The 71,554-nt window shown below is 37.7% G+C and overlaps 3 protein-coding genes, 3 pseudogenes and 4 gene segments (V, D, J or C); 1 reads left to right on the top strand and 9 right to left on the bottom strand.

Annotated features, from left to right (window-relative positions):
- Positions 1 to 1,584: 1,584 nt before the first annotated feature.
- LOC106905066 (immunoglobulin heavy variable 4-30-4-like) lies at positions 1,585 to 2,232 on the bottom strand. The segment is given in 2 exon segments: positions 1,585 to 2,074; positions 2,173 to 2,232. Coding segments are annotated over 2 exon segments (348 nt in total).
- A 19,753-nt stretch (positions 2,233 to 21,985) lies between these two features.
- LOC106931176 (immunoglobulin heavy variable 3-53 pseudogene) lies at positions 21,986 to 22,416 on the bottom strand (annotated as a pseudogene).
- A 1,454-nt stretch (positions 22,417 to 23,870) lies between these two features.
- LOC106931180 (immunoglobulin heavy variable 4-59 pseudogene) lies at positions 23,871 to 24,385 on the bottom strand (annotated as a pseudogene).
- Positions 24,386 to 27,823: 3,438 nt separating this feature from the next.
- Positions 27,824 to 30,184, bottom strand: LOC148157987 (uncharacterized). Of its 3 annotated transcripts, none has more exons than XM_088008268.1 (2): positions 28,290 to 30,184; positions 27,824 to 28,225 (listed from the first exon to the last, which is right to left on the bottom strand). In XM_088008268.1, the coding sequence occupies exon 1, from the start codon at positions 30,046 to 30,048 to the stop codon at positions 28,702 to 28,704; it is 1,347 nt and encodes a 448-aa protein (XP_087864394.1). In that variant the 5' UTR covers positions 30,049 to 30,184; the 3' UTR covers positions 27,824 to 28,225; positions 28,290 to 28,701. The 3 variants fall into 3 exon arrangements, with proteins under 3 accessions (XP_087864394.1, XP_087864395.1, XP_087864393.1); XM_088008269.1 differs by having other exon boundaries at positions 27,824 to 28,216; XM_088008267.1 differs by having other exon boundaries at positions 27,824 to 28,363; positions 28,433 to 30,184.
- An 8,379-nt stretch (positions 30,185 to 38,563) lies between these two features.
- Positions 38,564 to 39,036, bottom strand: LOC148157986 (immunoglobulin heavy variable 4-38-2 pseudogene; annotated as a pseudogene).
- Positions 39,037 to 45,689: 6,653 nt separating this feature from the next.
- Positions 45,690 to 46,172, bottom strand: LOC106931179 (immunoglobulin heavy variable 3-53-like). The segment is given in 2 exon segments: positions 45,690 to 46,010; positions 46,093 to 46,172. Coding segments are annotated over 2 exon segments (354 nt in total).
- A 1,978-nt stretch (positions 46,173 to 48,150) lies between these two features.
- On the bottom strand, positions 48,151 to 49,635 carry LOC148157985 (Ig heavy chain V region 5A-like). The segment is given in 2 exon segments: positions 48,151 to 49,426; positions 49,509 to 49,635. Coding segments are annotated over 2 exon segments (393 nt in total).
- A 3,121-nt stretch (positions 49,636 to 52,756) lies between these two features.
- Positions 52,757 to 58,743, bottom strand: LOC106931183 (immunoglobulin heavy constant mu-like). The segment is given in 9 exon segments: positions 52,757 to 53,399; positions 53,553 to 53,701; positions 54,803 to 55,132; positions 55,266 to 55,565; positions 55,662 to 55,946; positions 56,062 to 56,349; positions 57,028 to 57,101; positions 58,368 to 58,542; positions 58,630 to 58,743. Coding segments are annotated over 7 exon segments (1,446 nt in total).
- A 1,133-nt stretch (positions 58,744 to 59,876) lies between these two features.
- On the top strand, positions 59,877 to 63,392 carry cabp5b (calcium binding protein 5b). Its single transcript, XM_015009157.2, has 6 exons — positions 59,877 to 60,213; positions 60,856 to 60,886; positions 60,983 to 61,126; positions 61,510 to 61,619; positions 61,726 to 61,873; positions 62,791 to 63,392. Exons 1-6 carry the CDS (start codon positions 60,160 to 60,162, stop codon positions 62,817 to 62,819), a joined length of 516 nt encoding a protein of 171 aa, XP_014864643.1. The 5' UTR covers positions 59,877 to 60,159; the 3' UTR covers positions 62,820 to 63,392.
- A 3,244-nt stretch (positions 63,393 to 66,636) lies between these two features.
- asphd1 (aspartate beta-hydroxylase domain containing 1) lies at positions 66,637 to 69,189 on the bottom strand. The gene is made up of 5 exons (XM_015009155.2): positions 68,743 to 69,189; positions 68,386 to 68,592; positions 67,444 to 67,651; positions 66,896 to 67,009; positions 66,637 to 66,804 (listed from the first exon to the last, which is right to left on the bottom strand). The coding sequence occupies exons 1-5, from the start codon at positions 69,187 to 69,189 to the stop codon at positions 66,695 to 66,697; spliced, it is 1,086 nt and encodes a 361-aa protein (XP_014864641.2). The 3' UTR covers positions 66,637 to 66,694.
- Positions 69,190 to 71,554: the final 2,365 nt, after the last annotated feature.

The following is a 71,554-nucleotide window of genomic DNA, read 5'->3' as shown; positions in this document are numbered from 1 at the left end:
TTTGTTTTTTTGTTTTTTTACTACAATCCCATTTTTGAGAGAACAAGGTTTATGTCATCATCACAAAAGATGAAGTCAAAACTTTAAATGAACATTTTCAACTACTGCTTGGTTTGTTGCTGAAATAAATGTAGGACTAAATCTTTCCACAGTGGATCCATTGTAGGAACATAAACCATAAAGCAGCAAATATTATAATATGTACAAAGATTCTGGGAAAAAACAATTTTAGTGAATTTCTTTTGAGATCATAAAACTTCTAATGTTGCTGATAGTTCTCAGTTAAAAATCAGTTAAAATAACAGGTATTTATACTATTTATCTTAATAACACATTGACTTTTAATGTTAGAATGTAGTAAAATTAATCTTTCAAGTAGTTTATTTTTTTATCTCAGAAGTTTGGGAAAGGACAACAGCCAAAAACAAAGAAATTCTTTGCTGATACAGACCTAATAATTCAATGGTCTTATGGTTCCCCTGTTGGCAATTTTGTGAGATGCAACTAAAGAGTTTTTGTTCAGTGTTTCTGCTTCCTGTGTCACTGTGTCTCTCGAGCGCAGTAATAAACAGCAGAATCTCCAGCGGTCAGGCTGTTCATCTGCAGATACACCTGATATCTGCTGTTGTCTCTGGAGATGGTGAACCGGTTGTTCACTGACTGAGAGTAGTAGATGCTTTTACTATCCCAGCTAATAGTAGCGACCCATTCCAGTCCATTTCCAGCTGCCTGTCTGACCCAAGCGTTCCAGTAATGCTGATCAAACCCAGAATATGTGCAGGTCAGTCTGTGAGATTCTCCAGGCTTTTTAACCACTGATTCAGACTCAGTCAGTGTTTGACCATCACTACCTGCAGACAGATTCATAATTAACCACTACAACATAATACACTGTTATTATGTTAAAATCTCAAAGAAGCTTTAAGCAATCCTTTGTTCTTACCTGTCCAGAATGAGAAAAGCAGAATGAGAAAAGCAATCATAAGTTCAAGCCTGATCATTTTTGTGATTGTTTATGTCTGCTCAGTCTACTGAGTGTTTATCCCTGGATTACTGCAGTTCTTAAACTCTCTAACATGACATGCAAATATGGATGCAATCACTTTGCAGAAACTCCTCCCCCTGAAAGTATAAACAAAACTCATCTCAGTTTAAAGTCTGAAAAACAGTTTTTAAAACATGTGAAAAAACAAAATGCTCATAAAATATTATTTATGTATCACTAAATCACCAAACTGTCTCTCAGCTTTACCCTCAGATCTCCATCAGAGGATGTAGTGGAGAGCTGGCAGCAGAACTACACCGCAGAAATCAGGTGTACAGAGGTGTTTTATCAGTTTATCAAATTGATAAACTTATTAATAGTGAAATAGTAAAACAATAATTAAACAATTTTTCATGACTATTTATCTGAAATAAAAGAATTATTTTCTGTCTTCCTTTAGTCAAAAAGATATTCTTTACACCAGATGATAAAATTTACCTTTTTATTTATTTATTTTTTATTATTGTGGTATCAAATACCATTCCATATGATGTGTATTTATCTGGCCTTTTGAAAAACAACACAAGTTTGACAAAAGTGCTGCACACCAATTAAGGAATACAGAAAAAAATAAACAAAAATAATCAACTATATGTATAGCCATACTACAGTATGAAATTATAAGTAAGACAAGAACTGGTCTTGGATCGCCTCCTCTGGTGACTATATGGAACAGCTGTTCAGGCTTTTGGGGTTTTTTGTACAGCTCTGCAGTTGGTTTGTGTCACTGTGAGTCTCTGGCACAGTAATACACAGCAGAGTCTCCAGGCTGCATATTCTGCCCATTCAGAGTCACTGTTTTACTGGAAGTGTCTAAGTCGATACTGAACTTGTTCTTCAGTGAATCTTTATAGTATGAAGCTCCAGTATATTTCATCCCAATCCACTCCAGTCCTTTCCCAGCAGGCTGTCTGATCCAAGCTGTGTAGTAGCCGCCCAGAGAATAAGAGACCTGACAGCTGATGGTCAGACGCTGACCTGGCTGCAGAGTCACAGAGGCTGGTTGGGTCAGCTGTTCACACTTCACACCTGTAGAGGAAAGTAGTAAATTAAAATTACAATACAAATGGTAATCAGTCGGTTTAGATTGATCCTGGTGTAATTATTTCTGTCTCAGTGAGACTCACAGGATCCAGCAGCCAGCAGCAGCAGCAGAGCTACAGACAACATGTTGGTGCTGAAAGTGATGGGAGTTTCTCTTCTTCTGCAGCTGAAAGCATGAGATCTTTAAAAGTCCAGGGTTAATTTGCATAATCCAGCAAACTACCAGTCTGTTAGTTGCGACTGAACATTGCTGAAATTGTATGTGTTCATTCAAGCAGCATTTGGAAAAACCTGGATATCATGTAGTTATAGAATAAATTATTTTTAAAATATTCTTCTTTGAAGAATATTAACTTGTCCCAATGACTTTTGGTCTAAATTTACATATAGTTTTTCAAAGGAAAAAAGACACCTTACATTTTCTTAAACTTATTGGAAATATAATTCAGCCACAAAAATCAATATGAGTCTTCAAAACAAAATAGCTTTGCTTTACAGTGCTGCAGAACATTTGTTTAGATAGTTTAAATTTAAAAACAAATGCTTTATTTTTGTTTTAGGTTAATGCATTTGTTATTGGACATAATTGAAAACGACAGCCCGAAGCCCAAAACTAAAACCAAAGAGTATCTCTCACATTTTAAGAGTCTTTGTTGAAATGTTGTGCACTACCCAAAAAGGCTTTGGAAAAATTGGTAAAGCTAACATTTTTGAAATACTTTTATGTCCTTCGAAAAAAAAAAAAACCTCTTTTATGAATGTCAAAAAAGATTCAAGAAATGCACCAAGACAAATGGAAAAAATGTTATTGTATTACAAATTTTATAATAATGAATTTACTGGAAAATCATCTTTCAATAAATTACATTTCAAATTGTAATATTTGTATTGAAGGTACACCAATCTGTGTTCCCCTACTGTTTCTGCAACAGCATCTAGGTTGCCTCTGTACCGTCTGCTTCATACGCTTCGAAACTTTATGGTGTGATGTCTCCCTATACCTCAGTATCACTGCACTCTTCTACGTGGCTCCAGATCACAAGCCAGTTTTATACTAGATGTGCTGGAACGATCATCAATGTTTTCAATGTCTTCCATCCTCTCTGTGCCCCAACACTCTTTCAAATGCAACACATGCAAATGACGACAAACCTGGCTGATTCACAGACACGCAAAACCACAGACGTCGTCATGAGCTATTATTGTCTTGAAAAACTACTTGAAGTCTAAATTGTGTCATCAGCACTACAAGGCTGAAAACAATGGCGCAAACGTTGACCAGTTCAAATGATTTGTTTTCTGACTCAGTACATTTTCTAATGTAATTGTTTGAGATTAGGCAGAAATAATCCTTAAAGATGCACTTCTTCAATAGGTTGCTGTATAATTCATATCACAGTCCTTTTAAAATTATGTATTAGTCCTGCCAAACAGTTTGAACAAGTTTGTATAACCTAAAACATAGATTAACATGAATCGAACTGACTTTTTGAACTTGAAAACAGTTTTTATTCTCTTTGAGCATCATAATTTATCATGATGCTTCCAAATTTAGGAAAACAGGAATCCATATTTGGCAGCAAAATGTCTAATGTTGATGTTACCTGTATAAAACTGAAGACTGAAAACTGCAACATGCTCTTTTGTGAAGTGGTTGGAATTAAGTTATGATCTCTAGATGCCTCCTATGGTTGTTTATTAACAATGCATGTGTTGAGGTTCTGAGGGGTTTTTGCACAGCTCTGCTGCATGTCTGTCACTGTGCCTCTGTGCCTGGCACAGTAATACACAGCAGAGTCTTCAGGCTGTAGATTCTCTCCATTTAGAAGCATAGTGTTACTGGAGGTCTCTAAGTTAATAAAAAACTTTTTGTTCAGTGAATCTTTGACGTCTGGACCTGAATAACTGTCTCTTCTCCCAATCCACTCCAGTCCTTTCCCAGCAGGCCGTCTGATCCAAGCTGTGTAGTAGACTAGATCATAAGAGACCTGACAGCTGATGGTCAGACGTTGACCTGGCTGCAAAGTCACAGAGGCTGGTTGTGTCAGCTGTTCACACTTCACACCTGTGGAGGAAAACAACACTTTGAGCAGGCGATGTAGTGATAATAAAGTAACAGTTTAGTGTGATCAAGCTGTTCAAGTTTCTGTCTCAGTGAGACTCAGGATGCAGCAGCCAGCAGCAGCAGCATCAGAGCTACAGAGAACATGTTGGTGCTGAAGATGATCTGATGGGAGTTTCTCTTCTTCTGCAGCTGACAGAATCACACCAAGTCTATAAAACCTGAATTTGCTTGATTCAGCGTCCAATCAGGGCATTAAATGTCACATCACCTCATGAGTTCATGATGTTTAATAAAAAATATAAAATGTCACAAATCACAGACATCACTAGCATCTTGTATTTCATAATATTGAAGGTTTCGCAGCTTCTCCACTTGTAATGACTTTAATAATGTTCTTCTCTGTCACAGTAATATACTGCTGTAGTAATAAGCTGATCTTTTTAAAGAGTATCAATTCCACCATGTCAGACCAGTCAATACTGATCCATTTCAGCGCTTATCCCACATGTTGTCTGATCCAGAGCAAGTAACCAGAAACCAGAGAGACCAGATGGTCTGACTGAGGATCTCTGAGAGTTAATGGCGAGAAAGGTACTTGGAAACTCAAAGAAACAGCAACCAGAAGAAGAGTGACTGTGTTCATTATTTTTAGTCTGATTTAACCATCTCTCAACTAACTTTGAAAGCTGTGAATACCCAGGCTGAACCTGCCAGTGGTCAGAACGTGTGTGTTTGTTTTAACCCCATAAATAAAACTTATCAGCGCTGCCATCACAATTATGACAACATTTTCACAGACAATTTAAAGAAACTTTTCTAAACGTCCTGTGCATTGAAATTGGTTGAACATTTCCTTATGAGAAAACAATTAGATGAGTTTCATCTGAACTAATCTAATGGCTTCTCCTGGGATGATTTTATGTCAAAACTGTTCATGGACTCAGAAGTCTCTGAACCTTTCGTTCATTTTAACGATACACATCTTTGAGCTGTTTGTTGAAGGGAGGAAATGAACAATTAATCTGTTGAACCACATGTTGATGGATTCCTAAAAAACAGGAAATCTCAAACCACAAGAACCGTTAAGGCTTTTGTGTTTTGTTTTTTTTTTTTTACAAACTCTGTCACACAGTCAGAGAAGAAAATCCAAATAGTTTGTCTTTCTGTCCTTTTCTCAGATAGATTTCAGTGAAAATTAGAAATTAAATTTTTACTCTTTATATATACACACATTTTTGCAGGCTCTTGTTGTTTTTGTCAGCTTAAGTCATGTAGAACATTTGATATAAAACATAAGGAAGCAGAAAAAAATACAGAGCACAGAGAGAACAGACAGAACAATGCTGGGGATCAAACTTGCAAACTAGTGAGCAGAGCAGAAATATACAGTTATGAAGAATGAAGGATTTTATGTAATTTAACATTTTTTGTTGTTTCGTTTTACTTTTCATGAAATATGATTTTTAAAAAGGTGGAAAAAAGGATAGTTGATCTATATTTTTGTACAATTGCAAGAAAATCTGACACATATATAAGCTGTGCTCTAATGTTTGAAAAAATATGCCTGTCTTTGGATTGTCTTTCTGTTTGTACTTGTTTTGTTTACTGGACTGGTGTTGCCTGAATTAAAAATTAGACATGAAAAAAATCCTTCAAGAAACACAATAAAAAGAGACCTGCTAATTTGCATCACATTCTTTAAAGAAAATGTGATTAGTCCTGTCAAACACACAGAGTTGTTTTGGTTTGTATAACATAAAAAATAATTTATGTAACCTATTTGACTCCAGAAACCTAACTGACCTCCAAATAGTGTTTTCTTATGTTAGATCATATATAGTCAACAATATGCTTTCAGTATTAGGTAATAAAAAGTCTATTTGAACAACTGGATCAATATATATATAAAACAAAAGCAAAATCTAGCCGGAGGTGGTGTAATGTTAATGTTTTCTATGTAAAACCTAAGAGTGACTGCAAGACCTTCCTTTAGGAAATTGTTTAAATTCTATAGTGGTCCTAAGGCGCCCCCTCTGGTTGTTTACTAGTAAAGCGTCAGTTCAGGTGTGAGGGGTTTTTGTACAGCTCTGCTGCTGGTTTGTATCACTGTGGTCGTATCTGGCACAGTAATACACAGCAGAGTCTTCAGGCTGCAAATTCTGTCCATTTAGAGTCACTGTGTTGCTGTTGGTGTCTACATCGATACTGAACTTGTTCTTCAGTGACTCTTTGAAGCGTAAATTTCCACCGCTATCATTCATTCCAATCCACTCCAGTCCTTTCCCTGCAGCCTGTCTGATAAAAGCCGTCCAGTAGCTTAGGTCATAAGAGACCTGACATCTGATGGTCAGACGTTGACCTGGCTGCACAGTCAATGCGGCTGGTTGTGTCAGCTGCTCACACTTCACATCTAGAAAGATTAAATAGATGTATTAGTTTAACACAGAGAAAATAATCTGAATAATTTAAACTCAGTTATCCAGTGAGACTCACAGGATCCAGCAGCCAGCAGCAGCAGAGTTACAGAGAACATGTTGGTGTTGAAGGTGATCTGATGGGAGTTTCTGTTCTTCTGCAGCTGAAAGCATCAAATCAAGCCTTTAAACCAGATTGACCCTGTTTGCATAATGACAGTCCCGCCTCTCAGTATTTTTGACCATATATCGCAAGAAGTTTTATCTTTTTTTATTTTTTTTAACCAGCATGCACAAACAGTATTTCTGAATTTACGGTGTTCATGTTAAGTTATTATTTTCTATTGAACTGGCTCTGATCACACTGCTTTGTCCATTACAGATTTTATAAGACTCCTCTTGATTTGTTACACAACGCCTGTTGTGAAAAGCAGCTGTTTCATCGTTTCACTGGGTTTTGCTCCATTTTGTAGTATAACATATTCGTTTTTTTTCATGTCGGATCAAGTCACATAAAATCTGACCATATTATATTTTACCTTAAAATCCCTGAATCAGACTATGTTGTGACAGAGGAATAAATTGCCTTAAGTGGTGTCATTTTATTATTATCATTATTATTATTATTATTATTATTATTATTATTATTATTATTATTATTATTATTATTATTATTATTATTATTATTGTTGTTGTTGTTGTTTTTGTTGTTGTTGTATATAAAATTAATATGATCGATGGCAGTGATGTCAGTGGATCTTGGATCTCTGGCCACAAATCACAAAAGTGTGGTGACATTACTGAGAACTTATGCTGCTCCACTGAGGAAAACATAAACAATAAAATGGTCAAAGAGGTTTCAGAAAATCACCTATTACAATTTTATTATTGTCGTTTGTTTTTGTTTTTTTATGTATATATATAGACTACAGCTGTGCTTTTCCATAACCTTATTTATGTTTTGATTTATTGGGGCTGTATTGCCACAATAAATGGAATAAATTAAAGCAAAGCAAAAAAAAATGTAATTATAAAATATGTCCATGCATTATTCTGTTAAATAGAGTGTATTAGGAAACCTAATGTGTATCATTCTCTTCTGAATACATAATCTGCTGCTTGAAATAATCATGCTTTTTGAATGTAAGGGAACAAAATAATTGCACTTAAATACTAACATTTCAGAAGCATAAATATTTTACTAGATCAGTCATTAGAAAACAAAATATTTACTAAGTTCTGAATTCATTTATATTCATCCACGTTTTGCATAACTTTTTTAATGTAATCTTTAATTGTTTTCAACCAACTTTAGCACATTAACAATTTGAGATGTTTCTCTTTGACTCAGTTTAAAATAGTAAGTAGTGCATGGGCACCTCCTGTGGCTCTGATTATTAGTGCATACTTATGTTCAGACAGTGATGTTTTTGTAAAGCTCTGCTGCTTGTTTGTGTCACTGTGGCCTTTCTGGCACAGTAATACACAGCAGAGTCTTCAGTCTGCATATTCTGTCCATTTAATGTCACTGTTTTTACTGGAGCCATCTAAGCTGATGCTGAACCTGTTATTTAGTGAATCTTTGAACACTGTGATGTGTCCAATGCCAGATCCACCAATCCACTCCAGTCCTTTCCCAACGGGCTGTCTGACCCAAACTGTCCAGTAGGTGTTGATAGAATAAGAGACCTGACAGCTGATGGTCAGACTTTGACCTGACTGCAGAGTCACAGAGGCTGGTTGTGTCAGCTGTTCACAGTTCACACCTGTGGAAAACAGACAATAATGTTAGAAATCAGAATCGGAACAGAAAACAATTTACTGTTCTGATCACTGATCAATATGATCAGATATTGACTATATGTATCTGATCGTATTTTTAGTGGTTCTGCTTTAGTAAGACTCACAGGATCCAGCAGCAGCAGCAGAGCTACAGAGAACATGATGATGTTGAAGATGATCTGATGGGAGTTTCTCTTCTTCTCCTCTTGACAGTATCAGATCACCTCCTTAAAACTGGACGTTCTCATTTGCATAATTAACAAAACAACAGAATAGTCCAGTATAATCTTTCAACCAGCATTAAGGATTGATAAATTAATCAGGTTTTAAAATAAATATGTTTTATACAATATACTGAGCATCTAGTGGTGAACATTAGCTTCTGTACTTGGAATTGTTTTAATCAGTTCTTCTCTGGCATTTAATATACAAAAATGTCCTCTAGATTTAATTTACTGTTTCAAAATAGAACTTTATGTTACTCATTTGAGAGCTGTTCATTACTGCAGCAGTGTCTTCACAGGTCTGCTTAAAAGTCAGACAGCTGCAAGAATGCTACTGCTTGTGTTTTCACCAACACTAAGAAAATAGTTTGAATATTTTGAATATTTGAAAGAAAAAGCATAGAAACATTTCAAGATTTTTAATTCAAGCTGTGTTTTTCCCCCATCACAATCCTATTTCAGGTTTCCTAAGGTGGTGTGTGAATTCCTCAAGTTATTTTGACAGTCAAGCATATGCTGATGGTTTATGGCAATGTTACCCTCTGTCTGACAGCAGCAACTTTAGTCCGTCCAGTCAGTCACTGGAAGGTTCTGATCCAAAACTGGTATTGTTCTTTAGTGAATATCTGTGATCTCAGCTTAAAACAAGTGTGTGATCCCAGTGCACTGGATTTTGGATAACCATTAAGTAAATAGGATTTAGATCAAAATCTTACTTTTTATAAATGTAATTACTGAACAGGTGGAATTTTTTTTTCCTGCAACAAAAAACAGCAGCTTTGAAATATTTTGTGACTTTAAATGTAATGATGTTTAAAAGTATTTATTTTAGGTACTATATCTGCAGTTGTCTGTGTGTGTTGGTGTCTCTGATCCTCTTCTGCCCCCTTCAGGCTGTCATAAAAATGTATTGTATGTAGTTTTTGTACAGCCTCTGTGTTCACTTCAACCACTGTGGCTGTGCAGCACAGTAATACACAGCAGAGTCCTCTGGGCTCAGGTTGGATAATCTCAGATGAGTTATGCTGTTACTGTATTCTCTGCTGATTTCAATACGTCCTCTCACACTGTTGGCATAGTCGTTACTTGAGAAGGAGTACCCGCTTCCTATCCATTCCAGTCCTTTTCCTGCAGGTTGTCTGATCCAGGCCATAGCATAGTCAGTAAATGTGAAGCCAGATCCTCTGCAGTACAAACTCAGAGTCTCTCCAGGTTTTTTAACCAATGAACTGGAAGGAATGGACTCCATCCTCTGACCTGTACAACCTGGTTATATGGAAATAGAGGAACCATTGATGAGAATTACAAAGGTACTGACATTTAGTCAGTAATGTGATATGAAACAAATAGAAGCAGAAGAACTTACAGCACAGAGAGAGAACAAGAAGGAAGACAGTGAGTGTGTTCATCATCTTGAGACTGCAGACACAAATGACAAACCAGTCAGCAGGACTGAAATATAGAGCAGAGATCAGAGATTTGCATTAATATAGAGAAGGAGGGACTTATGGTCCTTTTCCTTTACTCTGCTCTATTCAGTTACAAGGGATTTTCACCAGTGAGCAGGAAATAATCTTTATTTTAGATCCCTCTTTCCTGAGCTTCCAAGCGGGTCAAATTGGGCTTAAAACAATGTCAGAAAACTGTTGGTCACTGATTGGTTAGGGGGACGAGTCACTAGTTGCTTCCCACAATCTCCTGTACTTCTGTAGTGTTTTGTTTCGCTGCCCAAAGCCTTTTCTACCGCTCTTCGTTTTTGAGTCAGACAAAAAGTCACTGACTGACCAGAATGTTCAACATAGTTTATATTTTGACATTATTTCTTGCATTTTTGTCATGTTACAGATCACAGACCACATGATTTGTTAGACAGCACCTGTTTGTGAACAGCTGTTTGACTATTGAACATGTTTATTGATTCCATGACATAATGTCTGTGCTTTGCTGTGTTGCAATGAATCACATCAAAACTCATCAAACAGTTTTTTTTTTTTTTTTTTTTTTTGCTCTAAATTCACAGAATTGAAATGAACTGGGACAGAGGAGAAAATCATGTTGGATCAGGTTTTTGTTCTTTAATCTGTGTAAGAGTGTCTCCTTTCTGGCTCTTAATCATTAGTACTTGTCCTCAAGCTCCAAGAGGTTTTCTTACAGCTTTTTCTGTCTCATTGAGACTAGCAGGATCCTGCAGCCAGAACCAGAGGCAGTGGAACAGAAAACATGTTGGTGTTGAAAGTCAATTGATTGGAGATTTTATTTTCATCTGTAGCTGCCAGCATCAGATGAACGCCTTAAATCTGAATAACTTGACTTTCTCAAATAAATCAATGCCTCAGTTTAAACTGATGGTTTGTGTTTTTCATCACATGCTGCCAGATCTAAGCTAACCAAGTAAATTTTATATGAAATGCTCACTTTGCATAAATCTAATTACTGAACAAATGGAAGATATGTTTTTCTGCAAGAGAAAATAGCAGTTTTCAAATATTTTGTCAGCTTTTAACAATTCATGACATTAAATTGAAAACATTACATTAAAAGTTGAATGAAGAATAAAAATTAGTATTCAGAAAATAAAAATCAGTATCAAGTTTTATAAAAACTTGATAAGTCCTATCTAACACACAGAGTTGTCTCAATTTAGATTCATGTAACCTTGCTGATTTCAAAAAGTTCTTAGGAGTGTTTTATCATTTTAGACAAACTTTAGGTGACAAGATGCTTTCAGTGTTGGGTAAATTAAAACCTATTTGAACAACTATCATTAGATATACAATATAAAAGCGAAACCTAACTGACTGCAATGTTAATATTATCTGTGTGAGGCTGATGAGTGAAAACTGCAAGACCTTCTTTTAGGAAATTGTTTAAATTCTGTAGTGGTCCTAAGGCGCCCCCTCTGGTTGTTTAGTAGTAATGCATCGGTTCAAGCTGAGAGGGGTTGTTGTACAGCGCTGCTGCTGGTTTTTATCACTGTGTCTCTCTGGCGCAGTAATACACAGCAGAGTCTTCAGGCTGCATATTCTGTCCATTTAGAGTCACTGTCTTACTGCTGGTGTCTACATTGATACTGAACTTGCTCTTCAGTGACTCTTTGAAGCGTAAATTTCCATACTTATCATTCACCCCAATCCACTCCAGTCCTTTCCCTGCAGCCTGTCTGATAAAAGCTGTCCAGGTGCCCAGGTCATAAGAGACCTGACATCTGATGGTCAGACGTTGACCTGGCTGCACAGTCAATGCGCCTGGTTGTGTCAGCTGTTCACACTTCACATCTAAAAAGATGAAATACATGTATTAATTTAACACAGAGCAAGCAGTCTAAATAATTTAAATCCAACTATTCAGTGAGACTCACAGGATCCAGCAGCCACCAGCACCAGCAGCAGCAGAGCTACAGAGAACATGATGATGTTGAAAATGATCTGAAGGGAGTTTCTCTTCTTCTGAGCTAAAAGCGTCAAATCAAGTCTATAAAACCTGAATTTGCATGTCCAAGCGGCCAATCAGTGCATTAAAATGATGTCACATCACGTACTTGATCTTTTGTCCGGTCTGCTGGAGGTTATGAGTTTGCATACAGCCCTGCCTCTTAGTATTTTTGACAACATATTGCAAGAGGTTTTATCTTTTTTTCTTTTAACCAGTATCCAGAAACAATACTTCTGAATTAACAATGTCTGTGTTAAGTTATTATTTTCCATCTGTTGAATGCAATGTGTTTACATTCATTTGGGTAGAAAGTTAATATTACCATATAGTGGATGTATAATAGTTTAGAGAATGAAGTGCAGATTCTGTGGATGTAAAACTAAGAACCATTATATTTTCTTTTAATGCAACATAAATTTTGCAAGATTTTCCACCTGTTCTCTGCATCGTCTCCACATTTTCTGTGTATCTGAGCTGGTTCAATGTCTTTATAGTTCAATCTTGCAAAAGGTGCTGGTGTAAGTTTGAATAAATCACATTTCTCTCCTCGCTACTGACTTACCAAATAAATGTTAACCAAATCTACAAGTTATGAGGTTTTTATAATAATGTGTAGGTGCTGAATGAGACCCTAAATAGTGTTTTATCTGGGATCCCATTCCACTTAAGTGGGTTCATGACATACTTAACTGGGGTGATTATGATTAAATTGTATTATGATGAAACAAGTGTGTGATCCCAGCACACTGGATTTTCATTGCATGTTTTCAAACCAACATATTCAAAACAAGTTTTTTTGATTAAATTCTCATTTTGCATAATTATGATTACTGTAAGGTTGGAACGTGTTTTATCCTGTGACAGAAAAAAACTCCATGCCTTCTGGTATAAAAGGTAAAACCACAGGGTATTAAAAGTATAGTTTAATCTGTGTTTGTCTGAGTGTGTTGGTGTCACTGATCCTCTTCTGCCCCCTTCAGGCTGTGATAAAAATGTATTTCATGTAGTTTTTGTACAGCCTCTGTGCTCATTTAACCACTGTGGCTCTGCAGCACAGTAATACACAGCAGAGTCCTCTAGCTTCAGGTTGGATAATGTCAGATGCACCATGCTGTTACTGCTGTCCTTTCTGACTTCAATACGTCCACTAAGACTACTGGCATATCTGTTACTGCTGGGATTGTTCAACCCAAATCCTAGCCATTCCAGGCCTTTTCCTGCAGGTTGTCTGATCCAGTGCATAACATAGCTGTTAAATGTGAAGCCAGATCCTCTGCAGGACAAATTCAGAGTCTCTCCAGGATTTTTAACCAATGAACTGGAAGGAATGGACTCCATCCTCTGACCTGTACAACCTGGTTATATGGAAATAGAGGAACCATTGATGAGAATTACAATTACACAGGATATGAAACATAAGGAAGCAGGACCACTTACAGCACAGAGAGAGAACAAGAAGGAGGACAGTGAGTGTGTTCATCATCTTGAGGCTGCAAACACAAATGACAAACCAGTCAGCAGGACTGAAATATAGAGCAGAGATCAGAGATTTGCATTAATATAGAGAAGGAGGGACTTTAGGTCATTTTCTACCTCTGACTGATTCAGCTCTACTCAGTTATAAGGGATTTTCACCAGTAACGGTTAGCAGGTAGTAGTGAGTTTTTTGGATCTTACTTCACTGGGTTTCCAAGTGGGTCAAATTGGGCTTAAAGAAATGTCAGAAAAATACTCTGAAAAAATGGTCACTGATTGGTTAGGGGGACGAGTCACTGGTTGCTTCCCACAATCTCCTGTACTTCTGTGGTCTTTTGTTTCGCCACCCAAAGACTTTTCTCCCACTCTTCTTTTCTGAGTGAGAAAAAAAGCCACTGACTGACCAGTATGTTCAACATAGTTTATGTTTCAAAATTATTTGTTGCATTATTGCCATGTTACAGATCAAACAGACAGCTTGATTTGTTACACAGCACCTGTTTTTGCACAGCTGTTTGATTATTTAACATGTTTACTTGATTCCATGGCATAATGTCTGTGCTTTGCTGTGTTGCACTAAATCATATCAAATTCATCAAACTGTATTTTTGCTTTAAATTCACTGAACTGAACTGCATTGGGACAGAGGAGAAAATCATATTGGGTCAAGTTTTTGTTCTTTCATCTGTGTAAGAGTGTCTCCTTTCTGGCTCTTAACCATTAGTACTTGTGCTCAAACAAAAAGAGGTTATTGTACAGCTTTTTATGTCTCATTGAGACTAGCAGGATCCTGCAGCCAGAACCAGAGGCAGTGGAACAGAAAACATGTTGAGTTGAAAGTCATCTGATTGGAGATTATTTACATCTATAGATGCCAGCATCAGATCAACTCCTTAAATCTGAATGACTTGATTTTCACAAATAAATCAATGCCTGCTGTCACATGCTGTCAGATCTAAGCTAACCAAGTACTTTTTAATATCAAACTCTCACTTTGCATAAATCTATTTATTGAAGTGGAAGATATTGTCCCTGCAAGAGAAAACAGCAGTTTTGAAATATTTTGTGATTTTCAATGTAATGTTGTTTAAAAGTAATTATTTTAAACACAATATAGTTTCATCTGCATTTGTCTGTGTGTGTGTTGGTGTCACTGATCCTCTTCTGCCCCCTTCAGGCTGTTATAAAAATGTATTTCATGTAGTTTTTGTACAGCCTCTGTGTTCACTTCAACCACTGTGGCTGTGCAGCACAGTAATACACAGCAGAGTCCTCTGGCCTCAGGTTGGATAATGTCAGATGCGTCATGCTGTTACTGCTGTCCTTTCTGATTTCAATACGTCCGCTAAGACTACTGGCATATCTGTTATTGCTGGGATTGTTCGACCCAAATCCTAGCCATTCCAGGCCTTTTCCTGCAGGTTGTTTGATCCAATGCATATAATAGTCAGTAAATGTGAAGCCAGATCCTCTGCAGGACAAACTCAGAGTCTCTCCAGGTTTTTTAACCACTGAATTGGAAGGAATGGACTCCATCCTCTGACCTGTACAACCTGGTTATATGGAAATAGAGGAACCATTAATGAGAATTACAAATATACTGACATTAGTCAGTATTATAATATGAAACATAAGAAAGCAGAAGAACTTACAGCACAGAGAGAGAACAAGAAGGAGGACAGTGAATGTGTTCATCATCTTGAGGCTGCAAACACAAATGACAAACCAGTCAGCAGGACTGAAATATAGAGCAGAGATCAGAGATTTGCATTAATATAGAGAAGGAGGGACTTTAGGTCATTTTCTACCTCTGACTGACTCAGCTCTATTCAGTTATAAGGGATTTTCACCAGTAACAGTTAGCAAGTAACCATCTTTATTTTATACCCAATGTATTTTCAAAACCTGTAGATAGACTATTATAGCAATAATAATATGTCATCCATAAAATGCTAAAAGACTGATTAATTCGTTTGGGAAACAGCATGAATTATCATTTAGCAGGAATAAGAAACCTTAATCCATGTGATCAAATAATCATATAATGTTACACTGAAATGTGTTTAAGGACATCAGTAGTTTCATCAGTAGATTCACATTCATCAGAGCTTTTTTGGAGGAAACAAAGGTGATAATAAACTTGTTCTTTGAGGAATCATTATCATCCACAAAACCAATCTGCTGTTGTCTTTTTCTTTCTGTGTTTCTGTAATGTAAGAAAATTAACAAAACACCATTGGATGTTAAAAAGGCTCACAGCTGAGCAGGCCTTATTACAGATATATCTTTTGTAAGCTATTCTCTCAGACTGTTTAGTGTACTTTTCAGGGGTGTCGAAATCCAGTACTCAAGGGCCGGTGTCCTGCAACTTTTAGATGTGCCTCTGCTGCACCACACCTGAATAGAATAATTAGGTCATCAGCAAGGCTCTGGAGAACTTGTCGACACAAGGAGGAGGTAATTAAGCCGTTTCATTCCAGTGTTTTGTACCTGTGGCACATCTAAAAACTGCAGGACAGCGGCCCTCCAGGACTGGAGTTTGACACCCCTGAGTTAGACAATACTTTGTGGTCTAAGAGCGCCTCCTCTGGTTGATGAGATAATAAAAAGTGTTCAGGCTCAGAGAGGTGTTTGTACAGCTCTGCTCCTTGTTTGTGTCACTGTGACTCTCTGGCGCAGTAATACACAGCAGAGTCTTCAGGCTGCATATTCTCTCCATTCAGCATCACTGTGTTACTGGAAGAAATGAAGGTGATACTGAATTTGTTTTTAAGTGAGTCTTTGAAGCTTGGGCTGCATCCATCACAGGAAGTGCCGATCCATTCCATTCCTTTTCCTGTTGGCTGTCTGATCCAGTGTGTCCAGTAACCGTCCACCGAATAAGACACCTGACAGTCGATGGTCAGACGCTGACCTGGCTGCACAGTAGCGGACGTCTGCTGTGTCAGCTGTTCACACTTCACACCTGCAGAGTAAAAAACGTTGAAACTGAACTGGTAATGAAATTGAACAGTGTGGTGTGATCATATCTGTTGTTTCTCCCTCAGTGAGACTCACAGGATGCAGCAGCAGCAGCAGCAGCAGAGCTACAGAGAACATGTTGGTGTTGAAGGTGATCAGATGGGAGTTTCTCTTCTTCTGCTGCTGACAACGTCAGATCACGTCTTTAAACCAGAGTGCTTTATTTGCATAATGACATCCAGCCACATAGTGCTTTGTCTACTTACTGTTTAAAATGTCTGTCAATCAGCAATAAGGGACGTCCATCCATCCATATATCACACGTTAATCCCTAGTGGGGTCACAAGTGGTTCCTGTCTCCACCAGTCAACGGGCAAGAGGTGGGTTACACTGCGGACAGGTACAAGATGGGACAGTATGTCTGAAATTACAATGTTCACATTAAATTATTTTGATCACTATTGGGAAAGTGTTTGTTGTTTCCCTGTTATTCCTCCTGACTCTATTCTCTTCTTCCAGTAATTTTGAAAGCAAAATTACTGAAAATGATTTTAAAAAAACACACATTCTGAAATATTTTATCAGAAAACATGTCTTATACTGGGAAAGTTAAATGACCTTTGAGATCAAGCTCTGATATTTATGGTAGTCATAATTATTTAGTACAGTTCTCTTCAGATTATAAGATCTGGCTTTTAATTGTACAGTTTAAGTAGAAATATATTGTTTTCAAATTATTTGATTACTTAAACGTGAGTTTTTTGTAAGACATAATTTTAGTTCTTTTGTTAGTTTTATTTGGGGGGAAGCAGGGTTAGGAAGGTTCAAATGTAATAAAGCATTTTACTTTTTAGGTGGTTTAAAGATCTAAACCCAATCTGCAACCAGGCAACAGTTGTATTATAAATATATTGCGTTTAACATCATGATAAAACTTTTTTTATTATTATTTTTGTTGTTTCCTCCAGTAAGAAGAATATTTTAACAATTGATTTTGTTTCCATATTTGAGCTCTTCTATATTTATGATAATGACACATTGATTCTTAATGCTAGATTGCAGTAAAATTAATCTTTCAAGCAGCTCGATTTTGAAATTGTCCTGAGAACATCCAAGTTTTTGAACTAAGTGTTCTAAGAACATTTTGAATGTAAGCATCCAATTTATAGAAAATGTCTTCGCTGCTACAGAGCTAAATGATTTAGTGGTGTGATGGTACAACCTGTGGGGATTTTTGTGTCATGCAACTGAGGAGTTTTTGTTCAGTGTTTCTGCTTTTTGTGTCACTGTGGCTCCCGAGCGCAGTAATAAACAGCAGAATCTCCAGCTGTCAGGCTGCTCATCTGCAGATACACCTGACTTCTGCTGTTGTCTCTGGAGATGGTGAACCTTCCTCTCACTGACTCAGAATAGTAGGTGCTATCACCATTACCATTGATAGCTGAGACCCACTCCAGTCCTTTTCCAGCTGCCTGTCTGACCCAAGCCTTCCAGTAATGGCCACCAAACCCAGAATATGTGCAGGTCAGTCTGTGAGATTCTCCAGGCCCTTTAACCACTGATTCAGACTGAGTCAGTGTTTGACCATCAGTTCCTGCAACAGTTTCATTATAAACCATGTTAACAAAAGAGCATTGCTACATCATAATGTAACATGTATTCATCAGGAAGCTATTTAAAGCTACCCTTTGTTCTTACCTGTCCAGTTAACTGATAGTATGAAAAAAAACACCACGACTTCAGGTAAAATCATTTTTGAGGATGTCTGCGTCTGCTCTTCCTACCGACTGTTTCTCCAGGGTTTATTACTTAGACTCTCTATAAAAATATATGGAAGCAGATAGTTTGCATTAACTCCTCCCACTGGAAATAAATTGAACTCATGTTAGAATGAATTTTACTTTTATGAATCAATTATCCAATTCATTATTTTAACATTCACTGTATTTTTACTGTTTTTAAAGCATTTAAGAAGCAAAATACAGGAATTTGTAGTCATCACCTTTTGACAACAGGACTGTAGACAAAAAATACATAGTAGAAATTCAATCATTTCTCATTTCTTGGGATTTTGAAAATGTTGCATTGTTTTCATCTGTCCTGATCAACTAAAGAAAAAGAATAATAATTGATACTAATGAAATTGTTGTATTTGTCACCAAGTGTTGATGCAGATTCTTCAATTCTGTAAAAAAGGAAAAAGGGGAACAAAGAAGAAGTGTTTCGTAACAAACATGTTGATAAAAACCCTGAAACCAGGAAATCACTCACCACAACAGGTTTAGCAGTGTGTTCAGTTAGATTGTCACTTGTACCATCTTTTTTGTTTCACACATGGTATTTTCTGAAGCCTCAGGCGTTGCATTTGCCAGCCTCAAATCTCTTTGTAAACATGCATTTCACTTTTGGTTTGCTAAACACAACATACTAAGGAAAACACATTAAAACAAGATTAAATCTGTAAAAGCATGGTGCCTAAATGGATGCAAACTTCAAATTTGAGGCATTGCATGGTGCAGTGTTAAAGCAGGCATCCAATATAGAGACACTCCAGACCTCAGAGCAGCCATCCTGAGTCCCGTCCTCGGTTCCTTTGTCGAATGTCTTTTCTCTGCCCGCTTCCTGTCAGATTACTGTCGAATATCGACCACTAGTGTCAAACACTCCCTTTAAAAAAGCTTCCAAAGTTATTACTGTACAGATATTGGAGAGTAATAAAACCTTTTTGATATTAATAAAGAAATAATTGAAAAAAGCTTAAAACTGAGCAGATCAGCCCTTCAGATTGATCAAGTCCTCAAGTCTTTGTTCAGCATCTTCTTAATGTGTCCCTGGTTCAACACACCTGAATCAAATGGGCGAAATACCTGCTCAAATCAACATTTTTTAGTTTCTATCATTTTGTTTTATTCCTTCATCAAAAACATACTTTGATTCGTTCATGCATGATTTGAGAAATCCTGACTCTGTCATGAAAACCATTCAGGGGGGCCTAAATGGTTATTCTCACAAGCTGCCACCTATTTCCATGAAGCTCCTTCTTGGAGCTGCTGTCTTCAGGTGAGATTCCACCTCACAGAGCTCCTTTATCCCACAACATCCCCCACTCAGCTCCTCAGCAACAATTAGCAAACACCTGATGGAACTGCGAGTTTGAGATCATCGTAAAAACTACTTCTCAGTCTAGCTCTGCTGAGAATGGCTGCAAATGGCACAATGAGAAGCACTGTTGAGATGACGCTCTCAAGTGTCAGAGGGAGAAAGAGATAGTTGCCTAATTTCAAGGTGTCAAATTGTAAAGTGAAATTTCTTTTAAATCACGTTTAATATATGCAGAATTTTTATAGCAACTGATGGTAACATAGTTGCCTTGCAAATAACTAATACCACCTCTTTAACTATTTGAAAATTAATTTCAGTAGAAAATTCTATAAATTTATTTAAATTTCTATACATACTTAATTAGTTTCCTAATGATTATGTTTACAAATATCAATATGGGCCTATTAACTTACTTTAAATGTAAACAATGATAAAATCGTTTTGAGCACTTCCTCTGGTAACTGTATCAGCAGGTGTTTAGACAATGAGGGGTTTTTGTACAGCTCTGCTGCTTGTTTGTGTCACTGTGTCTAGTCTGGCACAGTAATACACAGCAGAGTCTCCAGGCTGCATATTCTGTCCGTTCAGAGTCACTGTTTTACTGGAAGTGTCTAAATCAATACTGAACTTGTTCTTCAGTGAATCTTTGTAGCTAGAGCCTCCAGTATATTTCATCCCGATCCACTCCAGTCCTTTCCCAGCAGGCTGTCTGATCCAAGCTGTCCAGTAGCCCAGAGAATAAGAGACCTGACATCTGATGGTCAGACGTTGTCCTGGCTGCACAGTCACAGAGGCTGGTTGGGTCAGCTGTTCACACTTCACACCTAGAGAGAAAAAAACATTAAAAATTGAACCACTTTTATTCAGTGTGATCAAGCTGTAAATGTTTCTTTTTCAGTGAGACTCACAGCATCCAGCAGCCAGCAGCAGCAGCAGAGCTACAGAGAACATGTTGGTGTTGAAGATGATCTGATGGGAGTTTCTCTTCTTCTGCAGTCGGCAGCACTAATTAATGTCTATGTGTTTAATTTGCATAATAATGTACAAGCCAATCAGTACGTCTGCTACATATTGAGGGGAACTTTATCCATTTTGTTCCACCAGGATACAGAACCAGTGTGCCTGAACTAGTAATACTGATTTTCTTCTAAGAGAAGTGAAGTTACACATTATATCAGTTTCCTTTGTCTGATTATGAACCCTAAATATTGTGGTTCTTTTTTCACAGGGAGGCTGGTTTTGTCAGCTGTTCATGCTTCACAAGACAATATTAAATTTAGGTTTACTAATTAAACAGTTATCAATATGTTATTTGTGATTGTGCTGTAAATGTCTGACTCAGGGAGACGTACAAGATCCAGCAGCAGCAGAGCAACGGAGAACATGTTGAAGTTTACCTCATAAGAGTTTCTCTTCTTCTGCTGCTGACAGCATGACATCTTTAAAAGAGGCAGTTTGTTCGATTTGGCCAAACTTTGCTGGGATCTGTCTGTTTGTTACAGCAGCATTTGGTAAAATTTTACCTGGATTTTATGTCGTATTAACAGAAAATATTAAAAGAATAACATCAGATTGTCTTTCAAGGAAAATATGCATTACTTATTCTTAAATGAATTTGTCTCTGTAACTGGATAAAAGAGGTTGGCCTTGTCTGTTGTTAACAGTTCATACCTGTTGGATGAAAACATAAGATTAAAATTTGAATGAGGGATAATCATCAGTAGCTATGTTTACATCCACAAAATTCATTGATCAGATTGAAATTTATTCTGATTAAATAATCCAAATGCATCATTTATTAGCAAAAGATTAATTAATCTGATCATGATGTCCATTTATATTCACCAGGTCTAACTTAGAATACAACCACTGACAAGCGTTTAATTGTAAAATTATGCTGAACATAAATACAAATGCAGTACTGATGTGTCAGCTTGACATAGACTTAACAGAATGACATGATCAGAATGAGTGTTTATTCCCTAGTTTCCATCTGTACATGGTCCTGAGGGTGAAAATCTATTTAATCCTGAATTCCTTGCAGATTATTTTCCAAGGATAAAAGTTTGCTGAGGTTCAATTCACTGAAGTCTGCCATTTCTATTGGGTAATGCTTTATTTCCGGCTTTTGCAATATTTTAAGTAATTAAAGCGTCATAATTTCAAGAAAAAACTGTTAGGATATGTATGCAGTATTTTCACAACTCATTAATTGCAGATGAATATATGAAATCTTCATGGTTGTAAAATTATGAATGTTCATAAAAGTTTTAAGAAATATTTGCAAAATTCATTAAAGTTGATGCATGCTGTAATTGCTTTAGGAATGTTTTGCACTGATCAGATTTCAAATCTTCAGAGGTCTCTGAGCTCCTCCTCTGGTGTGTTTTTCAAGTTCAGGCTGTGAGAAGTTTTTGTACGACTCTGCTGCTGGTTTGTGTCACTGTGAGTCTCTGGCACAGTAATACACAGCAGAGTCTCCAGGCTGCATATTCTGTCCGTTCAGAGTCACTGTTTTACTGGAAGTGTCTAAATCAATACTAAACTTGTTCTTCAGTGAATCTTTGTAGTGTGAGTTTCCAGTATATTTCATCCCGATCCACTCCAGTCCTTTTCCAGCAGGCTGTCTGATCCAAGCTGTGTAGACGCCCAGAGTATAAGAGACCTGACAGCTGATGGTCAGACGTTGACCTGGCTGCACAGTCACAGAGGCTGGTTGTGTCAGCTGTTCACACTTCACACCTGGGAATGAAAAAAAATTAAACATTAAGGTGGCAGTGAGAATAAATTCAGTGCTTTCATATGGTTTTGGTCTCAATGAGACTCACAGGCTCCAGCAGCCAGCAGCAGCAGCAAAGTGACAGAGAACATGTTGGTGATCTGATGGAGTTTCAAATGTGCTGCAGCTGCCAGCATCAAATCCTTTAACCAGAGCATGAAATTTGCATAATGACAAAGAGTCAGTGTGGGGAGTTTTTTCCAGACATGTTAGCTACATGAAGCATTTGCCTGATCTTTCAGTCTGTATGAAGGGATGACTGTCATTGAATTTAGTGTTGATTTAAAAAATAATAATAATAATTGTCACCATATCATTAACAGAGACAATGTTTCATTTTTTGTGTTTAACTCATTCTGATCCACATGGATTTAGTCGTCTACTATCTTCTAGTCTTTAAGTCAAATAAATATAGTGAGTTTTAGATTTTGAACTTCAATTTGTGAGTTTGTGAAAGATAAAGTTAACATAGTAAGATAACAGAGCAGCAATTAGTGATTTGCATTGTTATGAAGACGAAAGGACTTGATATATTAAGAATTTGTTCCTTCAATGTGCATTTATGTCAGATTATATTTTCTTGAAAAGTAAATTGGTTAAATTTGATCTTAATTAGTAATAAACTGATTCATTTTCAGCTGATATAAAGCATCAACATCCAGGTACTGTAAGATATGAAGAAAGAAAATATGCAATAATCTTCTGAGATCACATTGTTGATTTATATTGTGACTTCTTTATAATGACTACTGTGACTTTCAGCTGGGGAATATAAATTGTGTTCTCATCTTGATATCTCAGAAAAAGTAGCTTTTGACTTGTATTATTTTTTTCACAAGAATATTTTATATTCTACTATTTCTGTTTGTTTTTGTTTGTTTTCTTCTCCTAAGATCAAAACCCTGTTAACACTTTTCAGTGATTGTATTTGTGTTGTAACTCTGCTAACTTATAGCCAGTTGTTCATGAAATGAATCTCACATAAAAAGGAAAAACAATAAATGTACTTGAATTTATTTGCAGATTGCAGTGTCTCAAACTGCTTAATGTATGTTATATTTTCCTGAATACACAGTCTGCTCAATCTAGGAATAACACTTTGTATTTGCACCAAAACAACTAAAATTGCACTAAAGCGCAAAGAAGCAAACAGTTTAATAGGGAGCAGATAAAAATGTTATAAAATTCAACTATTGGTTCTAATTTTATGAAAGTGTGGCCACATTTTAAGCAATATTTACTAAGTTTAGTAAAATGTGGCTAAGTTAATATTGACTAAAATATTTTTGTAGTTGTGGTTGTTGCTCTGAGCAGGTTTCAAATCTTTAATGGTCAAAAGCTATGTTTACATCCATAAAATTAATTGGTCAGATTGAAGTTTATTCTGATCCAAATGGATCATTTATTAGCAAAATATTAATTAATTTGATCATGATGTGCATTTACATTCACCAGGCAATGCAACCACTGACAAGCTTTTAATTGTAAAAGGTGATAACTGGTGTAACTACTTTGGGAGGTTTTGCTCTGAATAAATTTAAAATATTCAGTGGTCTATGAGCTCCACCTCTGGTGTATTTTTCAAGTTCAGGCTGTGAGAAGTTTTTGTACAGCTCTGCTGCTTGTTTGTGTCACTGTGGTCGTATCTGGCACAGTAATACACAGCAGAGTCTCCAGGCTGCATATTATGTCCATTTAGAGTCACTGTTTTACTGGAAGTGTCTAAATCAATACTGAACTTGTTCTTCAGTGAATCTTTGTAGAGTGAGTTTCCAGTATATTTCATCCCGATCCACTCCAGTCCTTTCCCAGCAGGCTGTCTGATCCAAGCTGTCCAGTAGCTCAGATCATAAGAGACCTGACAGCTGATGGTCAGACGTTGACCTGGCTGCACAGTCGCAGAGGCTGGCTGATTCAACTGTTCACACTTCACACCTGGGAATGAAAAAAAGTAAACATTAAACTGACATTAAGAAGTCATATACTGGAATCATACATTTTTTCTCATTGAGACTCACAGGCTCCAGCAGCCAGCAGCAGCAGCAAAGCGACAGGGAGCATGTTGATGCTGAGTTTGATGGGAGTTTCTCTTGTGCTGTGGGTACAAGCATCAAATCGGTTCCTTTAACCTGAGCATTAAATTTGCATAATGACACAGAGTCAGTGTGATGTTGTTTTCAGACATGTTAGGTACATGATGTATTTCCAGCCTTTATTAATGTATGACTAATTGATTAGTGCTGATTTTAAATACATTTTGTCTTTGTATCATGAACAGAGAAAATGTTTCATTACCTTTGTGTAAATTATTCTGAAAATTGGAATTTTTCCTCTAGTGTAAGAAATAAAACATAAGAGAGGATTAACCTGATTGAATATAACACTGAAAAATCATTCTGTGGTCTTTTTAATAGCAAAATGCCTTGAATAAATTATTTGTTTTACACTTCCGATCATTTTTCCTTTAACGTTTCAGTCCGGCTTGCTGTATGCTGAATCATCAGATAGCAAAGATCGGCCATGTAAATATGGTCATGACTCATGACCTTTCAGAGCTCATGTCCTATGATATTAATCTTGATTTATTTTCTGTTCAGTTAAATTCATGTAAGCTTCAACATGTAGTTTTAACACTGAACAATATTTAAAATGCATTTTCTATTAAAGTCAATGAAGGAGAAGTAACATATTTATTTGTGGAAAACAAATAAAGCATTTGACTGTGTCTGGTGTCTTTTTCAATTAACAATGTGCTGTTTTACTTCATTCTACTGAACTCCTGTGGTCTGACCTTCTTGAATTTATCTCATTATTTGCTTGCCTATTATATTTTCTTTTAATTGTAAATTATCTCAGTCTTTAAGCACACCTTTTTTCTATCCAACAAAAACACTATTCCTATTTTATGTTACTTCAGATTGAATATACTATGCAACAGTAATCTAAAACATTTGCAATTAATGTTACATTGGTGTTGTTTGGTGGCAGGATGACGAATACTATTTAAGCAAAGACTCACAGTTCAATAGTAAATTGATGAAAGATATAGTAAAAGCCAAATCTGACTTTTACCTAAAGTTTTATCAAATATTCACACAGGTGAAAAAAATTCAAGACTCTTTTATGAAAAAGTCTTAGTTTATTTGTGGTCTTAAAGCGCCTCCTCTGGTCACTCAATAATAATACAACTGTTTAGGCTCTTAGGCGTTGAAAAATGTATCTAGTCTACAGAATCATATCTGTTCAATAAATTAGGATATTATTGAGAACTTCATTTATTTCAGTAGCTCTATCACAAAGTTAAACACAATATATAGATTAACTGACTGATGCCTAAATGCCTTTTTGTTTCTCTTAATTATGATGATTTTCTGCTAACAGCTAATGAAAACATAACATCTAAGATTAGATTATTACATCAGACCAAAAAAGATTAATTAAAAATTATCATTTTTAAAACAAGCATGTTCCATACCTGTAAAAAAGAATCACTGCACGTATATGGTAATTTATTGAATATGACTGTATGGTCAAGGGTCAGCAATTTAAAGAGGGTTGTGAACTTTTCGCATATCTTTTTTTATGTTCTAGTTGGCTTGCCAACACCTGTGGTACTAACACAGACAAAAATGTGTTTTCTAATCATTTCAAAGCTGTATTGAAATAAAACTTAAGAATAAAAATACATAACTTTTATCATGTTTGTGTGTTTGAGCTAAAATCTTTTTGTTCTTTTTCTCTTTTGGTGTCTGAAGAACAGAGATATTGTTTGCACAAGTAGAGATTGAATTTTGGGAGATAGAGAACTGAGAGGCTTAAGTAGTGGTTTATCCTGGTTTTAAATGTTTTGTGAGGTCAGTCATTGTTTCACAGATCTTACAGAGGCTACTTTTAGAGGGGAGTTGGAGTATGCACAGGTGGCAGGCCAGGCAATGGCCAGGCTAAGGAGTTTCTGAACCTCATCCATTTTACTACACATTTTTCAGCTGTTTGCTGTGTTACCGTCAATGACATCTAGAGGCCCTCTTTATGTGACAACTCTCTCTTGTGTTTCAGGTACCTGCAGGTGAGATGTGTTGCAGCTAGTCAAGCACTCAATAAAGACCTCCATCCCAGATGTGTCCCTTTTTTCCCTGGGCCTTGATGTGAAGTGAACTTGTCTGTCTGGTGTACACTTTTGACAACTTAGTGTGAGGAATTAAGAGAATAGCTAAGAAATTGTATTTTGTTCAGAGTAGAAGCTGCTCGTGCCATTTTTGCTCCACACCTTTTTCTCCTGTTTTTGTAGATAGTCTGGGAGATCAGCCTTTGTTTCTTTTAAGTTTACTTCAAGAAGTGATATTTTGTTTTACAGTTGACAGGGTATTTTTTCATTATTATTATTTTGGCCTCAAAGTCCTTGAAGCATAAAACTTCCCTGGGTGTTTTTGTTGTGTTTCTCTTGTGCTTGCTATTTCACTGAAGTTGCAAAATTTACTGTACTTTCTGCTGTCATCAACTGCATAGTGGGTTCTTGTGTTACAGCCAGTGCCAGAAATGATCTTTTGCTGTCTTGGGGTGGAGTTGTAACAGATGAAGAGAGGAGCTGAGGAATGCATCTGTTGAACCACATGTTGATGGATTCCTGAAAACCAGGAAATCTCAAACCACAATAGCAGTATATTTGTACCTCTTTTGTCTCTAGCTCAGACATTCAGAGAAGGAAAGCAAGCTAATTTGTTCTTGCTCATCAAGATTTTAATAAAATTCATAATATATTTTTACTTGATTATAAATACATTTCAAGTTTTGTTTTTATAGTAGATGTGATAGAATGTATGATACTGAACGTATATTTTCTTCAAGAAATGTGATATTTTTTACATTATTGTAGTTTGCATTGTTTTTCTAAGATCTAAACTAAGTAAACACTTTCCGTTGACTGTACTGCTTTTAGAGCTAGTTGTTTGTGAGATTGTCACTTAAAAATGTGGCGACACTAGATGGTAGTTCGGGTTTTGTGGGATTTTAGTTCTAATAGGTTGCTCAACAACGCCACCCTGGGAATTTCACCCAGGGAATATTACCTCTCGTCGGAGGCACACAGGTTCGGTTATGCAGGGATTTAAAACATCTGAGACAGTTCACAGTTATAAAAGTAGTTTTATTAAATTCTCTTTTTTAAAAAATGTTTTTAAAAATGACACAATAAATCAAAATAAGTCAAAAGAAAATAAAAAAACTGCAGCAGCTGAGGTTACCGGCCGGAGGGGGGCGCTATGGGGACGACCTCCACCAAACACAGCAAACCAAAAAAAAAAAACCTTTTAACACCAGACGCAGTGAGACACCCCAAACTCAAAAATCACAGCACACAGACGAGGAGGACACCGTCACCACACCAACACCGCCACCGGGCCTCAGCAACTGCAAACAAAAACAGACAGTTAACCAATATAATAATCTCAAAAAGAATAATATCAGCCCTGACTAAATAAAGAACAAAAAAAAAAGGCTGTAGACAAAATAAGTAAAAGAAATAGAAAACAGATAATACAAGTTAAAACATCAGGCCCAGGCGTGGTCCTCTTGCCGCACCGCAGCGAGAGGTGAAATGGGCGCGCTGACGCCACACCCCAAACACCGCTTTAATGAGGGCGGATAACGCCACAGTCCAACTTTAAAAACAATTGTGCCGAAATCCGGGAGATAAACGTAGACAGGAGCAGAGCAGGTCCGGAAAACGGATGCAGACAGAGCAGATCCGGGAAACGAACGTAGACAGAGCAGATCCGGGAAACGAACGTAGACAGAGCAGATCCGGGAAACGAACGTAGACAGAGCAGATCCGGGAAACGAACGTAGACAGAGCAGATCCGGGAAACGAACGTAGACAGAGCAGCAATGGTCCAACTGTGGGGACTACAAACAGATTAGTCACTAAAACTAAAAGAAAGCGGAGCCTAGATGGGTGTTAATTTCTTACCTGCCGATCCACAAACACGCACACACACACACTCGCAGACCGAGGAAGAGGAGCGCAGCGCTGAGGCGTTTTACCTATAATCACACTTTAATTTAGATTTTCTGACCACGATCAGCTAAAGTGCAGGGAGAGAGAACACCTACCACCAGATCGTCAGCACAACATGCACCAGCCAGCAATTTGTTGCTTTCCGCTGCCAGATTCCACCGGACACAAACCACACAGTGGGAGCACAAAGACGACACATGCTGAATGAGCGCTGCAGCTCCCTTATATACACCACGCCCACCTAAGAACCGGAACTCCTCACCTGGAAACTATTTGTAGAATTACATACATTTCTATACCACTACATTCTACCCCCCCTTCTTGCATCGTCGACCCGACGATGGCCAATTCAAAACTGGAACTATCAGATCCAAGGTCTAAAAGCTGATACACTTGACATGGATGCAGAAGAGCCTCCAGGAAGAGCATCTCCTGCTGGCCGTGGGAGATGGTACACATTAGAATGTTGTCCAGCAGTTTGTCGTTTGGAACGACGTAAGGCCACTGGCTCAGGACAGCTGACAGGTGGAACAGTCACAGATGTAGAGGGTTCAGCGGATACAACTGGTTCACATGGTGACCCTGGTTCCTGGGATGCAGCTTGAGGCTGTGATCTACTAGAAGGTAAGTCAGAAGCAACCACCAGGGGTTGCTGTTCACAAACAAACAGATCATAATCAAATGGGCCATTATCCTCAGACAGTCCTTCTTCTACAGAAGGCAAGTTGTGAGGAGGAATGTGATCAGGAGGAACAACACCAACCACAGGCTTCAGCATGGTACGGTGTACCTGTCTTACTTTAGTCTGGTCATTCATAGGTGCAATGGTATAAACAGAGCCATCGTCCTTTGGTGCCCTCAACACTTTATACTTGACAGAGCTCCATCGGTCCCTGGTCTTATGAGGCCCCCTAGCAGTAAAGTCACGCAAAAACACAAATTGACCTTCTTTTAATGGCAGATGTTTCACCTGAGTCTCATGGGCCTGCCTTCGGCGATCTGCAGCATGTTTCAGGTGCTCTCTAGCCCCATCAAAGGCTACCTGCAAACGAGCTTGATGCTCTTGAACCCACTCATGGACAGAACCACCAACTGGACTCTCAACTCTACCCAACAGGAAATCTAGGGGCAGTCTAGGTTCCTGACCAAACATTAAAAGGAAAGGTGACTCTCCAGTAGATTGGTGAGGAGTTGTATTATAACAATAAAGAACCTGGGGCAAACAGGCATGCCAATCTCTCTTCCGAGACACAGGCAGCGTCCTTAACAGATTGTGCAGCGTCCGATTAAAACGCTCACATTGGCCATTTCCTTCTGGGTGATATGGAGTGGTGCGTGATTTTACAATACCATACAAGCTACACAGCTGCTGGATAAGTGAGCTCTCAAAGTTACGACCCTGGTCGGAGTGCAACCGAGCTGGAACACCAAACTTATAAAACCATTCAGACACCAAAACCTTAGCCACAGTGGCCGCTCGCTGATCCCGTGTGGGGACAGCAACAGTATATTTACTAAAAACATCTGTCAAGACCAAAACATTTTCTAAGCCATTCTGAGTGGGCTCTAAGGTGGTATAATCAATAGCCAAAATTTCATTAGGACGTGATGCTAATAAATGTCCCATGTTACCATAAGCTTTAGGGTGGACATCCTTTGCCACCTGGCACCTCTCACAAGCCTGGCACCATTGGGCCACATCAGAGGCCATATGAGGCCAGTAACACCGGGACCGTAAGAGCGCCAAAGTTCGCTCCACTCCCTGGTGACCATGTTCTTCATGAACTTGGGTCAGAACATCCTTAATTAGCACACTTGGTAACACCAACTGAAACACAACATCACCACCGTCGGACCTAAATACCTTTCGATAGAGAACTCCATCTCTCTCGACAAACCGGTTCCACTGTCGAAGCAGAACCAACGTGGATGAAGACAGCTGGGCTCGCTCCTCTCGACTAGGATGCTGTCCTTTCTTCCAAAACACCAACACGTCCTGTAAAACAGGATCCGCCTGCTGCAAAGCACAAAGTTCAGCTGTAGTATGCTGTGGCAAAACTGCAACGACTGCTTGGGTTGCCTCAACTGTTTCAAACCCCAAAGCTTCCTGCAATGCTCTAGGCATAGCTGTACCCGGAAGCATGACTTTCACATCTGGTAGGTCAGGTGGATGCTGGCGAGAAAGCGCATCAGCATTGGTGTTACTCCGACCTGACCGGTACTTGATCTCAAAATCAAAAGATGCTAGCTGAGCAGCCCACCTCTGTTCAGTGGCAGCCAATTTAGCGGTGGACAGATGACTGAGAGGGTTGTTATCAGTGTAGACAATACATTTGTTCCCCAACAGATACTCTCTAAACTTGTCAGTCATGGCCCACTTAAGGGCCAGAAACTCAAGCTTCATGGAGCTGTAATTTGCCATGTTTCGCTCTGTGGGTCTCAAGCCTCGACTGGCATAAGCAATCGGTCTCACCTTGCCTCCTTGCATCTGAGAGAGGACTGCTCCCAGGCCACCATGGCTGGCATCAACCTCCAGGATAAATGGCTGAGTGAAATCTGCATAGGCTAACACTGGTGTTGTTGTTAGCTTAGCCTTCAGGATTTCAAAGCTCTTTTGACACTCAGTCCAACATGCAGCAAGTCCACAATCTGATTTCTTACCAGCTTTGGCACCAGCACACTGAGCCACAACTCTATGCAAAGGAGCTGCCAGTTTTGCAAAACCTTCCACAAAACGACGGTAATAACTGGCAAAGCCAAGGAATGACCGAAGTTCTGAAGCTTTAGCGGGAGTTGGCCAGTTAGCTACAACTTCAACTTTACTAGGATCTGTGGCAACCCCTTCACCAGAGATCACATGTCCTAAATAACGTACCTCTTTTTGAAAAAAGGAACATTTACTGAGCTTTGCCTTAAGCCCCTGTTGTAGAAGTCGATCCAGCACCACCTTCAAGCGCTCCAGATGTTGATCCACACTTGAAGAGAAAACAACAATGTCATCAAGATATAACAAAACAGACTGGCACTGTTGATCCCCAAAAATCCGCTGCATTAACCGTTGGAAGGTACTAGGCGCATTGCAGAGCCCAAAAGGCATCCGGTTCCATTCAAACAGCCCAAAGGGAGTACAAAAGGCAGTTTTTGGACGATCTGCCTCCACAACTGGAACCTGATTATACCCACTAGCCAAATCAAGGGTGGAAAACCAACATGCACCAGACAAGGCATCCAATGACTCTTCTATTCGTGGGAGAGGAAAAGAGTCTTTTCGGGTCTTGCTATTTAACTGTCTATAGTCAACACACATCCGAATACTTCCATCTTTCTTTCTCACTAATACTATTGGAGAAGCATACGGGCTGCTACTCTCTCTAATGATCTGTGAAGTCAGCAATTGGTTGATATGGTCCTTCACCACCTCATAATCAGAAGGGGGAATACGCCTATAGCGTTGTTTAACTGGGACATCGTCAACCAAAGGAATGTCATGAGCTATCAGACTAGTACAGCCCAGGTCACCATCATGAGATGAGAAAACTGTCATGTACTGATGGAGCAATGATCTCACCTGACCTTGTTCTTCCACAGACAAAGACGACAAATCCAAGTCCTTCACCTGCTGTTGCACACCAACTGAAGCCGTCTGGCACCCCATCCTGGCTACTTTTGCTGGGACTTCAGTAATTCCTGCCGGGAGACTCACCACATTAACAACATTCAGTGTGCCAACAACAGTGCGAGGGTATAACACCACTTCAGTCAAACCAACATTAATAATGGGCACATAAGCTGTACCCCTGATTACTGGAACCAAGGCAGGGGAAGCAAGCAAACCAGAAGGCAATCCGGACTCTAAGGGTTCAAACAGAGCAGTAGAGCCTGAGTACCCATCAGAACATGTGGCAGCCACAATTTTCATGACTCCACCAGGAATCCGACAGCCCTTTTTACCCCTGACCTTAACCCTTCCAGGACTATGAGGCTCTTGTAAGGAGGCAGACTGACACTGCTGCAGTGCCTGCATGACGGACTGAGGGGTCTCAGAAACACCAGGCACAGAAGACCAAGCTACACCATGCAGCCCAAACAGTTCCTGATAACACTTCCTGATCACATTCATCCCCAAAACACCTGGGACCTTAGTTGGGAGCTCACCACAAGGGTCCTGAACAACCAAAACACCACAGTGGGGAATCAATTTGCCACAGAGTTGTACATCAAGTTCTAAATAGCCAATATAAGGAATCTTAAGACCATTGGCAGCTCTAAGCTCCAACCAATGACACGAATGGAGACGCTCCAAACCCCAAGACTCCATATGCTGACGAAAAAAGCTTTCAGAGACCGTGGACACCATTGAACCAGTATCCACTAAACATGCGACTGTTACACCACCCATGATTACATCTGCATGAGGACAAGCTGAGATCAATTTAGAAGCACCCAAACTCCCAATAACGGCTTGTGAGCCAGTAGCACCCCCACCTAAACTGTGGCTCTGCAGTTCGGTGGGAACTAGTTTTCCGCCGCTGAAGCAGAATGGGGCCGAGTAGCTGAATCTGACTGAACTTGGGTTCGACGAGGGGCACGCACCCCATCACACTCTCGTGCAAAATGACCAGGCTGATTACACCGCCTACAGATAACTGGACCAGCAAAGGGTGGACGGTTAGTACGACGGAAATTCTGCAACTGAGAAATGCTCTCACTAAGCTGTTGGAGCTGCTCTTGCTGACGCTTTAGCATTTCCCTCATCTGACTCATTTCTGTTGCTGATGTCAAAGAAGCTACCTGAGGACCACCATGAGCCCCATACTGGACACCATAAACTGAAGGAACCGACTGACTACGGCTTCTCACAGGATGAGGTACCCCTTCGCGCTCCCACTGTATTGCTGCAGTCCTAACATCAAGCAAAGTGCTGTCCGGCCTCGTGCGCACCAGCTGCTTCAGCTCACGACGCAGGGAACCATCCAACACCTGCTCAACAAACTGATCTCTTAGCAGCGTCTCAGAATTCAACATACCAGCAGGTGCGCGTTGCTTTACCTTCTCCATAAGACCCATTAATGCGAGGGAGAACTCCTGAAGACTCTCCCCCTCTTGTTGTCCTCTGGAAAAGAAGGCCTCTTGGAGAGCAACATATGACTCTGAGCAGCCATACAATTCTTGTAAGATTTCAAACACTTTAGCAGGGTCCTCTCTCTCTGCACTAGAGCGATACTTTATTTCATTCCTAGCCTCTCCATCCAAATGATCGAACAGGAAAAATGCTTGGTCAGCAACAGATAGATGTCGCGCTCTCATACACACCTTTGCTTCCTCCATCCACTCACTCAATCCTATGCCTGTCCTTCCTCTAAAGATGGGACATTTCCTATCCCTAGGCACAAAAATCAGTCTCTCTGCTACAGGGAGACTAGGCGTAGGAGGGGCATTAGCCGATGCCGAAGAAGTGGACGGTTGAGCACCCAAGCTAGCCTGACCCTGTCGCAACTGCTCGTTGTCAGCTCTTAAGCTTGCTACCAGGTCCTTAAGTTCCTGAATTTCTTCTTCCATTATAGCAAGCTTATGATTACTGCAGGGCAAAAAAAAAAACAACCTAAGGTTAAACTATTAAGACCTCACCCACCACTTTGAAGCTCTACATGGAACCACTGCTGCTCTGTTTCTGGATCGGTCAATCTGCACAAAAAGAAAAAAAGGGAAAAAAAAGAAAAAAAAAATACACAAACACAAATATTGAAAAACACAAACACTGGTCTCAGATGTTCATAAAAAGCATAATCCTGCCAACAACGCCAAAAATGTGGCGACACTAGATGGTAGTTCGGGTTTTGTGGGATTTTAGTTCTAATAGGTTGCTCAACAACGCCACCCTGGGAATTTCACCCAGGGAATATTACCTCTCGTCGGAGGCACACAGGTTCGGTTATGCAGGGATTTAAAACATCTGAGACAGTTCACAGTTATAAAAGTAGTTTTATTAAATTCTCTTTTTTTAAAAATGTTTTTAAAAATGACACAATAAATCAAAATAAGTCAAAAGAAAATAAAAAAACTGCAGCAGCTGAGGTTACCGGCCGGAGGGGGGCGCTATGGGGACGACCTCCACCAAACACAGCAAACCAAAAAAAAAACCTTTTAACACCAGACGCAGTGAGACACCCCAAACTCAAAAATCACAGCACACAGACGAGGAGGACACCGTCACCACACCAACACCGCCACCGGGCCTCAGCAACTGCAAACAAAAACAGACAGTTAACCAATATAATAATCTCAAAAAGAATAATATCAGCCCTGACTAAATAAAGAACAAAAAAAAAAGGCTGTAGACAAAATAAGTAAAAGAAATAGAAAACAGATAATACAAGTTAAAACATCAGGCCCAGGCGTGGTCCTCTTGCCGCACCGCAGCGAGAGGTGAAATGGGCGCGCTGACGCCACACCCCAAACACCGCTTTAATGAGGGCGGATAACGCCACAGTCCAACTTTAAAAACAATTGTGCCGAAATCCGGGAGATAAACGTAGACAGGAGCAGAGCAGGTCCGGAAAACGGATGCAGACAGAGCAGATCCGGGAAACGAACGTAGACAGAGCAGATCCGGGAAACGAACGTAGACAGAGCAGATCCGGGAAACGAACGTAGACAGAGCAGATCCGGGAAACGAACGTAGACAGAGCAGATCCGGGAAACGAACGTAGACAGAGCAAATCCGGGAAACGAACGTAGACAGAGCAAATCCGGGAAACGAACGTAGACAGAGCAGATCCGGGAAACGAACGTAGACAGAGCAGATCCGGGAAACGAACGTAGACAGAGCAGATCCGGGAAACGAACGTAGACAGAGCAGCAATGGTCCAACTGTGGGGACTACAAACAGATTAGTCACTAAAACTAAAAGAAAGCGGAGCCTAGATGGGTGTTAATTTCTTACCTGCCGATCCACAAACACGCACACACACACACTCGCAGACCGAGGAAGAGGAGCGCAGCGCTGAGGCGTTTTACCTATAATCACACTTTAATTTAGATTTTCTGACCACGATCAGCTAAAGTGCAGGGAGAGAGAACACCTACCACCAGATCGTCAGCACAACATGCACCAGCCAGCAATTTGTTGCTTTCCGCTGCCAGATTCCACCGGACACAAACCACACAGTGGGAGCACAAAGACGACACATGCTGAATGAGCGCTGCAGCTCCCTTATATACACCACGCCCACCTAAGAACCGGAACTCCTCACCTGGAAACTATTTGTAGAATTACATACATTTCTATACCACTACAAAAAGAAAAACAATAAATGTATCAAGTTGCCTGATCTATAGCATATTCTTCTGAATTAGAATATGCTATAGATCTGTGTGAGAATAATACCCTTTGTGTGTGTGTGTATATATATATATATATATATATATATATATATATATATATATATATATATATATATATATATATATAGCAAAACAACATTGAAATTGCATTAAGGCAAAAGAAAAAACTGTTTATATATGTATGTAGTATAAAGGTTTGATCATTGCAGATGAAACCTTATAACACCTCGGTCTAATTTTATAAAAACTTAGCAACATGTTTTGCAAAATTTGTTATGTTTAGTAAACGCAGTGAGGTTATTGAAGACTAAATATTTCAAAACTTGTTGCTCTGAGCAGGTTTCAAATCTTCAATGGTCAAAGAGCTCCTCCTGGTGTGTTTTTCATGTCGAGGCTCTGAAGAGTTTTTGTACAGCTCTGCTGCTTTTTTGTATCGTTGTGTGTCGTTGTTCCATCTGGCACAGTAATAGACAGCAGAGTCACCGGGCTGCATGTTCTGTCCATGCAGAGTTCCTGCTTCACTAGAGCCTTCTAAGCTTATACTGAATTTGTTCTTCAGTGAATCTTGGTAGAATGTGTACCAAAAACTTTTCATCCCAATCCACTCCAGTCCTTTTCCAGAAGACTGTCTGACCCAAGCCAGATAGTAGCTGGAGAAAGAATAAGAGACCTGACATGTGATGGTCAGAGTTTGGCCTGGCTGCACAGTCAAAGAGGCCGGCTGTGTCAGCTGTTCACACTTCACCCCTGTGGATAAAAGAATACATTCATTCAACTGACAATATGAATAAATTTATTGTGCCCATACCGTTTTTTGTGTTTTGTTTTGTTTTTTTTGTTAGTGAGACTCACAGGATGCAGCAACCAGCAGCAGCAACAGAGCTACAGGCAACATGTTGGTGTTGAAAGTGGTGGGAGTTCCTCTTCTCCTAGAACTGACAGCATCAGAGGAAGTTTTTAAGCAGAAAGTTAGTTTGCATAATTAACAACCAGTCTATTTTTTTTTTTTTTTTTTTGACAAACCAATGTGACAGTTCCGCACCACTGAACTTATGAAGTTAAAACTGAACTGATTGTGTGATCGTAAAACAATAAAATATTTTGTTTTTAAAACTTTTGTTCTGGCTTTAAGTCTTAAAGAGTTCATATTTTTCTCATAACTCAAGGCACTTCTGGTTTTTAGAGTAGCATTTCATATTAACAGGAAATGATTTTCCCTTCTAAACAGTATTTTTATTCCCTATTAAAAATATCCATATTTTCTTCAGACTTGTTTCAAATTCCAAAACTGTGCACAATAGCTTTGAGGCATGAAAAATATTATAAATGTGTGTCACCACTGTTTTTGGAAAAGATAAGACTTATATTTAATTATGATTTTTAATCAGGATTAAAATAATATCTTAATTAATTAGAAGTTTCTAATGAATTGATTGCAATTAATTAAATTTTGAATCAAATAGCAATATTAAACATAAAATCAGGAATATTATTTTAAATGAGAAAACCTGCAAGTATCAGCAGGAATGAAAAATGTAATGAGTTTGTTAGGAGTAGTGATGATTATAAAGTTGAACAGGTGCTAGGAGGAAGGACATGTGCTAATGCTCCTTTGTGCACCAACGATGCTTCAGTCTGTCACTAAAGGAGCCCTAATGTGACAATAGTTTATTTGTTATGAACTACAGTGATTCTCAAAATAAATAAGAAACTTACTTGCATTGCTTAATTGTTTGTTTTTTATTTTTATTTAGTTTTTTTTGTTGTTAATTGTGCTTCACATTTGTAGTTTTGTGGTGACATTTCTTCTTACATTACAAGGGACCATAATCAAACTTTTGTTTGCTCAAACATTTAAGTTTTTCTGACCCAGTTTCCTTGTACATTGTTCTATATCTCAAAATTTTGCAATAGTTTTTGAACTGTGAAATGCTAAACATTTTAATCAGGAGAACCTCGATCACTAATAAAGTCAACTTTTAAGTATTTTATGTGGATGTCTTTCCTGTCCACCATATGGTAGCTAATCAGGAAATAATATCTGTTTAAATGTGGTTTGTTCGCTTTAATTGATTTATTTGCTGTTTTTCATATATTTGTTAAATTAAAACGTTTTATTTTAGTTTGTTGTGTGTTGAATTATGTGAGTCTCAAGTGTCAGCCATTTGAAGAGAGTCCTAAACCTTTCATTAATTGTCTTCTTAGTTGAGTGGTGTGTTTTTTTGTTATTTATGGTTGTTTATTTTGATTTGTTCATCTTCTGTTTGGCATGACACGTTTTTTTTAGTTCTTGACTTACAGCTGTGGAGCAAAGGTAGGGCATATTATGTCAAAAATCTAATTCACTGGATGTATTTAAATGTCATAATTTAAGGGTAAAATGTATATAAGCCACTCAACAATCTAATTTCAGTGTTAGTTAAAGTCAGTATGCAGTTTTCATAATTACATAACATTCTGTGACACAAGAAATAAATAGTTTTGTCACAAAGTAATACGAAGGGCCTATAGCAGTGGCCAGCATCCTGCATGTTTTAGTTCTCTCCCTGGTGGTAGTAACAACCTTTTCAGCATGTCGGTGTTCATCTTAGACCTTCTAATGAGCCATCATTTGATCCATGTGCGCTAAACCAGGGAGAGAACTGAAACATGCAGGTTGCCAGCCCTCAAGGACCGACCTTGGGAACCACTGGCCTATAGCATTACAAAAAAAAAAGACCATGTTGAAAAATCAATGTATAATAGGTCAAATAATTGCAGAATCTACCTGATAGCTATTTGTTTTAAACATTTTCCAAAGCTGTGTAAAACATTTCCTTTTAAATATATTCATTTAATTGTCTAAAAGCGCCTCCTCTGGTCAATAGTTGTAGAGCAGGTGTTCAGGTCGTGAGGGGTTTTTGTACAGCTCTGCTGCTTGTTTGTGTCACTGTGTCTAGTCTGGCACAGTAATACACAGCAGAGTCTCCAGGCTGCATATTCTGTCCATTCAGAGTCACTGTTTTACTGGAAGTGTCTAAATCAATACTAAACTTGTTCTTCAGTGAATCTTTGTAGTATGAGCTTCCAGTGTCTTTCATCCCGATCCACTCCAATCCTTTCCCAGCAGGCTGTCTGATCCAAGCTGTCCAGTAGCCCAGAGAATAAGAGACCTGACATCTGATGGTCAGACGTTGTCCTGGCTGCACAGTCACAGAGGCTGGCTGTGTCAGCTGTTCACACTTTACACCTAGAGAGAAAAAACATTAAAAATTGAACCACTTTTATTCAGTGTGATCAAGCTGTAAATGTTTCTTTTTCAGTGAGACTCACAGCATCCAGCAGCCAGCAGCAGCAGCAGAGCTACAGAGAACATGTTGGTGTTGAAGATGATCTGATGGGAGTTTCTCTTCTTCTGCAGTCGGCAGCACTAATTAATGTCTATGTGTTTAATTTGCATAATAATGTACAAGCCAATCAATATGTCTGCTACATATTGAGGGGAACTTTATCCATTTTGTTCCACCAGGATAATGAACCAGTGTGTCTGAACCAATAATGCTGATTTTCTTCTAAGAGAAGTGAAGTTACACATTATATCAGTTTCCTTTGTCTGATTATGAACCCTAAATATTGTGGTTCTTTTTTCACAGAGAGGCTGGTTTTGTCAGCTGTTCATGCTTCACAAGGCAATATTAAATTTTGGTTTACTATTTAAATGGTTTTGTGATCCTGCTGTAAATATCTGACTCAGGGAGACGTACAAGATCCAGCAGCAGCAGAGCTACAGAGAACAAGTTGAAGTTTATCTCATAAGAGTTTCTTTTCTTCTACTCCTGACAGCATGACGTCTTTAAAAGAGGCAGTTTGTTCGATTTGGCCAAACTTTGCTGGGATCTATCTGTTCGTTACAGCAGCATTTGGTAAGATTTTATCTGGATTTTATGTCGTTTTAACAGAAAATATTAAACGATTAACATCAGCTTGTCTTTCAATGAAAATTCACATTACTTATTCTTAAATTCTTAAATTCCTTGCAGATTATTTTCCAAGGATAAAAGTTTGCTGAGGTTCAATTCACTGAAGTCTGCCATCTCTATTGGGTAATGCTTTATTTCCGGCTTTTGCCATATTTTAAGTAATTAAAACATCACAGTTTCAAGAAAAAACTGTTAGGATATGTATGCAGTATTTTCACAACTCATTAATTGCAGATGAAAATATAAAATGTTCATGGTTGTAAAAGTATGAATATTCATAAAAGTTTTAAGAAATATTTGCAAAATTCATTAAAGTTGATGCATGCTGTAATTGCTTTAGGAATGTTTTGCACTGATCAGATTTCAAATCTTCAGTGGTCTCTGAACTCCTCCTCTGGTGTGTTTTTCAAGTTCAGGCTGTGAGAGGTTTTTGTAAGGCTCTGCTGCTTGTTTGTGTCACTGTGGTCGCATCTGCCACAGTAATACACAGCAGAATCATCCGGCTGCATATTCTGTCCTTTCAGAGTCACTGTTTTACTGGAAGTGTCTAAGTCAATACTAAACTTGTTCTTGAGGGAATCTTTGTAGAGTGAGTTTCCAGTAAATTTCATCCCAATCCACTCCAGTCCTTTTCCAGCAGGCTGTCTGATCCAAGCTGTGTAGATGCTCAGAGAATAAGAGACCTGACAGCTGATGGTCAGACGTTGACCTGGCTGCACAGTTTGAGAAGCTGGCTGTGTCAGCTTCTGACACTTCACACCTGGGAATGAAAAAAAATTAAACATTAAGGTGGCAGTGAGAATAAATTCAGTGCTTTCATATGGTTTTGGTCTCAATGAGACTCACAGGCTCCAGCAGCCAGCAGCAGCAGCAAAGTGACAGAGAACATGTTGGTGATCTGATGGAGTTTCAAATGTGCTGCAGCTGCCAGCATCAAATCCTTTAACCAGAGCACGAAATTTGCATAATGACAAAGAGTCAGTGTGGGGAGTTTTTTCAGACATGTTAGCTACATGAAGTATTTACCTGATCTTTCAGTCTGTATGAAGGGATGACTGTCATTGAATTTAGTGTTGATTTAAAAAATAATAATAATAATTGTCACCATATCATTAACAGAAACAATATTTTATTTTTTGTGTTTAACTCATTCTGACTCATTCTGAGAAGTGAAGTTACACCTTACATCAGTTTCCTTTGTCTGATAATGAACACTAAATATTGTGGTTCTTTTTTCACAAAGAGTCTGGTTTTGTCAGCTGTTTATGCTTCATATCTATGGAGGACAATATTAGATGTAGGTTTACTATTTAAATGGTTATTAGTATGTTTTTGTGATCCTGCTGTAAACATCTGACTCAGGGAGACGTAAAAGATCCAGCAGCTGCAGAGCTGCAGAGAACATGTTGAAGTTTATCTCATAAGAGTTTCTCCTCTTCTGCTGCTGACAGCATGACGTCTTTAAATGGGTTTGATTTGTGTAATGCATAGTTTTGACCAAACTTTGCGGGGAAATATATCTGTTCATTACAGCATTTGACAAAGTTATTCCTGGATTTTATGTAGTTATAAAATAAAATATTAAAATATTACCATCAGCTTGTCTTTCAAGGAAAATGCACATTACTTATTCTTAAATTAATTTCTCTTATAGATGGATAAAAGAGGTTGGCCTTGTCCGTTAACACTTCATATCTGTTGGGTGAAAATGTTACATTAAAATTTGAATGAGGAATAATCATCAGTAGCTATGTTTACATCCACGAAATCCATTGATCAGATTGAAATTTATTCTGATCCAAATGCATAATTTATTAGCAAAAGATTAATTCATCTGATCATGATGTCCATTTATATTCACCAGACTTAACTTAGAATACAACCACTGACAAGCGTTTAATTGTAAAATTCCCCCAAAAAAACAAAAGATGAAGTTTCTTCTGTCTGTGCTGAACATAAAAACAAATGCAGTGCCGATATGTCAGCTTGACATATAGGGTTCACAAAATGACATGATCAGAACAAGTGTTTATTTCCTGATTTCCACCATTCCTATTATCACAATTTATTTAATCCTGAATCTCTTGCCGATTATTTTTCCAAGGATGTAATTTTGCTGAGGTTTGATTCTCTGAGGACTTCTATCAGGTGATACTTTACTTCTGGCTTTTATGTATCACTCACCTTTCTCTCACCTTGTTTTCCAAACTACATGAAGAAAAGAATCGGACTAATTAAAGTTAAAAGTGAGACAAATAGATAATCTGCCCAATGCAAGATCACACAATTTGTATTTGTGATGGATGATCATTAAAACTGCCAGAAACAAATATGTATTGACTATTTTAACAGGTCATTAATTGCAGATGGTTGTAATGTTATGAATACTCATAAAAGCTCCACATTATTTGCAAAAATGTAAAAGGTGATAAATACTGTAACTACTTTGGGAGGTTTTGCTCTGAATAAATTTTAAATCTTCAGTGGTCTATGAGCTCCTCCTCTGGTGTATTTTTCAAGTTCAGGCTGTGAGGTTTTTGTATGGCTCTGCTGCTTGTTTGTGTCACTGTGGGGCGTCTGGCACAGTAATACACAGCAGAGTCTCCAGGCTGCATATTCTGTCCATTTAGAGTCACTGTTTTACTGGAAGTGTCTAAGTCAATACTGAATTTGTTCTGAAGTGAATCTTTGAAGTACACATTTCCATAACTATCTTTCATCCCGATCCACTCCAGTCCTTTCCCAGCAGGCTGTCTGATCCAAGCTGTGTAGCTGCCCAGATCATAAGAGACTTGACAGCTGATGGTCAGACGTTGACCTGGCTGCACAGTCACAGAGGCTGGCTGATTCAACTGTTCACACTTCACACCTGGGAATGAAAAAAAGTAAACATTAAACTGACATTAAGAATACATATACTGGAATCATACAGTTTTTCTCATTGAGACTCACAGGCTCCAGCAGCCAGCAGCAGCAGCAAAGTGACAGGGAGCATGTTGATGCTGAGTTTGATGGGAGTTTCTCTTGTGCTGTGGGTACAAGCATCAAATCGGTTCCTTTAACCTGAGCATTAAATTTGCATAATGACACAGAGTCCTTGTGGGATGTTAGGTACATAATGTATTTGCCTGCTCTTTCAGCCTGTGTTAATGTATGACTCTAATCGATAAGTATTGATTTTAAATAAATTTTTTCTTTGCATCATCTTGCTATATGCTGAATTATCAGCAAAGATCGACTCTGTAAAGATGGTCATGACCTTTCAGAGCTCATGTCCTACCATATAAAACTTGATTTATTTTCCATTCATACAAGCTTCAACATGTAGCTTTACACTGAACAATATTTAAAATGTATCAAAGTCAATGAAGGAGCTGTAGCATATTTATTTGTGGAAAACAAATAAAGCATTTGACTGTGTCTGGTGTCTTTTTCAATTACCAATGTGTTGTTTTACTTCATTCTACTGAATTTCTGTTCAGTAACCTTTCTTGAATTTCTGACCTTTCTTAAATTTATCTTAGTATTTGCTTGTCAGTTTTACTTTAGTTAAACTGTAAATTATCTCAGTCTTTAAGCACACCTTTTTTCTACCCAACAAAAACAATATTCCTACTTTATGTTACTTCAGATTGAATATACTATGCAACAGTAATCTACAACATTTGTAATTTGTGTCGTTTGGTGGCAGGATGACTAATACTATTTAAGCAAAGACTCACAGTTCAATAGTAAATTGATGAAAGATGAAGTAATACCAAAATTTAAGTTTTACCTAAAATTTTATCAAATATTCACACTGACGTGAAACAAATTCAAGATGTATATGAAAAAGTCATAGTTTATTTGTGGTCTTTGAGCGCCTCCTCTGGTCATTCATTAATAATACAGCTGTTTAGGCTCTGAGGCGTTGAAAAATGAGTCTAATCTACAGAATCATGTCCGTTCAATAAATTATAATATCATTGAAAAGCTCATTTATTTCAGTAACTCCATCACCAAGTGAAACACAATATATGGACTAATTAGAACTGAGGAATTTATCTGCTAAACCACATGTTGACGGATTCCTGAAAACCAGAAATAGAAACGTACAACAGAAATTATTTATCTGCATTAGTAGGAACTATATATGGTTGTTGTTCTGAGCAGGATTCAAATTGTTTATGAAATCCTCCTCTGTGTTTTTCACGTCTGAAGAGTTTTTGTGCAGCTCTGCTGCTTGTTTGTGTCACTGTGTATCATAGTCATTCCATCTGGCACAGTAATACACAGCAGAGTCTCCAGGCTGCATATTCTGTCCATTCAGAGTTGCTGTTTTACTGGAAGAGTCTAAGACAATGCTGAACTTGTTCTTCAGTGACTCTTGGTAGAACGTGTAATAAACACTTTTTATTCCAATCCACTCCAGTCCTTTTCCAGCAGGCTGCCTGATCCAAGCTGCATAGTAGCTGGAGAAAGAATAAGAGACCTGGCATGTGATGGTCAGAGTTTGGCCTGACTGCACAGTCAAAGAGGCCGGCTGTGTCAGCTGTTCACACTTCACCCCTGTGGATAAAAGAATACATTCATTCAACTGACATTGCAAATAAACTCACTGTGCCCATACAGTGTTTTCATCAGTGAGACTCACAGGATGCAGCAGCCAGCAGCAGCAGCAGAGCTACAGAGACCATGTTGGTGTTGAAGGTGATGGGAGTTTCTCCTGCAGCTCACAGCATCAGATCAAGTCTTTAAAGCAGAAAGTTAATTTGCATAATTAACCACGAGCCTGTCTGTTTTTCTGTATGTTATGAAGGTATTAAATGTTTGATTGTAAAACAATTAAATATTTTGTTTTTTGGACTTTCGTATATGGTGTCCAGGGTGTACCACGCCTCTCACCCGTTGACCACTAAAAATAGGCACCAGCCTCCCTTGAAACCCAGCAAGGAAAAGAGAGATAATGGATTTAAGGATGGACTGTTGTATTGAATGTGTAGGTCCTAAAGAGTTTTCATTTTTCTCTCCTTCTCATATGACAAATGAAAGAATTGTAATAAATCTTCCATTTGTCAGTAATTTCAAATGGCTTTATTGTTTAATTTATTTTTATTTATTTGTTTAATTATATTTCACATTTGTAGCTTTGTGTTGACATTTGTTCTTGCATTATAAGGAGCTGTAATCAAACTCCTGTGTCCTCCAACATTTTTTTTCTTATTATGCACTTTTGTTCTATATTTCAAAACTTTACAATACTTCTTGAACTGTGATATATTAAACCTTTTAATCTTAAGCATTAATTTTAACCATTTTATGAGGATGTCTTTCCTGTCCACCAAATGGTATTTAATCAGGGAGCAAAATCTTTTACAATCGTATGTATTCTTATTTAATTTATGTATTTGTTGTTTTTCATACATGAGTTAAACTAAAGCTTTTTATTTTAGTTTGTTGTGTGTTGAATTACGTGAGTCTCAAGGGTCAGATATTTGAAGAGGGTCATAAACCTTTTATTGATTGTTTTCTTAGTTGACTGGTGTTTTGCTTGTTTGATTTTTTGTTTGTTTTATTTTTCTTTTTTTTCAACTTCTGATTTGGTATGACATAATGTTTTGGTTCTTGATTTACATATGTGGAACAAAGAGGCTATTTTATATTGAAATCAAATTCAATAGATGTATTTAAATCTAATGTAATAGTGAAAAATATGTAAACCATTCAATAATCTAATTTCAGTGTTAGTTAAAATCAGCATGCAGTTTTTATAATTACATTACATGTGATACAATGAATAAATAAATTTGTCATAAAGTAATGTGAAGGGCCTGTAGCATTACTAAAAAAAGACCATGTTGAAAAATCAATTTATTAAAGCTCAAATAATTGCAGAATATAACTGTACTTATTTTAAACATTTTCAAAGCTGTGTAAAACATTTATAATAAATGCAAAAATGTAACCCATTTCCTGTTAAATATATTAATTTAATTGTCCAAAAGTGCCTCCTCTGGTTAAAAGTTATAGAGCAGGTGTTCAGGTCATGAGGAGTTTTTGTACAGCTTTGCTGCTTGTTTGTGTCACTGTGGAGCTCTGGCACAGTAATACACAGCAGAATCATCTGGCTGCATATTCTGTCCATTCAGAGTCACTGTGTTACTGGAGCCATCCAAACTGATGCTGAACTTGTTCTTCAGTGAATCTTTGTAGTATTTGCTACATCCAATGCATTCCATCCCAATCCACTCCAGTCCTTTCCCAGCATGTTGTCTGATCCAAGCTGTATAGTAGCTGCTTACAGAATAAGAGACCTGACAGCTGATGGTCAGACGTTGACCTGGCTGCACAGTCACAGAGGCTGGCTGGGTCAGCTGCTGACACTTCACACCTGTGAAAGGAAACCATTTAAAATTGCTACCAGCAAGGAATCATTGTGGTGTGATTATTGTATCACTCTTTGTAAGACTCACAGGATGCAGCAGCCAGCAGCAGCAGCAGCAGAGCTACAGAGGACATGTTGAAGATGATCTGATGGGAGTTTCTCTTCTGCAGCATCAGATGAAGCCTTTAAAGCAGGACACTTCATTTACATAAACACCCTGCCAGAACTTTTAGAGATCATCATAATATCTGTTCATTCAGTTTTTCAAGCAGTAAGATGCATTCTTTTGCTAAGTTAACACTCTTGGTTACAAAAACAAAATACTATGGTTGCTGTTTATTTTCACAGCTACATCATAAAACCTTTTGTGAACCATTTTAAACTCTTTAGTTCCTGTGTGACTTTTTCAGTCTAAACTAATGATATATTTTATTACTAATGTGTTTCTAATATTGATATTTCTATTTCATAGAAACAGTCAGAATTAGTTAATCTTTTGTCTGTTTTGTTGCAATCATTTTAAAAAAAATGTACTTTGCATTCAGAAAATATTCTTCACTCTTTGTTTTCTACCCATTTTGTGACATTAGGGACTTATTCTATAACTAGTCTGAGTAAAGTTTAAAAAAATAAACTAGATAATGTAGAGTAAAGCACTTTCAGTGGTAAAAATGACAGAAAACTAATGAACAAGGTGAATCTGTTGCTAAATCAATTGGTGGTCTTATAGTGCCTCTTCTGGTCATTTATGAGTACTGCATGTCTCCAAACTGTGAGTGTTTCTTCCTTTCTTGTGGTACAGCTCTGCTGCTTGCTCCCATTACTCTGCTTCTCTGGTTCACTATAACACAGCTGTGTTCTCTGCATTCATGTGTGGGAGGTTTAACCGTAACTGATGCTGAGACTCATCCACCACATCTTTAACTCTTTCCCCCTGCACTGTCCAGCAGGTGTCCAGGTCATAACAGACCTGAAAGTTGCTAGTCATATATTGACCTTTGTGCACAGTGACAGAGGCTGACTCTTGTTACACCTGAAACAATAACTTATCAAAGCGGCTTAATATTAAGTCATCAGCAAAGCTACTGATCTTTATGTTGATGTTGAGTTTCTCTTTGTCTGCAGCTGAATAGATGTAGCCAGTCAGTATTTTTGACTTATAAACATTCTGTTCATTCAAGCAAGCAAAGCTAGCCATGTCAAAGTAGTGTCGCTGATTTTAAATCCATTCTGTGGGGAGTAAAAACATATTATAGCCCTTTTTCTTGACTTGTGAATTTGACTTTTTATTTTATTTTATTTTATTTTATTTATTTATTTATTTATTTATTTATTTATTTATTTATTTTTATTTTGCCTACAACAAATCAAAGAGATTACAAAATGTATGAGTTTTCTTTTCAATGATATATATAGAAATATAGTAATTTTATAAAAACTTGACTCAAAGATGGAGTATAAGAATTAAAGAAAAAATTAAATTAACACAATTTCACAATATTTAGAGTATAAAAACCAGGAAGAATCATGTATAAAATGTGTTTGTTTGATAGTTTATTTTGTTTCTTTTTTCAGTTTATTGCCTTGATATCTACATTTAAATAATTAATTTATGTCATTCATATTTTTATATACATTAACAAACAAGCATATATCGTTGCTTCTAGTTGTAACAAATATATATATATATAAAAGTTTTATACTTGACAAGAAAAGGCATCATTCTCAGTGTCCTCCAGCGCCCCCTGTAGGTTTTATTAAAAATAACGTATCAAATGTTTTTGCACAGTCTGTCTGGTATGTTTAAACACTTTGTCTCTTCCTTTGTACTGTAATGTTTTGCAGAATCATCTGGTTTTCAGCTAAAGGGCCTCAGATGTGCCATGCTGTTACCGTCTCCTCTGCTGATCTCCACACATCCCCACAGACCTATAAGTTATATAACCAGAAACAGGTGAGCCAAACCCTTTTGACTCCAGAGCTTTTCCCTCATGTTGCCTGATCCAGTGCATCACAGCACGAAAAATGAAACCCAGATCCTGAGCTGGACAGACTTAGAGTCTCTCCAGACTGTTTTACTGGAAGGAAGCGACTCGACACTCTGTCCTATATTATCTTGTAACATAAAAGAAGGCAGACAATATAGTGAGATAATTATCTGGACATTTTATCCCTTTATTAATCATATAACTATGTTTAAAGCAGAAAAACTCACAGGGCGGTCAGGAAACAAGCAGATGAAAAATGTGTTCTTCACCGTGAAGGTGGAGGTGAAACCAATGATGGGCCACAAAAAGAACAACATCACTCAGCAAAACAGAAGCACAACCACAGATATTTGCATGAGACTATCAGTTCTCAGAGATTAACCGTTCACATTTCTCTGGTTCTTTGGTTAATCAGGTTTTATTTTGTACAAACACTGTAAGTAAAAGTTAAATCATGACATCCAAAGCTTTCAAAATAACCCATTCATTAGAGGCCATTTAAATATTATACAACTTTACCAAAATATTTAAGCATAAAAAACAAATTATTAAATATGCATTTGAATTTACTCTCATAAATTCATGAGCAAATATTTCTAACCACAACATTTATTGTATGAAACAACAATGCATATTTTTATCCATTCATCTCATCCATTGTTTAGTTATTTATTGGAAACTTGTTTGTTAAAGTTTTCTCTCAGCAGAACTTAAATTCAAAGTTTGGATTAAATAATGTTTTTTCTACGAGGTCAAAGGTCAGTGATACAATGAGGGTCAGTCTTTTCATTTAGAGCTGGTTTCTAAGGCCATTACATTTACCTAAATGTTTTTGAAAACTACATTAATATATGTTTTTGATGCCTTTGACTGCTTTTAGTTTTCTCCTAATTTCAGAGACATTTTTTTAATTCAGTCCGGATACTCATAAAAAGCTTCACATAATGTTCGCAAAAAATGTAAAAGATGATAAATGTAACTTCTTTGGGAGTTGTTTTTTTTTTTTTTTTTTTTTTTCTGCACTGATCAGATTTCAAATCTTCAGTGGTCTATGAGCTCCTCCTCTGGTGTGCTTTTCAAGTTCAGGCTGTGAAGGGTTTTTGTACAGCTCTGCTGCTTGTTTGTGTCACTGTGACTCTCTGGCACAGTAATACACAGCAGAATCATCTGGCTGCATATTCTGTCCATTCAGAGTCACTGTGTTACTGGAGCCATCCAAACTGATGCTGAACTTGTTCTTCAGTGAATCCTTGTAGTATTCTCTCCATCCAATGCGTTCCATCCCAATCCACTCCAGTCCTTTCCCAGCAGGTTGTCTGATCCAAGCTGTATAGTAGCTGCTTACAGAATAAGAGACCTGACAGCTGATGGTCAGACGTTGACCTGGTTGCACAGTCACAGAGGCTGGCTGGGTCAGCTGCTGACACTTCACACCTGTGAAAGGAGACCATTTAAAATTGCTACCAGCAGGGAATCATCGTGGTGTGATTTTTGTATCACTCTTTGTAAGACTCACAGGATGCAGCAGCCAGCAGCAGCAGCAGCAGAGCTACAGAGGACATGTTGAAGATGATCTGATGGGAGTTTCTCTTCTGCAGCATCAGATGAAGCCTTTAAAGTAGGACACTTCATTTACATAAACACCCTGCCAGAACTTTTAGAGATCATCATAATATCTGTTCATTCAGTTTTTCAAGCAGTAAGACGCATTCTTTTTGCAAAGTTAACACTCTTGGTTATAAAAACAACATACTGTGTTTGCTGTTTATTTTCACAGCTACAGGCATTGTTTTACATCATAAAACCTTTTGTGAACCATTTTAAACTCTTTAGTTCCTGTGTGACTGTTTCAGTCTAAACTAATGATATATTTTATTACTAATGTGTTTCTAATATTGATATTTCTATTTTATAGAAACAGTCAGAATAAATTAATCTTTTGTCTGTTTTGTTGCAATCATTTTTAAAAAAAATGTACTTTTCATTCAGAAAATATTCTTCACTCTTTGTTTTCTAACCATTTTGTGACACTAGGGACTTATTCTATATCTAGTCTGAGTAATGTTTAAAGAAATAAACTAGCTAATGTAGTGTAAAGCACTTTCAGTGGTAAAAATGACAGAAAACTAATGAATAAAGTCAATTTGTTCCCATTTTGCTAAATCAATTTGTGGTCTTATAGTGCCTCTTCTGGTCATTTATGAGTACTGCATGTCTCCAAACTGTGAGTGTTTCTTCCTTTCTTGTGGTACAGCTCTGCTGCTTGCTCCCATTACTCTGGTTCTCTGGTTCACTATAACACAGCTGTGTTCTCTGCATTCATGTGTGGGAGGTTTAACCGTAACTGATACTGAGACTCATCCACCACATCTTTAACTCTTTCCCCCTGCACTGTCCAGCAGGTGTCCAGGTCATAACAGACCTGAAAGTTGCTAGTCATATATTGACCTTTGTGCACAGTGACAGAGGCTGACTCTTGTTACACCTGAAACAATAACTTATCAAAGCGGCTTAATATTAAGTCATCAGCAAAGCTACTGATCTTCATGTTGACGTAGAGTTTCTCTTTGTCTGCAGCTGAATAGATGTAGCCAGTCAGTATTTTTGACTTATACTTATTCTGTTCAGTCAAGCAAGCAAAGCCAGCCATGTCAAAGTAGTGTCACTGATTTTAAATCCATTCTGTGGTGAGCAAAAACATACTATAGCCCTTTTTCTTGACTTGTGAATTTGATTTCCTTTTGTCATTTTTTTCTCTACAACAAATCAAAGAGATTACAAAATGTACAAGTTTTCTTTTGAATGAAAAATATATTAATTTTATAAAAGCTTCACTCAAAGTTGGAATGTAAGGGTTAAAGTAAGAAGTAAAGCCACAATTAAACACAATTTCACAATATTTAGAGTATAAAAACCAGGAAGAATAATGTATAAAATGTGTTTGATAGTTTATTTTGTTTCTGTTTTGTCTACATTTAAATTACTAATTTCTATGTATTTCATATTTATATATACATTAACAAACCAGCATATATCATTGCTTCTAGTTGTAACAAATATATATATAAAAAGTTTTATAATACTTGACAAGAAAAGGCATCATTCTCAGTGTTTAGCCCAGCGTTAGCTGTCCTCCAGCGCCCCCTGTGGGTTTTATTAACAATAACATATCAAATGTTTTTGCACAGTCTCTCTGGTATTTAAGCTTTGTCTCTTCCTTTGTACTGTAATGTTTTGCAGAATCATCTGGTTTTCAGCTAAAGAGCTTCAGATGTGCCATGCTGTTACCGTCTCCTCTGCTGATCTCCACACATCCCCACAGACCTATAAGTTATATAACCAGAAACAGGTGAGCCAAACCCCTTTGACTCCAGAGCTTTTCCCTCATGTTGCCTGATCCTGTGCATCACAGCAAGAAAAATGAAACCCAGATCCTCTGCAGGACAGACTTAGAGTTTCTCTAGACTGTTTTACTGGAAGGAAGCGACTCCACACTCTGTCCTATATTATCTTGTAACATAAAATGAAGGCAGATGGAATAGTGAGACAATTATCTGGACATTTTATCCCTTTATTAATCATAAAACTGTGTTTAAAGCAGAAAAACTCACAGGGCGGTCAGGAAACAAGCAGATGAAAAATGTGTTCATCACCGTGAAGGTGGAGGTGAAACCAATGATGGGCCACAAAAAGAACAACATCACTCAGCAAAACAGAAGCACAACCACAGATATTTGCATCAGACTATCAGTTCTCGGAGATTAACCGTTCACATTTCTCTGGTTCTTTGGTTAATCAGGTTTTATTTTGTACAAACACTGTAAGTAAAAGTTAAATCATGACGTCCAAAATGTTCAAAATAACCCATTCATTAGAGGACATTTAAATATTATACAACTTTACCAAAATCTTAAGCATTAAAACAAATTATCAAATATGCTTTTGAATTTACTTTCATAAATTATATTTGTCAATATTTCATGAGGAAATATTTCTAACCACAACATTTATTGTGTGAAACAACAATGCATATTTTTATCCATTCATCTCATCCATTGTTTAGTTACTTATTGGAAACTTGTTTGTTAAAGTTTTCATTCAGCAGAACTTAAGTTCAAAGTTTGGATTAAATAATGTTTTTTCTATGAGGTCAAAGGTCAGTGATGCAATGAGGATCAGTCGTTTTTCACTTAGAGCTGGTTTCTAAGGCCATTACATTTAAATATTTTTGGAAACCACATTAAAATATGTTTTTGATGCCTGTGACTGCTTTTAGTTTTGTCCTAATTTCAGACACATTTTTTTATTCAGTCCTAATAAACTCTTAAATCTCCTTTTGACTATTTTCCTGGAATGGACAAAAAAATTTTACTCTGTTCAAAATGTGACAGGAGAAAAAAATATGAAAATAAATATCAGTCTTTTTCATTAATTTTGTTTCCCACTGTCAAAAATAAAATAAAAAAATTATTAAAATTTGTTTCCAAGGTAAACATTAATATAATATTTTAGCCTGAGACTTGTGTGTGTGACAACAGGATGTGTTGGGGAGTTATCTGAGCTCAAATGAGGGGTGAAGACAATTTTTCATGCCTAAAAGGTTGATTTCTCATATTTTTAATGTTTCATCAAAAAGAGATTCACAAAATACAAGGTACTTCCTTTGCTGATCTATTGCTTGATCATTTTATGTCAGGTTGTAAGTCAGGAAGCAACTTGCACTGAGAGCGACAGCTGACATTCAAATGAAAGGAGTCAGATGCGTTTCTGCCGTCTGAAACGTTTATTAATATTTCTGGTGGTTTTCACCAAGTTTCACAGCTGCAGGTGTTTTCTCAGAGGTACACAGAGAAAGAGGAATCGGCTCTCTGAAGGGAAACTGGAAACCTACGAGGCTTAACTGATAACGGCCGTTCACGCTACGATGGCTTCAAGGGTCGGTAAACGAAAAAACCGATCTGGCAAAAAAACAAAACCTCAAAATTTCATGTTTGTATTTTACATATTTAATGTTTTCAACACACATAAAAATTAAAAACTACAAAAGATACCATAGCGGTGATTCTTGCTGCACGTTGTTGTCTCTAGCTCTAAAAAAAGAAAGCATCTTTTTTAAACTGTATATGGAAACTTATGTCACACATTAAGAGATCATCAATATATTCTATTAAAATAAGCAACATTACAGCACTTTTAGGATGGCAACACTTTGATAGCTAATGTACAAACATAAAATTACTAATGTGTATTTTTAAGAAAGCAGATAATTGTTACGTTTTTGAAGAATATATGTTAAAAAGCATAAACAGATCTAAGTGGAACTGCACAGCTTTGTGATGGTTCAGTCATTCAGATAGAAACGAAAAGATTACTGTGTTTGTCACACATTCCTCTGCTCTTGTTTCATCTAAAAAAGAGAAAATGAAGAAAGCAAATTAAAAATGTATACATCTTACAAAAATGTTGCAGTTCTGCAACGTCAAGAGGCATTAAGTTATTGTGCTTTAAAAAATAATGTATTCTTTCTGTTCTGTCAGCAAACAAGAGCCAGCAAATTTACCTTGTGCAGGGTGAGCATTAAACTGTATGACAGGCTGAATATGAAGAGGAACAGGAACGACGAGGCCGTGAACCACAGGCTGCTGTATTCGTCTTCATCATCACCACCTTTATCTTTGCCGCTCAGAGCGAATGTCAGACTGGAGAAACCTGATAAAAACCCAGCAGAGACCGATTACATAAATTCCATATGTAGAAATTTATTTACTAGTTCTGACATCTGAAGGTAAGTTGTTGTACTGAATTTAGGTTAAGGGTATTAAAGCAAAGGGGGATGTGCACATGTGTAGACTTTTCAGATGTTTGTAAAAAATCAGTCAGTCATTATTGATAGAAAACCATCTATCTATTATTAGGCATCTATTTTCTGTCATATCACAGTTATTTGATATTTTTAATTTAAATGGATAAGGAATATATTTTATATAAAAATAAAATACACTCAAACTTCTGGCTGTAATGTGACACAATAAAAGTTTACAGGGATTGAATAATTTTGGAAGGCACTGATTCATGCAATAAAGAAAAAATATTTCTGAGTGCAAAAAATATGCATAGCTTATTATCGCTGCCTAGCAACAAGAAGGCCCTGGACTAGAATCTCATCCTGGGGTCTTTCTGCATGTTCACCCTGTGCATGTGTTGATTCTCTCCATACACTCTGACTTCCTCCCAAAGTCCAAAAACACGACTGTAAGTTTAAGTGGGTTCAGTGTGTGTATGGTCTTTCCTGTGGTGACCTGTCTGGGGTGCGCCTGACCTTTCACCTCATGACCAAGAGGCACCTGCCACCCTGTGGCCAAGCAAGGATAAGCAGGTTTAAACAATAGATGGATGGGTTTTGCTTGCACATATGCATTTTGAATCTCAGTTCTTTCTCATTGGATCCATATAAAGAAAAAAATACTGTGACGATAGGTTGGCTGAAAGTTGACATTGTAATTAATAAAAAAAATATTGATTTTATTATCATTCCCAAAATTTTAAAACTCTGAATATCATCTATTTTCTCCATTGTTATTTACTCAAAAGCAGGCAACAATTTCCATGCAACATTTATTTAAAACATTTGACAGCTGGACAGTTTGACAGACACAAATCGTTGTTGAAAACTGAACAGAACAACAAAAAAAACAAACAAAATGACTTGTGAATACTGACAAAAGACATAAATTTCACAAGGACAAAACATATTTGCAAAACTATGTCACGTTTAAGGTTGAATAGAGTCGCCACACTCAGCAGCGTTACCCATGGCCTGAGACACTCCGCTGGGTTTCATGCGATTCCCACGGCCGGCAGGCCACACGTTGCAGTAGAAGACGTATCCTCCGCTCCACTTCTCCCTGGTGGTGGTGTGAACACTTACAACTGAGTAGCCATTTTTGGTCTTTCTTGGTGGAAAGTCGGTGCCGTCATAATACACTGAGCTACTTTGTCCGACATCTTCAGTCCAGGCGATATAGTAATCCTGAAGCACGTCACTGGAAACCAAACAGACCAGAGTTACCTGAGCCGATGCTTCTTGGCCAATATCCTTCTCTGGAAGCACGTGGACTGTTACTTTTGGCTCTGTGCCGTCTGGAAAAAAAAATAGTTTACTGATCAAGTTGAAACCATAAATCATTTTATTATTTGGTGTTAAGACAGAAGATAGCCCCTTGCAAAATACTAATATCCCCTCTATTATCCGCTCTATTTGTGAGTAACAAACCTCCATTGTTGACAGTCAGGTCTTGAATAACTGGTTCCACGTCTTCTGCTACAGCAGAACATCTCACTTTGCTCACTGTCCTCCAGTCGGAGGAATTAAAAGTGATGATGCTGTGTTTGCTGTACTGCATTGTTACTTCCTTAATGTTGCTGCTCACACGTTCTCCATTAATCTCCCAGGTGATTTCAGTCCCTGACACAATTTCGTTGTCCCGTCCGGAGACGACACACTCCAACTCTGCCTGGTTGTTGCTGAACATTTTTTTAGGACTCAGAGGGTTCAGTGTCACTGTGATGGGAGCTGCAAAACAGAAATAAATGATGTAAATGCAAATCACATGAAAGATTAGATCTGCTCACAAGATTAAAATTTGTCAAAATCTGAAACACACTTTACCTTTTGAAGCTTTCCTTGTGTAAGTTTTTCCAAGGTGAGTCACTTCACATGCGTAAACAGCTTCACTGTCCCAGTCGGAGCTTTTCAATTTTAGGACGCTGGCGGCTGAATACGAGTCTCCGAGTTTTTTGGGAGGCCATTCATTGTGTCCAGTCACCTCATTGCCATTCTTTTTCCATTTGACTGGCAGATTTTCAGGACAAAAATCCTCAATGACGCACACTAGTGTCTGACCGTCTCCAGTTGTCACTGAGAGCAAAGTCAGTTTTGGGGGACAGGAGGCCCCTGAGCAAAAGAGGAAGAGCAGAGAAGAAATGTTTAAATGGCATAAAAAATACTATCAAGAAAAACCAGGATCAAATAGGATTCAAAATACTACAACTAATTACAAACTACTTACTTTTTGCATTCACAGTCTTGGTGCCACCAGGATGAGTCACTGAACATTGGTAAGACTTTAGATTTGCTTCAGATCTGGACATCTGAACCAAACTAACTTCTGTAAATCTGTTGTTTGCTTCCACTGCAGGATAACGTTCAGAATCCAGCGGCGCTCCACTCGCATCGCTCCACTCAAAAGAGAGACTCTGTGGGTAGAAGTCAAGAGCCAGGCAGCTCAGGGTGACTTTATCTCCAGATGCAGGACTGAACCAAACCATCGGGACCAGAACCGGAGGAACAGGCGGTTCTGTCAAGACAAAAGTAAAAAAAAAAAAAAACATAAGGAAAGATCTAATATAATTTAAGAAATATTTACTCTTTGATTCCAAATTCTAATATTTACAACTTATAAATATTTAAAATTGTGCTGATAAACAACTTTAATTCTCCAATAAACGAACAAGTAAAATAAAATAAAAAGATGCATTCTACATCATTTTCTTTCATTTAAGATTTTACATTTTATTTGTCCAAAATAATGACATATAATTCTTTACACTGTTAATAGCTTCCAATAATCTTACTCTCCTATTCAGTTATTCCAAACAAAATTTTTATCTATCAGTAAATGTAAATATATTTTTAAAATCCTATATGGAAAAAAATTACAGAGTATTGTGTGTGTTGATTTTTTTGCATCAGTTTATGTTTTTCTTTTATAAGTTAGCATTGCAGCTTTTTCTCTATGTGTGAATTTACACACATTGTAGTTAAATCCAAGTAAAATAATAAAAATCTGCTGTTTTTAATCTCATATTTTCTATTTTACTATTGTAATAGGATTAGATGATTTAATGTAAAAAAAAATAAAATGAAATACTTTGATAAAACATGCTGAGCATGTCCTTCAGGTATTTGATAATAAAATAATTGGATAACAAAGTAAGACAAGAACATAATCTAATATCTAAAAAATGCAGCTTACCTGAGGTCACTGTGACCTTTGTCCCTTCACCCCAGTAATCTAAGGCATCACAGTGCTGCCTTCTCATTCACTGTCTGAACAAAAACACCAAGCATATTAAAGCATGTTACATGTTAAAATGCAGGTAGAGAAAATACAGAGCAGATATATTCTAACATCAGCAGGACATCCTGGTGTGAGTCTTTGAATTTGTGTAATTCAATTAAACTTCATCACATTTAATTATGTGCAGGAGCGACAAAGAGAGAAACTTTCACATCTAAACACACAAACATACTTTTTATGATTTTGTGAGCTAAAAAGAAGTTGGTTTTTTTCCTTCAACACATAAACTAAGCAGCAACAAGCTTATCTTTCATTTTATTTGGGAAAAAATTATGATTTCTTTTGTTGTGCATTGACCTCTTTGTTTTGGTAGCTTTTTGTATTGCCATGTTTCTTAGTGGCATAGCCTCCTGCCCACCACTGTGATAAACCACCACACAAAAACCACCAGGTCAGATCTACGTTAAACTATACAGAATCTTCTTCTGGAATAGAAGAGATTTTTATGCTTTTGTGGAAAGAGAAATGTAGCTGTTTGGGATATGACCGCTGGAAATAAGGGGTCAGATTAGGCTCAGGCTTTGCTGGGAGAAATATTAAAACAGCTGGATGAATATTTTCCTGCCAGCGGAACCACTATTCTAGATCTATTGTCAAATAAAAAAATTTGATTGTATAGGTAGTTAAAAACTTTATTCAGTTTGAAACTTTTATTAGAATAATCCTGAGAAGGAAACTAAGGATTAGGGTTGGGTACAGTGCTGTGTAGAAATGAAAAAGGAAATTATCAAGCCATCCATCTGGTGATTCACCTGTTGCACTCTGTCATCCCTGAAAGTCAGAAAACAGCTCCAGATGTGCAAAGAGAAAGAGATTAAGTTCATTGTGAATTCTGACAATTTAACACAGAAGCCAAATTTTAATTGTGAAGGGATTGTAACTAAATTATGATCACCAGTTGTTTTTTTATATATCAGCCACAGTTGCTCTTCTGACATTTTCACTCGTTCACAAACAACATTAATCGGATCTTTTTCTTAATGTTGAGCTGATTCTTTTTGTGCACTACATTAAATATAAATGAGAACATGCCACAGCTGTGATTTCATGTCTTGTTTTTCTCTGGGAGGTTTTTACACTGGCGTTGTGGCGTTTTGAGTCACTGTGCTGTATGAGCACAGAAGTACAGGGCAGAGTCTTCCTCTGTCAGACTCCTGATGCTGAGGTGAGCAGAGCTGCTGGACGCGTCATACAAGAGAGTAAAACGACTTTGAAAGGATGAAGAATATTCTTGCCTTGACAGTGACCGTCTCCCAATCCACTCAAGAGCTCTGCCTGTTTTTTGCCGGGTCCAGTGAACAAACTCGTTAGCTATGTCAAATCCACTCACAGAGCAGGATATCTTTGCCGCTTCTCCGGGCTTTTTCACCACAGAGGGCGACTGCTCCAGTTTGATCTGGCCCAAGACTCCTGCAAGTAAGGAGAGGATGTTGGACAAAAGACTAAAATCATAAAAACACACAGTTATCCGGCACAGAAAAGGATTGTGTTTCTCACCATGAATGGTGACTGCAACTAATAGAGTTCTGATTTCTAGATTTGTCATTCTGCGTTAATGCAAGACCGCTCGTTTCTGGTTAGCGTTAGCACTCCAGACAAAAATAAACCAGCTTCTTGTTGTTCTGCCACAGTAACTTGCTGGTTTTAAAAGCCCTTCCCCTACTGCTTTAAATAAGGGAAGTACTCCTAAACTATTTACATTCATATACAATTTACAAAAAGAGGAACATAAATGGTATCTTTGAAAAAGCGGCATCACACAAACAAACAGGAAGGATGACACGGTTTGTTTGTCATGTTAAATGATTTTGCTCCATTGATGATTAATTGACCTTTGTCCTAAGCCCATTGACTTAAAAAAATAAAATAAAATATGAATATTTTATTCTAAAAGATAAAATAAAATATCTATAAAGACAACAAGAAGTTGACTTTATAGCTGTAAGTATCCAAAAACTTGTTGTCCTCCTGTTGACAGGACCAAAATATCTGACTGTAAACATCAGTAGACAGAGTTCTGAGCTCCCTTGAGAGTTTTTCTGCTTCGTAGTAGAAAAAGGCCTAAAAGGCATGAAGTTTTTAGGAAACAAGCAGTTTGATCACTGTGCAGAGAGAGTCGAGAGGCGAGGATGTATCAGATTAATGGATGGATGTTGGGACATTTCTGTCCCAGTTCTTTCTGTTGCACAGTATTTAATTAAATCAGGACTATTTTTCAGTCAAATAACATTACTATAGCAGCTGATAAAATAATTGGCATTAGTGATTTGTTGAATCTCTCTGCCACATTTTACACTTTTGATCCCAACATTTAGATTGCTAAACTTTGATCCATTTGTTTAATCATCTGTCTTTTTGCAATTATTGTGCATTTCAGATCATTTATTTGTCTGTTTTTATTACTCTGCTACACCTACTATAGAATTATTTACCAGAGAAATGTCTACTAGTAAGAAATTAGACATTTAAATTACTCTATAATTTTCACTAAAATAAAGTTACTATTAAGTGGAGAATTTTTTTATTTTTTGTGTAATGGCTGGATTAAAAAATTGTGCATTGTTAGTTTTTATCAAGGTCCTGCACAGATAATTAAATTAAATGAATATGATTGTCTTAGTTGATATTTCGTCATAATCTGGCTTTCTCGCACCGTCCAAAAACACGACTGAATAGCCCTTGTGCATGGCTGGCAAGGCAATTTAAAGTAGCCATTTCCTCTCGTCCAATGAGTGCTGCAGAAAAACGCCAGCCTCCAACCACTGGCCACTGACCATGTGAAGCTATGGTCCCCATTAAGCCTGTGCTGTCTCTCCGGACAAAAGCTGAAAAGATAATCCACACGAGACGTCACCACACATCGCTGCCGAGTTCACCGCTGCTGGATTCATTCATAAAGAGATCCTCGTCCTCAGCAACGACACCTGAAGATACGGGCTGGTGGAATGTAAGGCAGGAAATTTTGTTTCTTTAATTTTTCTACTGAGCCACAGCTGCTAGAAGAGGATTTAGACTCAGCATCTCATCATGAGCATTAAGCAGCCCTGCATCTTTCTCAGAGGAGGAGCAAAGAGGAGACAAGTAAGTCAGGAGAGTTTGATGATTTAACAGTAAAGGGTGCAGCATATGCTTCTTGGTTTAGCATCTTGATCAGTCCAAATGATTTCAGCAAATTCAAATTCAATCGATGGCTAATCTTTGTGTTCACGTCTTTGTTATTGCAGCTTTTTTGTGACCTTTGATTTACTGTACAAAGGTCAAATAACTGCACCGCGGTTTGAGAAGCGCAAACTTTCTGCAAGTTATGGGGAGTTATGAGTACTAAACCTCTTTCTGCTCAAACACTGAATTTACTTAAAACCATTTCATTGGGTTTTGCAATCGTCACTGATGTCCAGATTTTGACCAAAGTTAAGAATCTCTCAGCTGAACAAATACAAAAACCTGATTAAAACCTTCCATTTTTCATGAAACTACCAGAAGATAAAATATGAAATGGATATATTTTAGTTTTATTGATAGATTATTATTTTCTTGTTAGCATATATTTCTGATCATGTATACATTTTCAATAATATATGTTTCATATATGAAGCTTATATATTTTGCAAATGGACACAATGTGCAGCATTGAACAAAATATAACCTTATAGTGTAACTGTATGTATAAGTTAATCTGAGGTAAATGTTTGTCTTTGAAACAAATTTTTTGTTGTTTCACAGACAAGAAATCTCACTCGGGACGAGCTCGAAGGTAAAGTCAAGACGGTGTTTTCAGCTCCAACCACTGAGTTAATGAAGCTTTTAAGTTTTGACAATTCTCCGCTTTCTGTGTTTGTGTGATCTATAGAGCTACGTGAAGCTTTTATAGAGTTTGATAAAGATAAGGATGGTTTTATCACCTGCAAAGACTTGGGGAACCTGATGAGAACCATGGGCTACATGCCGACTGAGATGGAGCTGATTGAACTGAGCCAAAACATTAACATGAACTGTGAGTAAACTGTGTATTAAAGTCATTAAAACAATATAGGTTAATCCCAGGTCAAATAGAAGATGTTCCATTGATGTTACTTTCCCTTATGTGCAGATAATGCTTAGAAAAACAAAAGCTAAAGCCATTTTTCTAATAGGATCACTATTATAGACTAACAATCATTGCATCGTTTTAAATTTTTACTGAAATACTCAAGAAAATATTTATAAATTCACAGTTTTGACAATTGAAAGGCTAAACTTTGTTTGCAGGATCTGCTTTAGGATCTTTTAAATACATCCTGTACCTATTCGGTTTAAATGATAACGTCAATCACAGTAGCTCACTGTGATGTAAAATAAGCCGAATGTTTTTGTCATTTTGCTGCCTTGTTGGCGCAGTGGGGGGACGGGTGGACTTTGAGGATTTTGTGGAACTGATGACCCCCAAGCTTCTGGATGAAACCGCCGGGATGATCGGGTTGAAAGAACTCAGGGATGCTTTCAGAGAGGTGAGCTCAACATATACTACATTTTATCTATATCTATGTGCAATATGGAACCCCACTTATTAAATGTACTTATTAAAAATGCATAAAATCTGTTCTTTTTGTGTAGTTTGACATAGATGGGGACGGGTCCATCACCTCCGAAGAGCTGAAATTCGCTATGATAAAGCTGTTGGGCGAGCAGACGAGTGAGAAAGAAATAGGAGAGGTGGTCAAAGAAGTCGACGACAATGGAGATGGAAAAGTTGACTTTGAGGGTAAGAAAGAAGAAAACATAATCGCAGTGAAATATCGGGATTACGTAGCCATCTGTACTCAGATGTTAAGTTGGAGGATTGCTTTGTGAAATTGCATAATTAATGTGGTTCAGAATGCGGCAATGTTACATAAAAGAGGATTATAATTAACTTCTTTCTAATAATACGTTGTAATCTGCTGGCTTCCTGCTGCTAGAAAACTTTTATTTCCCCCAAACTGGCCTCTGGTCATTTCTGATTTGCTTAATCTGGCTGCAGTGTTTTGAAAATGGGTTTGGATTAGTTAGTTAGAGTGATGCTGTTTGTCCATTGAATCATGGTGCAAAATAACTTTATCAATTATTGCTATAGTGAAATGTGTTTTGTTGAATGAAATCTATATCAATCTAACTGAACTGATTTGAGGTCTGTGAAGATGAATTAATTTAACTGAAGTTCACTTGATTTTTTTAAATCTGATTTGATCCGACATGATTTGAGTTTTAATTAACTTTTGGTGAAATTAAGCGACTTGAGCTCAAGTTTAGCTGAACTGAATTGAGTTGTGTTGACTTGACCTTTTTTGATTTGATGAGTTGACGTGAGTTCAGTTAAATAAAGAGCCCTTGACTTAATACTCTGAGATTAAAATTTCTTGATTTGATTTGATTTGATTTGATATGTTTTGATTGAGGTGAACTGAGTTCAGTTCAGTTTTTCTGTTTTCTTTTTGTTGAGTTTTTTGTCCATTTTGAAGAGCGACAAAGTTTGAATAATTAGCTTCCTTGTTGCTGGTGGTGTATTTGTTGTTTTACAGTATAAATTATAATCTTAATCTCTCCTAATGCTCAAGTTCCTCATTAAAGAAGTTGTTGTGTGGCACCTGCTCGCTGTTTGAATGAATTAGCTGAACAATCTGCTGTTCATTTTTTCTCCAGAGTTTGTGAAAATGATGTCAAAGAAGTGAGGACAACAAAATGAAGACAGAAGAGGATCCATGTTGTTTTAATATTTTTTTAATCTGACAAACTCTTCTTTTTTTGTAAATAATCAAAATTTCTAGTTACATTAATATTATGTTCATTTAATTTACTACAAAAAGTGATGGGCAGGAATTTTCAGGAGTAGTTCTTGATTTAAGAAAATAAGAAATAAACTTTTTTGTTGTGTAATTTCACAGTTTTCTGTTACATTTGTTACATATTTTTACCTTTTGTTCTCCAGAACTCTTTCATTGAATTACTAATTTGTGTCACTTGTTTAAAAAAAAGTTGTTTAACTGTCCAAGAAAAAAAAAATAAAGAAAATAATGCTTTAACAGTAGCGGTAAAGACTTTGGATTGAACCCTGAACCCTTGTTAAACAGCCCTGAACAATCAGGGAAATCTTAGCTGTCAGTGTTTCTGTCTTGTGCAGCAGCAGCTGAAAACAATTGTGGTCGACAGAAGCACTTCTGTCCTGATGGGCTGCAGCTTCTTCCACTTTATTGATTGTATCTGCAGGGAACTGCAGCTGGTTTAATGGGAATGAGCCTCCCAAAGACAAAAGCTCTCTCTGCCTCCTCAGCGTTGAATTAGGCCTGCACTTCTTTGGCTCAGTGGTGACCCCTGCAGGACAGTCTGAGCAGCAAACAGCCTCCTGTCTACTTTTTACCCAGAAACTTTCCATTTACAAAGATTTTCACGGTATTTCAAGCTAGGAAATCCAAATAGGTGCTTTTTTTCTTCTAGTTATTCATTTATGAAAAATTTTACTTTCAGCTTTTACAGTATTTCCACTGATAGAAGTAAATGTAAGTTTAATTCAAAAATTGCTGACATTGATTGTGTTATCTTATGTTTTAAAAATATTTTTTCAACAGTCTTCTTTATTAGATGTTAAATTAGTAGCATTTATTGAGAGTATATCTTGTAGTAATTCAACTAAACATTTTTTTAATTCGATAGTAAAGTAGTTTTTTTTTTCTATCACAACTGTCTAGATATCCTGTTTTGGAGAAAAGGTTTTACTGGTGTGGTACTGAAGGCCGTTTTCAGTCTTTCAATCCACTCAACGCTTCATTTTACAGCCATTTTCATATAAAAAAATATATCTAGAGCATGAACCACAATCAAAACATCACATAAAATACAAAGACACTCCAACAAGGATGTAATACCGCGAATAAAAAAAACATGTCTATATATTTCTGTTTTTGCAGAAGAATAGAAAATCCGATTGTGATATTTAGGTATTCACAGTTGCGTGACAGTGAAGACACACAACTGATTACTGTGTGCTTTGTATCCACTAACACTTACATGTACATTTCCTGTCAAGCATTAAAATAAATAAAAAGCAAGCTTACACCCACCACATTAATCCAAGCTGAACAAGTGTGACTGGCCTGATATTATGCTTAAACGACAGACTGATGGTGAGTACAGTGGATTTTTTTTTCTTCCCAACCACTTTACTCATTCTGCAGATTTTAACTAATGCTATTGCATAACAGAGGAACTATTTAATAGTGGGAATCAGCTCTAACAAACAGATAGTTAGATTTAAAGATGCATGCATGCCGCTAGCAGCCTCTCAACATCTCTGCATGAAATCTGGCAGAAAAGGCGATATTTTCTGTCCTACAATCTCCATTTAGCTGTCAGCGAGTCTCTCACTCAGCAACAAGCTGTAAGATTGTTTTTCAATTAATTTAAATTGTAAAGTTTTTCCAAACTTTACTTCGTACCTCTCTCACCCTGCATAGAACAGAGACAAATGAGTTATAGATCATGAAGCAACATACATACGACCACATGTCAACAATCTCGGGACTAATCTGTCTCTCTGGGGTGGGATTATTTCCAGCCCTGTAATCCTCAACATGGGACCCTCAGAGGAACAGATGGCAGATAAGATAAAATCACCACACTAATTCTCATTTACTGCGTACGAAAAAGGAAAGAAAGAAAGAATGACTGAAGCATTGAGGAGACAGGAATGTTCAATGTGGTGTTTGTGATTAAAATATATGTTTCAAATGGATGAGTAGATTTCGCTGACATATCATTGGGATGATACTTGAGATTTCATTTTAAACATAAAAAAACTGCAATGAAATACTTAAAAAGTCTTTAGTATGCATGAAGTTATTATTACCAATTCCTTTGGTCTGTCAAAGAGTTAATCTTGTTTCTGTTTTTAATCCTTGCATGTCCTAATCCTGTCTAGGCTCATGGGTCATGATTCCTTCATTCCTGTTTCCACTGATCAGTGGACAAGACAGACTTTGCACAGGTCAGCAGGCAGTCACTCGGCCAACATAAAGAGACACAAGACAGACATGCACACACACACACATAGACACACACACCGTAACTTCAGAGTCAGCAATTCACTAGTTTGATAAAACATTCATTTTTGGAAACTGTACTACTATTACAGAGGTTGCAAGCTTCGCCCTCTTTCATCCAAACACAATGACTGTGTCATATCCAGAAAATAGATTTTTTCAGAAGACGTATCAAAAGATGAAGGTCTTTGTCTCTGGTTGCATTTGAAAACTGTCATCTGGCTTTTTCAGTTGGATTTCGAGCAGCGTCTTCTTCCTCTCTGAGTCGGGCCATGCTTGTTTGATTATAACGCTGTTGCCCGCTTCAGGAAGCCTGTTCACAAAGAGTTTCACCTTTGTTCTGAAGTCAGTACCCCCATTTTTACACAAAACATTATTTTTGTTTCCCTCAAAATATATTTGAGGGAGACAAATGTATTTTTCTCTGTAGCATCACAAAAAACATCTAATGTCTGTAGATGTTTTGTGATGCTACACAAGAAAATAGTGTGTTTGAGTTTTTACCTTAAAATATGTCTGCAAGTGTGTCTCCATTACAGTTTTCCATGTTGTTTAAATGCTTAACAATCTTAGTATATGTAAACTTCAAACTTCAACTTCAAAGTAAGTAATGAAAACGTGTCCAAGAACAATCATCCGTAATTTAGAAAATAGAAAGTGAAATAAGTATCCTGGCTGACATTAAGTATGAAAACTGTAATCTGATTTAAAGGGAGAGTAAACATGAGATTTTAATTGTGTTTTATCTTCATTTTTATCACATTTAAATTCAGATAAAATTAAGATTTACTTTGACAACAACTCTCATTTATACTCAGTTTTTTTTTTGTATCTTTTACTGTACATAAAATATGTAACAACAAACAAACTAGCAAAGAGAATTTATAAAGAAATCAAAAATATAATAATAACTTTGTGACCAAAAACATTCCAGCATACAAACAGCTTAGTGTTATCAAGGAAAGAAAGAAAACAACACAGTATATTTGGTGACATTTTGAGTGGAAATATCTCAGGAGAGAAAATACATTTAAATTCTTACTGAAGTATTCACAGTTTTTTGGTTGAATCACCAGTAGTCACACACACCGTTTCAAGATAGTTTCTAAAAACCCCATGCACATGCAACAACAGCTCAGATAAGGCCAGTAACAATAACAAGTCTCCGGCTTTGCATGCATGTATTAGCATAGTAAACACATTTAAGATGTTAAAATTTACATCAGTTGACCCCTGCGCTGCTGTTTGTGCTTCCAGGTGTTGTCTGCTTGCATTTTCATGTCAAAATGCCATGCAGGTAGCACAACAGTAAAACTGTTGTAATGACTACAAATGAGAGGCCAAACATCCAACGCTGCTTGAATGTGTGGCCGATGGCTTGTCTAATTCTTAAGGGAGGATTCACACAGTGATTCTCTGACTGGAATGAGACGCGTGAACCCGGACGGGGGCGAGGGGGGTAAGTTAAGGCATCCCTGCACAGTGCTCACGGTGAAGTGCAGGAGCAAAACTCAGAGGTCAGGGGTGAACATGTAGTCCAAAGCTTGTCTCTCTGCTGCAGCCACGTTTGGATGCCACAGGTCCACACTCAGAATGACCCTGGGTCCAGATTCTGGAGGACCTTTGAAGAAGACACGTAGACACCAGCTTATGGGTGGAGATGTATTTTTGAACTAAACGGATTTTGCTTTTGATGCGTGAGGATTTCCTACCCTTGTGAGAGATGGTGTGAAGGAAGGAATCATCAAGAAGGAGGCAGTGCCCCTCTGACCAACACTGAGGCTCCCCTCCCACCACCAGCTCACACGAAGGGGGCGTCTGCAAACCTGTGGAAGTGGGTTTTGTCGTGGTTCAGCTTCCGATATGACAGTACACAGAAATGTCCCATCTGGTTTTAAAACTGAGAGGATTATTGTCAGATGGGCCAAAGTACAAGATGCACAACACAGAAATTAACCTCAACCTCTTGCTAATGCATTTCTAACCATTTATGTAACATTGAGTACAGTTGTCTCGTTTTGTTGTGCTCACATGAGATGATTGGTTTTGTAACAAAGTGCATGTGAAGTTCATGAAATTATTAGACTTAGAATTAGACTTGAAGGAGGAACTCAATCGAGAAACCCAGAACAATAGAACAGCAGTGCATAAGAAGTGAATCCTAACATTGTGGAAGGAAAAAAACAAAATTATTTCATGACTACTGAATGTTTTTTTTTTTTTTTTTTACTTAAAAAAAAAATACATATCGTTGACATACCAAGGTGACAGCGAAGGCGAGTGTTTGTCGGTCCGTAGGAGCTCCCCAGTATCGCTCCGGGGCCCAGCAGCCAAAATCCTGCAGATCCCAGCGAGTTGCTGTTTATGAAAGTACGCAGAGAGAGAAGTGTGCGATACGTGGAGGGACAGGAGCGGCAGTTCCCTGCCACACAGACCCCGGCGCTGTACAAGGGAAACACGGCCTGGCTCTGAAAAAGAAAACATATTCCATGTTTAAGTCTCAGTCCTGACTTAACCCGACACACTTCTAGATATTTTACAAATTAAATCTGAACTGTTTGTCAGGAATCCGTGTATTCTCCATTGAGTGTATAATTTATAAAGGCCTTCTTTCTTGGTCTTCACAGCTCTACGTGTTTTTGGAGAATTGAAAAATTGTTTGAGCCGACTCAGATTGAGTGGGGAGCAAAACTGAAAATCGATGTCCAAGTGTTAGCATACATTTTCTTTGATTGACCCACTTTAATACTTGACTGTAATGTTAATTTAAATCTGACTGCTTGTTCAGAGTCACTGTCCTGGTGGATACTTTCCTTATATCTAGCTTTATTGTTATTTAAAGAAACTCTAGTGATCTTGGGATTTCTTGTCTCTCCTTCTTTCAAGGTAAAAGGTTCTAAATAATATTGTTTACATGTATATGTAAAGACTCATTTTAAACCATCCAATATGCTCCTTTCACTTCACAATCATTCAGTGTTTTATGTTTGCCTATCTCATAAAGTGCCTAATAATCCAGATATATTAATACACTTACAACTCACGGTATGTCTCATTAAATTTTTCTACATATTTATTCCAGTCACCTTTTTAGGGTGAACTTTTAAATAAATAAATAAAAAATATCCCTCATTTGTGGACATTTTCAGTAAGCATTTTCCTCAGACTGCTGCATTCTGTGCTTATGTTTCTTGTCTTGTACCTTTGGCCCCAGGCAGGTCCAGCCTGACTTCGAGTCTGTGCCTCTCTGGTAAACAGCCTGGAACTCAGCCAAGATGGCAGGATAATTAGCTTCCAACACCTCGATGTCATGCCGGTGAGCATCGCGCGGGAAGAAAGGAACACTTGGGACATCCGGCAGGAAGAAGAGATGTGGCTTTTGTATGGTGGAGAGATCGTTGAGCCTGACCTGAATTTGGAGAAATGACAAAGTTACCAGTTATTTTTGTTTTGTTTTTTTTGCCATGTTTCTTTAATTCTTTAAGCCATATCACTAAAACATTGAGCAAAATTTTGTGAATGTCTCCTAACTCTCAGCAGTAAGCTCTGAGTCTCTTACCTGCTCACGAAGGCCTTTGTGAATGCGGCCCATGCCCACCCAGCTGTAACGCTTGGCGTACTCTTGCAGTGCTGCGTACAGCTTCTTGGCTTCTGCAGATGCCTGGGCAGGGAACAAGGCATGACTCAGCACTGGCGTGAGGTAGCCCTGTCCCTGCTCCTCATCCTTCGCTGTTTCCATGGAAATGAAAGGTGCAATCTGGTCGCTTCTGGACAACTTAGACCGGGCGCTGCACTTTGTTCCCATACACACGCCACTCCGGGAGATCATGGAGCGCCTTGAGCTCGACTTTAACTTTCCGGCATGGCCAGGGATTGGCAGGTCAGAGCCAATTCGATAGCAGTGCCACAGAAATAGGAACAGCAGAGTCCACAGAAGGCCACTCAGTGAATGGACACCAAGCTCAACATACTCAGGCAGAGGCAGTGTGTTTATCGACCAGTCCATCCTTCAGACGAGGGTGACGCAGAACAACTGCAAGCAAAACAGGTGAAGAAATCTTAACTTTAGATTTCACTGTTCTTATCATCTATTGCAAACAAAGTTGTAGCCTTGAAACATTTTTCAGATTTTGTCATTTTACACCTACAAACTTCACTGCAGAACAATTTCTTTGGCCGTTTTTCTTGCAATTGCTCAGTGCTCTGTAGGTTAGCTAAAAAGATAAGAATCTGCTGTAAACTTACACTCAAAATTGTAAGTTATATTTGCTACTTTTGTAAGTCTGTTCATTAAGAAGCATAACTAATAATGAAATGCAACGTTTTCATTTGCGCTTGATAAATATTCAATGGGCAAATGCAACAAGTTTACAGCAAAGAGAACAATTGTTTATTTCTTTTACTCTAATCTCCTTTGGGGTCAGTATGGATTGAGGGCTTTCCCAGCATGCACTAGGAGTCAATTTGCTCAATATTTAAGGGGAGAAGCTTATCCAGCACAGAGCCAAAGACCCTTCATAGTTCCCTCTCAGCCACATGGTGTCATATAGAAGTAAGGAAAGATTTGTTGCAGGAGGAAACTTGAGATCATGTACCCAGGGCTTAATAAGTTTGTTCTAATCAACATGAGTCTGACACTGACCTTGTTTAGTGTTTTGCGTTTACAAAGCCAAGAGTGCCTCTGTTTCCTTCCTTTGAGATGCAGCTAAAATAATTCACTTGACATGGTTGACATTTTAGTATCTTAAAACAAAATAAAACAATTATTAATAACTTAAATTACACTAATTGAAGAAAAATCATTATTTTTGATTACATCACTGCCAAAAATATTGTAAAGAAAAGTTTTTTTATCAACATTGCCTCTGCTGATTCACACCTTTACTCCAAAACAGTCAGATTGTATGTGCTGTTGTTATTGTAAGTTTGTTTTTGAATTAGTTAAAAATCACAATACATTTTTTGTGATGTTAGTTATTTCAAACGTTAAATAATCTTTGTCCTGCAGCTACTTGTAATTTGATGATATTGGCCAAAACGTCAAAAGGTTTGAACACTCCTACTTTGTAATGTAAATTATTAAATGATTTTTAGGTGTAACATTTTTTTTTTTTTTTTTTTTGTACTTTTTGAATAATGCATCAATTATAAATTGGATTTTCCAAAACTTTTAGTGTGGGTATGAAGCAATTTTAAATAAAAACAGTATAGATATGAACAGCCCAGCCTATATTTTTTCCCAGTATAATTTGACATAGATGTAAGTTTCTGAAAGGCGAACAAATTTTAGCAAGCCTTTAGTCATCTGAGAAAAGGTGAATCATATATGCGTTAAAATAAGGGGTGATAAAGGACGGCATGGGGGGAGATTTATATTGTTTGTAATAAACTGATGCAGAACAGAAAAGTGCATGCACGGTTTGAACGTACGTGCATGCGAGTTTTGTGTCATTGCAGACTTGTTGTTGCATCAACCCCAGTTATGCTCTCCACTGGCAGGCGTTGGATGCTTCATAAAATGATGCTTGTGGCAGTGGCGTGAGCATTCATTTTGTCTCTTTGCTCTGCACCAGCCCGCACAGCTCAGCTGGCTTGTGTTTACTCGCCACATCGGCATAAACATCCACCGTTCAAGGGAATTCCTGGCGCAAAATGTTTGCCGTGCATTATTAAGCAGCGCATGCAAGCGGAAAAATCTCTTTCTAGCGCCTGATCGAACATCTCTGTCAGATTACCTTGATGCACCGTGGAGCTCCGCGCCTGACAGCTTCAGCACCGTGTTGGTGGACAGCTCCAGCTCTCCAGCAGACAAGAGATGTAAACTTCTGCAGTTTCACCGTTCGGCCGCTAGGGCGCACTTGACGCTCCAGCACAAATGCCCTCACATCTTAGCCGAATGCGTCAAGCACACGGTAACCAGCTAGAGGCAATCTCACCAGTACAAACACAGCAGTGTTTACGGCCTTAAGCAACGCAAAACCAACTGAGATACTAGAATTTTAAAAAAGTAAAGAAAAGAAAGAGGAAAAAGGGCAGTGGAAGCATCCTGGAATACAGGTAAGCAGTTGGCACCTTTTTATTGTTGCTGCGGAAACAACAGCGGTGATGACTGATGTTTAAAAAAATCGTCCTCCGCACAAAGAGGGCCGGGTGATTCTCCCTCGAATAAGCCCCACCATTTATGTCACACACCTGGCTGGTATCTTTGACAGAGGAAACGCCTCGAAGAGCAGCGGAGGAGCATTTTTGATACAACTAACAGGTTGGAAACAATGAAATTCAAGGGGAACCTTCGGAGACGATATGGGCTCGCTAGCTGGATTTTGGAATAGCGCATTTTTCGGCGCGTTGTTGCAGATTTAGATGGGAAA

This window comes from Poecilia mexicana, unplaced genomic scaffold, assembly GCF_051168715.1.
Source record: "Poecilia mexicana isolate PSO_F unplaced genomic scaffold, ASM5116871v1 scaffold_8, whole genome shotgun sequence".
In the NCBI taxonomy this organism is placed as follows: domain Eukaryota; kingdom Metazoa; phylum Chordata; class Actinopteri; order Cyprinodontiformes; family Poeciliidae; genus Poecilia; species Poecilia mexicana.
Note: the sequence above shows the minus strand (reverse complement) of the source record. Positions and strands in the feature narration are given on the sequence as shown.

Coding starts and splice junctions, on each gene's coding strand:
- LOC148157987 (XM_088008268.1), bottom strand. CDS start 30,048: ATGGCCTCTGATGTGGCCCAATGGTGCCAGGCTTGTGAGAGGTGCCAG.
- cabp5b (XM_015009157.2), top strand. CDS start 60,160: ATGAGCATTAAGCAGCCCTGCATCTTTCTCAGAGGAGGAGCAAAGAGG. Junction 60,214..60,855: donor GAGGAGCAAAGAGGAGACAA/GTAAGTCAGGAG, acceptor GTTGTTTCACAG/ACAAGAAATCTCACTCGGGA. Junction 61,620..61,725: donor TCAGGGATGCTTTCAGAGAG/GTGAGCTCAACA, acceptor CTTTTTGTGTAG/TTTGACATAGATGGGGACGG.
- asphd1 (XM_015009155.2), bottom strand. CDS start 69,189: ATGGACTGGTCGATAAACACACTGCCTCTGCCTGAGTATGTTGAGCTT. Junction 68,593..68,742: donor ACAAAGGCCTTCGTGAGCAG/GTAAGAGACTCA, acceptor CTCCAAATTCAG/GTCAGGCTCAACGATCTCTC. Junction 67,010..67,443: donor TCGCCTTCGCTGTCACCTTG/GTATGTCAACGA, acceptor CCACTTCCACAG/GTTTGCAGACGCCCCCTTCG.